General features: G+C 44.6%; 1 protein-coding gene across 1 annotated transcript; it reads right to left on the bottom strand.

Annotated features, from left to right (window-relative positions):
* Positions 1–29,166: 29,166 nt before the first annotated feature.
* Positions 29,167–56,850, bottom strand: LOC124241362 (GTP-binding protein Di-Ras2). Its single transcript, XM_046665099.1, has 2 exons — positions 56,744–56,850; positions 29,167–30,046 (listed from the first exon to the last, which is right to left on the bottom strand). Exon 2 carries the CDS (start codon positions 30,008–30,010, stop codon positions 29,411–29,413), a length of 600 nt encoding a protein of 199 aa, XP_046521055.1. The 5' UTR covers positions 30,011–30,046; positions 56,744–56,850; the 3' UTR covers positions 29,167–29,410.
* Positions 56,851–72,089: the final 15,239 nt, after the last annotated feature.

Below are 72,089 nucleotides of genomic sequence, written 5' to 3'. Positions count from 1 at the left end.
CCCTCCTCCAGCTTTCCACCATGACCTCTCGCCCTGCCTCTCCCACCATGACCACAACTCACCACAGCCACTCCCTCCCTTTGGTTACCCTCATCTTTACATGTGCCTTACTAATTCATCAGTTCACATCTGCCAACAATGTAACTGCTGCACCTGTCACCTTGACCTGAGAAATACACCAAGATATATATAATATTTTTAACACACAACTCCACCAAGATATTGTTAGAGACACTGGAAATTTCAGATGTGTTTTCCTGGTTGATGCCGCATAAATGGAAAACTTAGTTATGGTCTGTCCTACAAAGGACTCCTCATATTGTTTGCGTTCCTTCTTTCCACTCTCATAATAAAATATTTTCTATGTGATTTAAGGCAACTTATGTCTTATTCACTAAAAGTCCCCACTTTCTTCAATGCAAAGTTCCCTTAATACGACGTCAAACCATCACAGGCCAGTTGTACGAGGCATGTCTTTTTATTTTGATGCACTGACATCTTGGGAATTTGCTGACGCTGGAATGGACTGCCCCTTCAAGGACTAGCTAACTCCTGGCGAGAGCAAACATCTCAGCTGGGAGGGTCCCTTTCACATGAGAACCAACCCATCTGGAGCCCAGTCCCTCCTCTCTCAGGCTCCCTCAGGGCTCTCACACTCACGCCACTCTGCCCCTGGCCCAGCCACCCCAGGGCCAGGTACCAGACAAGGAAGGACGGCCCCCATGCCCCAGCGCTCACTGAAATTATTCCAACCGGCCAATCCTAAACCTGCTTACCCTGACTTGCCTGCAAAAAAAGAAAACACAATAAAGGCTCTTGCCCACGTTTTCTCCTCAGCCTCCTGAGCTCTGATGCTTCCCTGTGTGCCCCTGCTTGGTGTGCCCCGTCTCCTGTTTCTAGGGATTCCCGAGGGTAAAAACTTCTTCCTGTGTGACAGTCTTTTCTGTGTCTGTGTGTCTTACCCTATCTGACTAAAACAAATCCCAGACACACCTTAAAACCCAATAAAAGGTCTTATAGAGTAAATCTACTCCTGCCCATCTAGTTTTCACAGGAGAGAGATGAGCAGAAACAGCCATTTCCTGAAGGGGCCATGCTGAGTGAATGCCGAGGACCAGGGCTTCAGAGAGATTCCTCCTGCTCCTCAGATCTTTCCCATATAAAATCACCATAGGCTGAGTAATGCCCCTCCCCCAAAGATTTCTACATTATAATTTCTGGATCAAGTGAATGGAACCTTAGATGGAAGAAGGGACTTTGCAGATGCGATTAAGTTAAGGAGCTTGAGATTCTCCTTCTTTTTTTCTTCAACATCTTTGGAGAGTTTCTCAACATCTTCCAGGTCATTGATTCCATCTTTGTCTGTTTCCTTTTAATCATTCAGCTCTTTCACTAACATTTTCAGTCCAGCAATATTTTAATTTCCCAAAATACTATTTTCCTATTGTTCCCTTTTCATGGCAGCCTTTTCTTAGTTTATTTTAGTAATAATACCAGACACCTTAGATCTCTCTGAAGATGTTCAAATTAGTTAAATGTTCTTTCTTTTTTTCTTGGATTATTTATTTCCTCCAGCAAAAGTTCATTTTGTTTTGTTTTTGGTTTGCTTTTTAAATTCATCATGGTCTTTTTCTTTCCTTAAATTTTTGGTGACTCTTGGTTCATGCTTATGAATGTGAAGCGACTTTGATTGTTACAGATCTCTTTTCCATTTCTGAGCCTCTTTTTCTAATAGCTTTTTCTAATATGAACATTTTTGTAATATTTCCTGTTATAAACCTAAAAAATGAAACAGTATCTATTGAACGTCACTCCTGGTTATCTTTTATAGTACATGCCCACCATTCTTGATTTCTCTATTAGCATCATTTTTTGTTGGCCAGCAGAGTACTAACTAGAGAAGATTAGCGAGTGATGTAATTAATGGAACTTACATGATTTAGGTGTCGTCTCACACTCATTTTTTTTCTCATCCTATTTCTGTATAATCTGTTTTATTTTCTTGTACAGTACTTTTATAGACTAAAACTCCAAAACAAACTTGATTTTTGTTTCTTTACAGAAATCTTTTTCTTAAGTATTTTTTCTCTATTCTTGAAAAAATTTCACAAATCCCTACCTGGTGGTACGTTCTTTCCTTAATTGTCATCAAAATCACGCAAGGTCTATCCTCTACTCTCCAGAGAGTTCCTTGTCAGAGGGTCGCTGCCTCTGTTTCCTGCCGGGCCTCTGCTGCCTGACCCAGAGGAAGAGCTCAGAAACGTGATGGAAGGAGCAGGGGGTGCGCCCTGGCGGCATTTCTTCCTCTGGTTTGGATTCATTCTTCTCTTCCTTGTTTGTATCCTCATTGGAGTCAATCAACCTCTGACTAGTTGACTCTGTGGCTCGCTGCCATCTTTGAAAATATGCAACCTTACTCTTCTCCAAAATGCAGCCACTGGAGGATATTCCAAGGGGATAGCCTATGTTCTGTTACGTTGTAAAACTCCTGAACAGAAGAGAGGAACAGGAATAAAAGAATTTGGGCTTAGTCTCTGGCAGTGTAGACTGTTTCTGGGCATGGCAACCAAGGCGAGACATGAGTGAAATAGCAGAAGTCTTCGTGGATGATGCGCTCTCACTGGGACATTCGAAGGCACGACAGCGGCCATTTGGATTTTCATGCTTCCCAGGCAGACACAGGTCCTGTGGGAAACCTGTCCATTTTGCAGGCATTTTCTTTCCCATGTAATTATGGCCTGTTTTTTGAGACTTTAACATTCATGGAATTGGTGGTAATTATCACCTCTTTCAAAAATTAATTATAAGATAAGCATAGACCCAACACGTAGACCTAACCAATGAAAATATAACCATGCACAGAAGTTTGCTTGGGCACTGGCTGCACGAATAAGTGATGACATCTCATCACATTCCTGATTCCAAAAATTCTCTGTGTGTGGATCTCAATTCATCTGTTCATTCAATACCAAACACCAACTGAAAACATAGAAGGAAAAAATGGAGTAAACCATAAAGACACAACTCCACGAGATAAAAATAAGGATACATCAAAGAATACTAAGATTATGTATGAAACGGGGAAATGGAGCAAGGCCCAGAGACTGCAAGAGCTCTGAGAGTTGCTCAGAGTAGCTAACAATAGTTTGAACACAAGAAGACCGAAAGGTAGAAACCAAACCTGTGTGTTTTGGTCATAAACTCTGGATGTTAATGACTGCATTACACCGACTGAAGGATTGTACTTGAAGCAGAACACAGTAAACTTAAAAAGTAGGCATTCCAGTGAAAAATGCAAATGTTTTGAAGTCAATGTAAACCTCACCCTGTTTCAACCACTCTACTTCTTTTGAGATTTAATTGTCTTTCACTTGAAATAAAAGTGTTTGGTAAAAGCCTACATTTCAAAAGAAATACCACGTGTCCTGTGGGATTCCCCGCATGGGTGTCGAAAGTGAAGCATCTTCCCATCCTTTCAGCTATGAGGAGGCACAGAAGTAAAATGGTTCCTGCCCTCCTGGCCTTGATGTATTATTATACTTTAATTAGAACATAGTTTTTTGTGTCCCTGAAGAAACGTAAGCTCTGTAGGAACCACACTGAATGATAGGTAATAAAGTTGTAATTAAGTTGATAGTTGGTGGTTTCCCACTGCAGGCATTGAACCCAAGGCTTAGGCTGTTTACATTATTTGCTCTGGAGCCCTCGCGGGGTCCAGAGGATATTATGCAGAATACAAGGCAGTTATTATCATGAAGAGTAACTCATTTAAGCTTTTCAGAACATTCTCAAATGCTGCAGCCTTTTGTTGGTAATTGGATTTTTGCTGTAGGAAGCAATGGGATGTTTCCAGGGGGCAGGCTCATCTGGCAGTGCTAACATGATTACAGAAGTCAGTCGTAAACACTTGGGTTCAAGATCCCAGGACAAATTGAAAAGTCATCCTATTTTTAAAGCCAGTCGGTAGACGGCCTTTCCTGCCACCCTCGTAAGAACACAGTGTAGAATTTAACTATGTCAGCCTGGACTGGGGCAGCAAGATAAAGCTTCTCAGAAGTATAGAAGGAAATCATACGCTGAGTTTTTCAAGGCTAATAACTGTATACTCCACAATGATGGCAGTAAAGTACAAAGAGATATTTTTGGATTTATTCTATTTTCCACATATTAAAAATACTGTTGTACCCAAATAAGCCTTTCCTTTTGAAATAGGGGAAAAAAAACTATACTATTTGGAGAAAACACACATGAACTAAAGACTTATCTACACATTGTAAAATATGTGATCAATTAACAATTAGCTAGTATTAGTCATCTGTAGCTGCATAACAAATTACTCCAAAACTTAGTAGATTGAAACAACAACGTTTATCACCTTATCATCACTTGTCAACGCTTATCAACACATCATCTCCAAGTTTCTGTAGGTCAGAACCCAGCTACGGCCCAGCTCTGGCTCCAAGTTCCCCTTAAAGCTGCAGTCAAGGTGTTGGTTGGGGCTACAGTCATCTCAAGGCTTAACTGGGGAAAGTTCTGTTCCCAACCCCATTTGTATGGTTGTCGGCTGGAAGCATCTCTCAGTTCCTTGCAATGAGGGTCTCTCCTTAGGACAGTCAGTGTGGGTTCATCATGTGAGCAAGTGAAAAGAGCCACAGAGAGAGAGTGTGAGCAAGAGGGAGGTGTACATCTCCATACCCATTCTCAGAAGCGACATCCCGCCACTTTGCCATGTTCTCTTGCTTAGAAGTAAGTCACGCAGTCCAGTGACTCAGAGAAGGATCACACAGGGATGTGAGCACCAGAAGGCAGGTCATGGGAGCCGTTCTAGAAGCTGCCAACTATGGCTTAGCATATAGGAAAACAGGCCATTGGGAATAAATAGAATGCCCAAATTGAGTAAACACTTCTCTGAGGTCCCTTATATCAATGTCCTCTTTATAGAGCATCATTATCCTCAGATTCAGTTAAACACAGCAAAATTAACTTTTCGTTTCTATTCCTGATTGGTGATAACATTAATGTGCTGTTCAAAAGAAGTCATTCAATGACAAAGAGCAATCACAATGACAAAAAACTTAATATTATGACACAAAATAATAAAATATGATTGATTAAAACCCTTAAATTTTCAGAACTATAACTATATCATAAAATGAAATATAGCAGCTAATCAAATATCTCTACTAAATTAAAGAAAGGTAAATTAAGATATTAATAAACTACTATTTTTCTCCTGTCACACTAGGAAAAAATAAAGATCGCAAATGTATACGCATATTTCCAAGTCTAAAAGAATATACACCAAAGTGAAATGGATTGAAGTGTGGGTGAAGTCAGATGTACAGTTACAATTTGTAATGGGAGCATGTATTACTTTTACAAACCTGAAACTTCTTTAATTAAAAGGCAATCAATGAGAGGAAATTCTACAAACGTAACCTGTCTGCTTCTTTATTCATGTGTGGTTGTTCAGCAATGAGTTCCAGGAGCCCTGTTGAGTACCCGTTATGTGTCATGGTGCTGGGTTCAAGGTCAGGTTACACACTAAGTGAAGACGTGCCTTCCGCCCTCAGGGGCCATCCCTACAGATTATTTTAGTCTAAGGGGACTGGCTTTGGTTTGGAATAGGTTGTATTTCCAAAGATTGTACCTCATAGACATCAGTGAAGTCAAATGGCTTTGGATGCTGAAAACTTGATTATGGAATGTCAAAATTATTCACAATTCCTCAAATGTTGTCATGAAAATCTTTTCTCAGAACCACATCCATCCCTTTCACTTCAGTGTCTTTCTGGTTGACAGTAAAGATGGTTTTGCGTAACTTCCTCAATCAGTACGGCCCATCGTTTAAATAAATGAACTTATAGAGGATGATAGTACCTGTCAAATGTAAAAAGTGTCTGATGGTCAAATGCATTTGAGCATCAACAACTTGAGTGAAATTCCCCAGTGGCTCTACAGGAGGTCCTTTATGAGGAGGGTGCTGAGAAGCACCTAGAACCTCTACAGGAACGTGCATACTATTTCTCTCCAGACCTCTAGTCCACAGAAGTTCTTTCTCTTAGAGAATGGATCTAGTGCTCCATGGAACTAAAAAGGGGAAATGCAGCTGTAGTCAATACTCACAGTGATTTATGTAAAAGGTTGTCTCAATTCATATTTTTTATCTTCACAGAATATTTTCTTCTCTCCCTAGTCTGAGTGGTAAGTCTCCACTGTGACGTGCTGCTCCCTTCAGACCTTTGCAAAGGCATGGAAACAGCCCCACAAAATAACAAAGAAAAGGCACAGATGGGAAAGGATTGAGGCAGGCGTTGAGTTGGACACCCCTGCTTGGCCCAGTGCCCGCATGTTCCTGAGAGATGCACATGTTTACATCTCGGCAGGAAAGCACAACATCAGTAATGTCCGGTCACGCTCATATCTTAGATGCCCACAGAGGCCCAAGACTGCCCTACAGTGATCCATGATCCAAGGGGTCACTTGCTAATACTGAAACTAACAACTTTCCTGTTCTTGTGTAAATATTTATTAGACAAGGACACTTACCCATTTCTGTGCTAATTAATACTGGAACCAGAGAAAAATAACATAGCTACTTGCTCCAGGAAATACTTACTTGAAAGATTAGAATGTGAACCAACTATTGAAATAGCTTATTATCAAAACTGACATATCATCAATATCTTCTTCTCAACCTTCCCTCTCTGTGCACAGCAACCCAAGCCATAACCTGTACCCAGACCAACCAGTTCCCTCTTTGAAAGATTGCCTCAAAATCACCCACCCACATCCCTAAAATCCTACAGATTTCTTCCGTGACTACCCCCCGAGACACTGTGACTATCAAGGTGGGGTTCTTTCATACTGCAATAAATCTAACAAAATTAGCTCTGCGTGATCAACAGGAATTTGGGTAGTGGTCTCTTTGGGGGAATGACAACTGACATTTGGAGACCATGAACCTATAAGAGATCCCTACAGGTAATACAACATCACACAATTATGTGAGTACTCACTTTGATTTGATGGATTGACATATTAAAATCATCTTGAAACTGGCCATTAACATGACATTAGGGTGACTATGTGTCCTACATTCCCTAGGTTTTTCAAGAGCCCCCCAAGACTTGGAGGTCTTAGCCTCTGAGTAAAATTTGGAAAGAGTTGAACCTTTCAAGTACGCTGGGCTCTAGACGGATAGTCCAGGACTAGCAACATGAACCTCTGCCCACCCCAGCCCAGCTTACCCTTTGCAGGCCGCTTTGCACTGTCTTCCTCATACCAGCTACAGGACGAGTGATGACCAGCAGGGGACCCAGAAGATACCACTCAGTCTCCTCGGATTTAGCAGAATGGTCTCCTCAGTAGAAGGATCAATTGGGGAATTAGTTTTCATAGCAGCATCTCCAATAAGGAAAAGCAAAAAGCTATCTCTAGTAACCTTAGTTAACAAGTGGATTTGCATGTGTGCATGGGTTTGTGTATCTTTGTGCACAAACACATGTACGCAGAGGGCAGGTGTCAATAATCTCAACTCATGAAAGTTTCCTGAAGTTACTAAGTGGAGAGGCAACGGTTCAACGACCACGGCAGGGATCCAGTAACAGGGTTACAGCAACACCAGGTCTTCCTTTGACCAGGGCGTAATTTGCTTTATTGAAACTATAAATCAGTTGATCTTTCTGAAATAATGAAACAGAAATGTATGCACTTGGAAAATCTGCTAATAATGAAAGAGATACAAATTTAAGACAGCCATAACTTATGAATGGGCTGCTACGTGCCAGGAAACTTGCCAACATTATCTTAGGTTCTCTAAACCAGTGCTTCCCAAACTTTAATGTCCCCGAGGAGCTTGTTAAAATGTCTGATTCAGTGGGACTGGGGTGGGGTCCAGGAGTCTTTTGTGGGGATAGAACTATTTGTATTTTGATTGTTATGGGAATTACACGAACCTGTATGTTTTCAAATTCATAGAACTTACATGCAAAAATGAGTCACTTTTATTGTTGATACTTTTTAAATATAAAATTTAAAGTCAGACATGCACACAAAAATACACCATTGCCTCCTGATGTGAGGCCCTAGAAAACTTGTACCATCACTATGGAATGTTCCTTCTGAAATGTTTATCCCGAAATCTGGCCATGAAGAAATAATCCATTGTTCCAAACTGAGAGACATTCTATAAAACAGCTGGCTCAGGTTCTGCAAAGTTATCAATATCATGAGAGGGGAAAAATGAAAAGGCTAGAAACTGCTCAGATTTCATATAAAGACATGACAACCAGATTCAGCATGGGATTCTTGATCAGGTCTTGTGTTAGGAGAAAAAAGCACAGAAATAAATGATATCGTTGGGATAACTGAAGACATTTGAATATGAACTCATCATTTAGTGAAAGTACTGCATCCATGTTAAAGTACCCGAGTATGACAATACTATTGTTTACCTTGTTCTTCAATTAGCACTGAAATATCTAGAGGCAATGTGCCATGATGTCTACAACTCGTGTTCAAATGGTTCAGCAAAATGCATGTGCATATAGGAGAAAATCAAGTGTAGCAGAACATTCAGCCAGGTGAAGAGCACGTAGCTGTGCCTCGTGCTACTCTTGCAACTACTCAGAAGGCTTAAAATTTTTCAGAATAAAAAGTTGGTGTATCTAATTTGCTGACTGCTATAACGAATTACCACAAACTTAGTGGTTTAAAACAACACACATTTATTACCTTACAGTTCTGGAGGTCAGAAGTTTGGAATGGGTCTGATGGGCTAAAGTCAAGGTGTGGGCAGGGCTGGTTCCTCCTGGAGGCTCCAAGGGAGAATGTTCCATGCCTTCCACAGCCTCCCGCATTCCTTGGCTCCTGGTCCTTTCCTCCACCTTCAATGCACATCACTGCAGTCTCTGCTACCCTCACCACCTCTCCATTCTTCTTGTGACTGTCCCGCCTCTCTCTTATAAGGACTTTGCGATTTCACTGGGCCCACTTGGATAATCCAGGATCGTTTCCCATCTCAAGATCCTTCACCCAATCACATCTGCGAAGCCCCTTTTACCATGTGAAATAACATTCACGCACTCTGGGAATTAGGATGTGGACATTAGGCAGTGAGGGGGAGCATCATTTAGCCTACCATAGTTGGTAAATGAGTTTTTCAATCCTTGTGAAATTTTTAAAAGCATAAATAATATATTTTGAACAGAACGAAAACCACAATACAACATATCAAAATCTGTGGGATGCAGCAAGAGCAGTGCTTAGCAGAAAATGCGTAGCGTTAAACGCTTACATGAGAAAAGAAACAGATCAACAACACATCACATTACATTCTGAACTATTTGTAATTATTTGGATTATAGGTATCTTTTTTTTTTTTAAAGACTGGCACCTGAGCTAACATCTGCTGCCAATCCCTTTTTCTCCCCCTCCTCCTTCTTCTCCCCAAAGCCCCAGGTACACAGCTGCATATTCTAGTGGTGAGTGCCTCTGGTTGTGCCGTGTGGGATGCCACCTCAGCACGGATTGACGAGCAGTGCCATGTCTGTGCCCAGGACCCGAACCTGCGAAACCCTGGGCGGCTGAAGCAGAGCACGGGAAGTAAACCACTCGGCCACGGCCATGGGGTGGGGCCCTGGTATTCTTATTTTAATGTACACTTGGTACTAGCAGGAGGCGTTTTTATTCCATTTTGAACCTGAGCCTATCGGAGGAGAGTGAGTAGATCCCCAATAATTTCACTAACAGTGATTGGTTGACATTAGATACCTATTAAATTTTCTATCATAGCTTTTTAATGTTACATACAGATGAGATATGCATTCAAGAGTGCATTCTAAAATATTGCCCCTTTTACAGTTTAAAAAGCTGTTGAATACAGCACCAAATAAGCGGCAGCAATTGGGTTATTTAGCTACATATTGCTTTTGCTTTAACTTTTTTATTTTGAAGAAATCATAAATTCACAGGAAGTTACAAAGAAACCCTTGGGGTGTCCTTCACACTTTTCACCCAGGCTGCCTCATCCTTCACAGCTATAGCACAATACCAAAACCAAAACCAAGGATGTTAGCATTGGCACAGTCCACACAACTTACTCAGGTTTCAGGAGTTGTATGTACACTCATGTGTGTGTATGTAGCTTTACGTCATGTTATCCCCTGTGTAGAGTCATGGGATCACCACAACAATAAAGATGCACAAATGAACCACCCGCACAGGACTCCCTCATGCCATCCCTTTATAGCCACAACTATCCCTCCTCCCCGTTCCTAACACCCGGAAACCACCAATCTGTCCTCCACCTCCATAATTATGTTAGTTCATGAATGCAGCAAAACAGCAAGCATCCAGTATATATCCTTTGAGATTGGCTTTCTTCACTCAGCATAATTTTCTCAAGGTCCACCCAAGCTGTTGTGCATATCAATAGTCTGTTTATTTTCACCAGTGCACAGTATGCCCTGGCATAGAGCTACCATACCTCTCCCCCATTGAAGGACATTTGGGTAATTTCCAGTTTTGAGCTATTACAAATAAAGCTGCTATGAACCTTCATGTACAAATTTCTGCATGAAAATAAATTTTCATTTCTCTGGAGAAATGCCCAAGAGTGCAATTGATGGTTCATTGGGCAAGTTCACTTCATATTCTTTTGTATGTTAAAAAACATATATGCTCCCTGTAAGGTATTGGCACCAACTCTTCTCAAAGTAATTTCTGTATGGCTGTGTAAACCCCAAGACATGTGAACGAAGAGATATCTGTTTAGCGTGCAAGTTGGCGCCTATGCCTGAAGCATAGCGTTATCATCTGTGTCCACAGTCGCTCCTGACAGGGCTCTCCCCTCCCTTCTAACAAGGTCTCTAGTACTGGAGCAGAGATGGGAAAGAACACAAAGAGAGAAAAGACTTTCCTCCTTCTGAAATAAGGATTGTTGAGGACACCCTTTCAGAAATGAGGCTGAGAAGCCGATCAGACAGGACAGTTTAGCATGAATAAAATCTCCTTGGATTTTGTGACCGGGCTACCCTTTCCTCCTGCAGGTGGCCAGAGGTCTGGGGAGAGCCCACTACTCAGCGGATCCTAGCTCCAAGACAGGACCAACGTAGGGGTGGGAGGTGCTCTCAAAAAATGAAAGAAAATCACTGTTCCTATGAGAAAACAAGATTAGATGGTACCCATCTTTGTAAGCTGGGCCTCATCAGTGCTCACGTTGTCCAGACCTGCAGGCCACTTGTAAGTCTTCAGTCCCTGGTTATACCTCAGGGCCACAGTCACCCTACGCCATCCGCTGTCATCCCTGGTTACAGAGGCCTGGACTAAGACCCCTTCCTCTCCTCTGTAACCCTTACGTCATCTGCTTTAACCCTTGGGTTCCTCCACCCAAACCGAGTATAGAATGGGACAGAAGCCATTGGCTGCCTGTTTCTTAGCTCGATCCACAGAATTTGGTGAAGATTCAAAGCTCACAAACAACTCCTCCATTTTCTGGAGGTTCCTATGTTGCTGACATGTTGCTGTTCCTTTACTATTTTCTATTTACTATTAACTTTTGGAAATAGAAAGCATAGCTATTCATTCTGAGTAATGTAAACAAAAGCCCATAAAGCCACAAGGTGTTTTTCACTTGCCATGGAAACTTCCCAACTACCATAGCTCAAGCTTGCTTTCCACCTTCCAGGCTTGTGTTACGGATTGGAATACAAATTTATGACTAGCCATTTTTATTGCATATATCATATTTCTCAAGGGACTAATCAATTTCTATCACATTCAATGCCACACAATTCATAGGAACTATAAGAATTTTCAGTCAAGTTCATGCTGATATCAGTTCATCCTGTTATTTTCCAAAGTGCGCAGATTATTTTGGTATCTTGGAGCATCCACTTATTTGTCCTTTCCATGTAGGTGGAGCTTACGTGTGCGAAGAGTGTGAACACTATTTCCACGCTTCATTGTGTTTGGAGGCTTGTAGAGAAAGACTCTACACAAACGTAACATGCCATCAGTACAATTCTCTTTTTTTAATAAAAATTTCCATTTCTCTGTAGTTTATATCTGATCAGTTTCCAGTTTCCATTTTTCACTTTATTTTTTTTGTTGTTGTGGGGGAGGAAGAGGCAGAAGTGCAAGTATTGTTATCTTTTGCCAGGGTTTCCATGGCTGCAACGACATTCATGTTTTTCTCTCGATAGTGCATAATAAAGCAGATGTTATGTAAATAACTTCAAATGCCATCTAAAATTATGTTTCCCTGCAGAATTAAACAGCTTGGAGGCTGCAAATGTCTCTTTTCCTTCAGACGATCTAGAGACCCTCTTCTTAAAGATGGTCCCACCTTCCTCCAACAAATTGCCGTGGCAACAACCTCCAATATCTGGAATCCACTCTCCACTAGTACTAACAGTCCTTGGATGCCGCTCCAGCATTGGCTGCTCCCTTGGGCCTCATTAAAATCACCTACCTCACTTTTCCCACCTTTGCTGGTGCTTTCATTCACAGGGAATTCAGATACCTGTCCTCTGTCTACCTCCTAGGGGTGCTCCAGCCTCCAGAACCTCGCTCAGCAGGACCACCTTCAACAAGCTTCTCTGATGAAAGCATGACTCTATGCCGCTGTCTAAATCCACAGCCAGGTGGATGGTGAGCAAAATTAAAGACAACTTGAACAAAATGACCAATCAATCTAGAGCAAAGTGGTAAGTGAGATAGGCTAGGAAGACACCATCCTCTCCAGGGGGTTCGTGGTCTCATTTCCCACCACAGTAGAGAGGGTTTTGCATCCTCCTTTGTAAGTGCACATTCTCAGTAAAGACTGAATCTACCAAGAGAAGGAGCGATTCCAGTTTCCCAGCGTGGTTTCACTGCTTTTTTAGAGGAGATCCTCACCCCGGCTAGAATGCTGGACTGGCGGGTGGTCATTAGCGCTCTTTGCCAGCTCTTTCCTCCCTCTCTGGCTTCTTCCTTCTAGGAACATGGAAGAACTATATTTACTCACTCCCTTAAGGTTGGGTGGCAACATGTGACTAATTCTGGCCAATGAGTTGTGGGTGGAGATACGTGGGTCACCTTTATTCCAGAGCTCCTACATGCCTGTCTCAAACCCTCCAGAGCTCTCTTTGCCTCTGTCACAGAATTCACAGCATTTAAGTCATGGCCACATTAACATCCTAGATCCTGCCAGAAGCAATGTCCAGGCTAAGGGACAGGATAAGAGATAAACCTTTGTTGTTTTAAAGCACAGAGATGCTGGGGCTGTTTGTCATCATCATGCAACACTGACTAATACAGTTGAGATGTTCAATTTTCAGAACTAACTTCAGACTTATTTCCAGGATCTTTTGCTGACACTGGGCAAAGAGCTGGTTTAGTCCAATGGGCAGAGGAGCGGCCAGAAGAGGAAATTCATTCAAGTCACGTTCAATGGTGAGAGCAGCTCTAAATCGTAGGTACATAAGGTGGGCCGTCAGGGCAGAGCAACAATGCCTTGTGGCCTAGGGGCATCCATGGGTCCAGTGGCCTCAGCAAGGGCCCATTTCTTCAAGGGGGAAGAGAGGGAATGTCCCGTCAGGATCAGAAAGAGAACAATATAATGTGACAAAAAAAAATACAAGTGATTCTGAAATGCCACCTGCCTTTCCCCTGCCTCCCCGACTTCTTTTTAGTGGAGACCCCCAACCCAGACAGAATGCTGGGATGGTATGTGGTCATTAGTTTCTTAAGGAATGGAGTCAGGAGATTCTGATGTTAAATTCTACAGCAGAATCATAAAACCGTACTTCCACCGAGAGGCTGGGGCACTCGTCTGCCTGACCCGGCGCTGGGTTTCCCAGGGTGCCCAGCTCTCCTAAGTCTTTGCTCCAGACGAGAGAACAGACGTCGTCCTTTCCCCATCGCTCTCACTGCAGTGCTCTGCAAGCCTCCATACTCAACGACGACAAACTAAAGCCCAAGGGGACACCTGATTAAGCTGTTTTATCTCTTAAAAATATGAGAGACGTTTATATGCTACTGCAAGAACCCGCTCTCTCCCTTCGCTCACCTCACCTCCATTCTCGGTAGCCAATAGGACCTGCCTGAGATTCTAATCAAACCCTTACAAGCAGAAGTTTTGCTTTCCCAAAGCTTGTTATGTTCTGAAGAAGTTTCTTATTTCAGATGGTACCTAGGGGCAAAATGTGATGGGAAAGTGGAGAGGGAAATAACAGGAGTTAATTGTTGTCACTGCCGGCAATAGTTGGAAGGTCCCCTGACAGGACATCCCACCTTGAAACCTCACTCATGTCTATGATCCCCTTGGCACCAAGGAAAATTAACTTTATTTCTCAACAGTGAGAAAGGAATGGAGGCCAAATGGCATCTGGCACACTCTAAAGTAATGATTTTTGCAATGACTCCAGGAGAGAAATGTGGTGGGAGACGGAAGCCGGGACACAGTGCAACCTGCCGTGGGCACCCTTCAGTGGCGGAATGGGAGCCATCGGTGCTGCCCTCATCTGAGAGCAGCCACTGAGGAAAAACCTGCTTCCCAGTAAGTTAATTACGCTAATTTGATTTTAATTGATTGCATAGTCTTGCTTAAAATTGCTGTGAAATTGTGTTTATGTTATAAAGACGCACAAAAGCCATAAGCTGAAAGAATTCAACCAAGTTCTACATTTTACATATTAAGTAACATTAAAATACAGTGTAGACCTGCCCAGAGGCTCCCCAATCTGTTTGCTTTCAGTCCCCCACTATCCTCCTGTTAGAGAAGTGCTGTGTGGGAGGGAACCAGGGAGATGCCGGGTGAGTGCTGAGGGTGAGAACGTATTGGGGTGAAGTTCACAGGCTGCTCCCCTAACGGGGGTCCTGAATTGTTGGTGGAGACATCTGACAACACCCATAACAGAAGTGGGCCAGGGATGGGGACACTGTCTATAGAGCAATCTCCTTTAGTTGCCCCAGCTGTTCATCTGATAGACACAGTTGTGCAGGGGAATAATGTGGATACAAAGGGACAAAGCCGGTGTGCCTCTCCTTTCCCGCCAGAATACCAACTTCACTGTGGGTGGCAACGTGCCCAGCTCTACCAGGCACCCTCTCGCTTCCCCCATGAAGGGGTGGCCACGGAAGACATGAAACATAAGCGCAGGTTAGGAGGCAGGGTTTCTGGAAAGCTCCTTTAAAGGGGAGCTGAGTCAGCACGCTCACCTTCCCTCGCCTTTCCTCCTGCTTACTGCCTGGGATATGGGGCAGCTACGGTGCCACAGCAGCCTTCTTGTGAGTAACCAAGATGGAGACGCCTGGAGAACTCTGAGGTCCCTGCAATGCTTCCCTTCCAACTGCCTGATGACCCAGAGGAAGAGCCTGTTGAGGCAGCTGTCACTGGGGTTTCCGTTATACGAGGCCAACCAGAGGCCTCAGGAGAGGGCGCAGGACTGTCACAGCCCTCTCTGATGCAGTGTGGAGCGGGCAGGAACCTATCACAGAGACTTTGACCCGCAGCAAGGGGCCACTGCCTCCACCGTCTCGGGTGGGCCTTGCAGCTGGAGGAGAAGGCAGAGACATCAGGGGGCGCCCCTGGGGTCTCCAGCAGGACAAGGGAGCAGGAGCCCCCGCAATCCATCCTCTGGAAGAACTCAGATGGAGGGGCCCTGTGGAGGGAGGATGAAACGATCCAACGGGCTCTTCCAGATGACCTATATTTAGCACTTCCTGAAAGCAGCTATTTCGAGTCGAGTGTGAATGAAAGCAAGTGGATTTCAAAAGAGGGAAGAGTGTGGAAGGAGGCCGTGAAAATGTAACGAGAAGCAAAGGCAGTGCCGATGACTGCATATCTGGGTTCAGTTCTGGCTGACTAGCAGCAGGCACGGCCTCACAATTCGAAAAGGAAAGAGAGGCAGAGGAGTAAGACTCAGGGCTGAAACCAGACATGGAGAGGCTGGCCCGGCACCCTGCCTGCCGACACCCCTCGCTCATGGAGACAGTCACTGCTGTGACGTTCTGAGTCTTTTTTTTTTTTTTTTCAAGGATTGGGCTAAACTGATGCCAATCTTTTTTCTTTGTTTTTTCTGCTTTATCTCCCCAAACACCCCCCCCCCCCCATGTACATAGTTGTATATCTTAGTTGCAGGTCCTTCTAGTTGTGGGATGTGGGACGCTGCCTCAACGTAGCCTGACAAGCAGTGCCATGTCCGCGCCCAGGATCCGAACCCTGGGCCACTGCAGTGGAGTGCGTGAACTTAACCACTCGGCCACGGAGCCGGCCCCACGTTCTGAGTCTTTGCTGTGTGACAACGCTGGGCCAGGTCTTCTACCTCTGGGGTCTCATGTCATCTTTACAGATATTGCTCCCATTACAGCTGAGGACTTCAGCGTGTCTGTTTGTCCCCAGTCACCACCAAGGGCAGGAGGGCAGCCGCCCTTCCAGAGCGGGGCCCTGACCTTGTTATTTTCTAGCCACACCAACCCCCCCGAGAAACAGCCCTACTCCAGAGACGCCACAAAGCTTCTTGTTTTAAACGTGATTGTAAAAAATCTCAATTAAGGGAGTCTTCAATTAATCGAGTGTTCTGGGTAATTTAATTTCCTGGCTTAATTGAGCACTAACCAGAAAAACTTTCCCATTAAAACACATTTTTCCAAAGTATATAAGGCACACTTCCTTGACTTAGTGAACTAGATTTTTTTTAAAGGAACTAATTTTCTTTTTCCTGTTTTTTTTTTTTTTTGAGGAAGATTGGCCCTGAGCTAACATCTGTTTCCAATCTTGCTCTTTTTTTCTCCCAAAAGTCCCGGTACATAGTTGTATATTGTAGTTGTAGGTCCCTCCAGTTCCTCTATGTGGGATGCCACCCCATCATGGCCTGATGAGTGGTATATAGGTCCACGCCCAGGACCTCAACTGGCAGACCACAGGCCACCGAAGTGGAGTGCGTGACCTTAACCACTTGGCCATGGGGCCGGCCCTGGTGAACTCAGTCTAAATGTTATGTTCTTTGATAATTAAGTCGCTGACGGTGCCTCTGCCAACTGCTCCGAAAATCACTTCTCACCCCCAGCAGCTCACGCCCCGCGTGGGGTTGTATCTGACTTTAGGTTTTTTCCCATCTTCTACGATGTAAGTCTGGAAAGGACATCTCTGGGTGAAAGATTGTTTCTTTTACATTTCAAATTCATTTCAGGGGCTAGCCTGGTGGCGCAGCAGTTAAGTGCGCACGTTCCCATTTGGCGGCCCGCGGTTCACCGGTTTGGATCCCAGGTGCGGACATGGCACTGCTTGGCAAGCCGTCCTGTGGTAGGCATCCCACATATAAAGTACAGGAAGATAGGCATGGATGTTAGCTCAGGGCCAGTCTTCCTCAGCAAAAACGAGGAGGCTTGGCAGCAGATGTTTGCTCAGGACTAATCTTCCTCAAAAAAACATTCGCTTCAGCAGTGCCTAAAGTGGAATGTTAGGTCAACTGGGTCATAACACATGTTATAGTTTTTTTAACGATTCCAAAAATGTTTCCAAAATGCCGCACCACTTCTCACCACACTTCTGCCGGCACTCAGTGTTATAATTTTAAAAAAATCTTAGAGGGCAATTGCTCATGATGAATTTAACCATAAACTGGGAACTGACGGGCTGGGAGACCAGTGACGCAGGTTCTGGGTGAAGGGAGGATGAAGGTGGATGACAACGACCCAGGAGAGGAGGAAGCGCTCAGAGAACAGTCTGAGAGAGAAAAGAAAGAAAACACTTCGTCCATGCAAGCAGTGGTGTCCTGTAAATGCCTAACAATCAGCTCTCCAGGAAAGAAAAAAGAAAAGAAGGAAAGAAAGCCCTGATTTGTAGAGTTGGCAAGGAGTGCATGTTCCTGCCATGGCCCGTTTCAACTCATTTAACCCGGAGTCAGAAAGAAGTGGCCCAGTTGGCTCTGGTGGCTCAGTAAGAGGTGGCCCCAGCACACCACTGACTGCAAGGCACCAAGGGGACCATTAGAAGAGTCGTAAGGGTGAGGGTCCTTGGGTGTGGACATGCTACTACCATCCTCCACACCGTGCCATTTAAGACTTGCCACCCAATGGTTCTGGACACTTACAGGGATCCCTAAACAGAGGACTGGGGACCTGAATGCCCTGCGTGGTCAAGAGAAACACATGCCCCTTGACAACAGCACAACTGAACAGACCCCACAAGGAAAATCCCTATTTGTTGGGGAAGCAGCATCCCCAGGGGACCACCATGTCCCCTAATCTCTCCACATGGTTTGTTCAATCTGACCTGACAACAGACGCCTTGCTCAGGCAATGGATTTCATTGCATAGTCAGTATCCCTTATTGGTCATCTATTTCCCCCAAGTCAGAGAATCCTAACTCAACATAGTAATCACTCACTATGGGTGAGGGAAAGCGGTTGATTACTCTGGTGGACAGTCCTAAGGCCTAAGTACTGAGGTTGAAAATGGACGCAGAAATGCGAGATGTTTCTCAGTGGCCTCCATTTTCAGCACTTTATCAGATTTTGGTGAAGGAGCACACAGAAGTCAGAGGTTACGGGTTCCAGTGGCGAGATGGTGGCAAATGGACTCTGAATCTAGTTGCTTACTTCATTTGGCTTTAGAAAGAGCTTCCTCATGGGTTTCTTTTCAGCATTGGGATATGGTTTTAAATTATTCATACTAAGACATTTCTTTAACAAACTCAGAAAAACATAAAATATTGGGAAAATGTTGATGATTAAGCCATTTTACCTTCTCATGAAATCTTGATATCCTATGCGTGGCAGAGATCGCCAGTGTGGGAACCTTGTCTTTTAATTTCTGTAATCTGAGCTTTGACATCTGGGGCCTTGTTGACCCTGGAGGGACTGCCCCCACACCCCCCACCACCCCACCACCAACCCAGGGCTAGATAATCCCTAGAGAAAGAAGGGACTCGCCCAGGAGCAAGCCTTTCATCTGCAAACCAACCAGTGCAGAGCCTGGACCCCACCGCCTCCTCTATCGCTGTCACACTCAGGTCACCATCCCTCTGCCCTAATCCACCCAGGGCCAGATAGCCGAAAAACAAGGACAGCCACAAGGACAGCCCCGAAGGCCCAGAGCTCACTAAAATCACTCACACCCCCCAATCCTAAATCTTCTCACCCTTCCTTGCCTATTCCTTCCCCAAGAAACCACAACAAAGGCTCTTACCACATTTCTCCTCTCTCCCTCTGCCTCCTGGTGCTTCCTCATGTGCCTGCCCGCCATGGCATGGCCCGGCATGCTCCCCTCTTAGGATCTGTAAGTATAACAAACCATCTTTTCAACAGCAGTCCTCTCCGGATCTGTGGGTCTTATCATGCCTGAATAACAATAAAACCTGCATTTTCAAAGAGTCACTTGCCTCTCAATACCCCTTTTTCCCTTGTTAAGAACAGAGCCCCCACGTCTGTATAAGCACATTCCCTCCAAGATAAAAAGACAGGCTCTTCAAGTCTCCCTGGCACGTAGCAGCAGCTCTGTGAATAAGTTCTGCTCAATGAGGGTCCACAGAAGTGCTGTGGAGTACACATGCTTTCCTTTGCGCCCATCCTCTTATTGACAGCCTGCAGAAGACTTGATAGCTGGAGCTCCAGCAGCCAATGTGGGCCATTGGGATATGTCCCACAGCCTGGAGAAGGGGGATCCGAATCATCTAATGAATGTGGATCCCTTGTGAGTTCATGAAATCTGAATCCCTTTCATATGCAAAGAAAAAAGTCTATGTTGTTTAAATATTTGAGATCTTGCTGTTATATTCAGTCAGATAAGCTCACATAATGCACTACCTTAATGCAAAAAAACCATAATTTCTTGGCCTGAAGTCATGGGTTCAAGCCCGTTGAGGTACTCAATGTGTTCTAAAAATATATCAGTTGGTCATGCTACTGACATTATCACTATCAAAAAGGAGATAGTATAACTCATCTTTAACGTCAAAAACTTGGTAAGCCAACATACTCAGGGCTGAAAAGCCGCTTGCTAAGTGCCTCGCCCCTCCACATTTCCTACACGTAGAAGACTGACGAGATGCTGGCGGCCCCGATTGGATTATAGTCACAATTTTCACCGTTTCTTTGAACCACAGATCAAGAGCTGGAGGCTTATTGTTAACCACCAACTGCTCTGGACAGTAAAGCATACACGACTTGGCATTCAAGTGAAACCGCCCCCTTCCCGTGGGGCTCACAGTTAGTCCCCACTGGGGCCGACCCCCTTTATCTTCTGCAGAGCATATCACCTCTTACAAAACAGACACAAGTTGATGACGACAACAGAACATCTTCCCCTCGAGTGTGGACTCTGGTGACCCCTCCCATAGCCCACTGGTGTGTCGTGAACTGACTCAAGGCTGGAACAGCATCAGCAGACCCTCTAATGTGCTGGTCACTGCTCTTCCACAGGGCAGGCCGTTAACTTTACATGATATCCAACAATAAATAAAGGAATTTGAACCGAAACGCAGTTGTGCTTTCTCTCTGAGAACATCTGTGATAAACTCCGAGTCTGGTTTTACAGAGTTTTCTGTGATCGTATGACTTGTGTCTCTTTCTGCTGCAAAAAAAGCAATTTTTGGTTTATTCCATTTCTTTAACAATGATTCATTAACTTTACACTTAAAACCATTATTTTTGTGTTTGTTCTGTTAAAAAAAAAAACCAGGATCATGATTGTTTTACTAATGATGGTGAGAGTTTGATGAATGAATAAACTTTCTGAAAAAATAACTCATTGGCCTGAGGAATCCAACTCATAATATCGATCGAATCATCAGATATTTTGTCTTATTTCCCAAACACATTTCTTTTGGTTGGAGGAGAGATTCTTTTCCTAGAAAATTTTCATACTGACAGATTTGTGCCTAACGACACTCTGAGTTTAGTATTTTGCTACTATTTTCTCTCTACTTTTATGCTTCATTAAATCATGAGTTAGACATACAAAGGAAAAAATGCAATTTAACAAACACAAGAAAGTATATCCCACAAGCTTGAAACTACACTAGCTAAGATGAAGTGCACAACGTTAATAGAGCACCAGCCCAGATGACATGACTAAAGGCCCGGGGCCTCCGGAACGGCTGCTGAGAACTCAGCTGGTGAGAACCCAACGGGATCTCTGTGGAAGTCAATTAGTTTTATCTTTCACATTTGTAAACTTTATAGGATTAAAAAAAAACTCTTTCACTGTCTTTTCCTTGAAAACTATGAACCTGCCTACAGGCTACTCAAGGGGCCACAACTTGAACCATACTGACTCACAGGACAAAAGCAAGATGCTCCTGAACATGCCTGAAGAGCTGCCATCCGACTCACCGACTTTGTGGCACCATTTCTGTAGTCGAATTCATTTTTATTGATGCTAACCAACCTAAATTTGAGAATTTTTTTTTAATAATCTATCAAAGAGGATATAAAAACCACTTTACAAGCCCGATTCTGGCATGTTCTAAGAATTTCATCCTTCCTAGTACTGTGTTTATTTGTATTGTGTATATTTTATTTACTTATTTGCTATTTTAAGAGGAAAAGTTTGACAAAAAGGAAATGCTAATCTTTGAGATTACAAACGAGGAATAATGCATCAGTCAGGGTAGGGGGGTTACACTGCCGTAACAAACAAAGACTCCGAACATCTCAACGGCTTAATCCATCTCTAGAGAGCTATACATCCACAGGGGCCTCTGCCCCCGTCTCACCCTTGTCCTCACTCTGAGACGCAGGTCGTCGGAGCAACCCCTGTCGGGACAGTGTCGCTCCTGCGGGAGACGGGAAGGAGAGCTGTGGGGGGAGGGCCTTTTGTCGGCAATGAAACGCTCCAGTCTGGAAACGACAGGCGTATCTTCCACACACAGTGCCTTAGCCAGAAATGGTCAGATCCCACTCGACCGCTAAGGGACCTGGAGGTGCAACCCTACTTGTGCCCAGACGGGGCAGAATGGAGACGTTTGAAGAACTGCACAGAATCCCACCTTGAACATTAAGGTGGGGTTTGCTGCTCATTCTACTAGTGTTTATGGGGCACTTATGGGTCCAAAGGACAGTTCAGGTTGCCAAAGAGCCTTCAGCACTGACTTCAGGTTAATGGGGACGGAACAAATCAGGACACACGCAAAACTCACGTCAGCATAATGAAACGTCATCAGAGCCGAAAAGCCCAGAAGAACAGGAATCAGGAGGAATTCCGAAGAATGAGAGAATTGTTTTGATTTGAATGACTGGGGAATGCTTCATAGAGGAGGTTATCGGATGGCAGCCTTAATATAGGAAGTTTTTTTTTCTATTTTACTTATTGAGATTATGATAGTTTACAACGTTGTGAAATTTCAGTTGTACATTATTATTTTTCAGTCGTAGGTGCACCACTTCACCCTTTGTGCCCACCCCCTGCACCCCTTTCCCCTGGTAACCACTAACCTGTTCCCTTTGTCCACGTGTTTAACTTCCACATATAAGTGGAGTCATACAGGGATTGTCTTTCTCTGTCTGGCTTATTTCACTTAACATAATACCCTCAAGGTCCATCCATGTTGTTGTGAACGGGATGATTTTATCCTTTTTTATGACTGAGTAGTATTCCACTGCAAAACAGGAAAATGTTTTAATATCCAAGGATGGACCAGGGAGACAGAAGGAAGGATTTCTGAGCAGAGGAACAGCACATCCAAGGTAGTGCATTTTAACACACCCACGTTATAATTGTGTTGTCAGTTTCACAGTGATGATGACATCTGGAAGCCCATTTCCTCGTCCTCCTCTGAGTTCCTAATACCCTGTGGCTGTCACATGGGGGTGTTGGGGATACGTTGCAGTATCTAACTCTGAGGGCTGTTGTATTACCATGGTTGAGTGTGTGCACATGCTGAGTGCTAGTGAGCACTTGGCACTTCATACTTTCAAGAGGTACTTCTTGAAAGCTAATACGTCTTTGTGATCAGACAGACTGCGAAGAGGATAATCTTAACTTTGACAAGAAGGCAACACACATGTCATATCTACTTTACACCTACATCTACTTTGTTGCCCCAATAAAGAAGCTGCACGGCCTCCATCTTGCATTCCTTGTGAGAGGCCTGTCTCCACTTGGTTTTTCTCCCACCCAGATCTCCCTCCTTAGAGAAGTTCAGCTGGAAGTTGGTGGTTTCCTTAGTTTTCCTACACCTAGGCCACCCCCCTTCATGTTGCTTGAGGCAAAGGGAGCTGTGGAGCTATAAGAGCAAACCAATAAAAACAACAACAATAGTGATAGCTGTTATCATTAAGACAATAGAGGTTATATGAAAATATCTGAGGCATTGCCTCTCTGGGCACACCAACGACTTGTGACATAATGCGATGGGCAAAGGCTTCTTTTAGTTGAGAAAGGGGAATGGAATGGGAACGTGACTGAGAGCAACCCAGAACTTTGAAAATAGGAAGGCGTACGAGGCCATGCCCCAGTCTGAAGCAGGAGCAAAGGAGTGACGTGGAAATTAATAACAGAAACCTTAACTAAATTGGAGTCAGAAAGCCTGTAGGAGGAGCTCTCACCCCATCCTACGTCATCACTTACTCCAAATAAGAAGAGACCTACGCTTGCAACTCCAACAGCAAGTGCAATTACTTTAATAAAGGAAGATTTCTCTCCTCACCCGGCAACAGCCCAGCCAATGAGAAGCATTGCCCACCCTAAACGGTTGCTTTCCTCCAATGGGCTTTCCTTTAGGACAGCCCCTCCCTACTCCCCCCTTTTCTCTACAAAAGCAGCTCCCCTCCTTTGTCTGCTCCATTTGTCTGTGGTTCAACATAGCATGCACACCCCGAATTGCAATTCTTTTGGCTCTTCCCAAATAAACTTGTTTTGAGAGTAAAATAACAGGGAAATTCGCTTTTTAAGTTGACGCTGTGGACACAGCTGTGGCAGTAGCTACTGCGTGCTGAATGTAGGAAGCTCTGACCACTGAGTCAATTCATGGTATCCAAGGCAAGAGCTAGTCAGAGCCAACGCATGACAGGTAAGGGGTCCATGGGTCTTTGGTATCGAGGGAACTTCAGGAGCTGTCAAGAACAGAGTGTGTGCCACGCCGGGATTGGGCCAGGCAAGGATGGGACACTCTGGATAGCCTGGCACTCAGACCCAAGACCAGCGAGTTCGCCTCATGCTCAGAGCTGATGGAGCTCCTCTAGGTGGTGCCGCGGGGTGGGAGCCCTATGCCTAGATTCTACTGATGAATAAATGACAGACAATAGGATATAGTGGAGTATATGAGGAAGCCATTTGGGTTAAAACTAATTCCGCCTGACCTTGCTTTTCCAAGAGGGCCTGAGGTGGCCTGTTGAGCATGCATTGTACATCTGCTTTAAACATTTACTGTGTCCCAAAGACACGAATGATGCCCCTAAAGACAGGGACGTAGCCTCCCCCGTTATCGGCATTTCCTTAAGGATAAGCATCTCTTCCCGGAAACTAAAGATTAATTACCGACCTGCTGTGCCCGCTAAGCATCTCGTGACAGTAGTATAAGAGACATTCCTGTCATACGTGATGTATGCTCTTTGTTCCAAGATGGTATATAACCACTCTGTACACCCCACTTCTTTGGTGCCCTTCTTTCCTTGGAGAAGGAAATCCCCCAGCTAGTCCTCAGACTTGGCTTATAATAAACTCACCCCAATTTTGACTTACATATTATGGATTATTTGCTTTGACAATACTTTGCCCTCCTTGCCAATCTTGAAGACGCTCTACATAGAGGAGCCAGGACCCCCCACCAATTTCACCAATTTGCAGCCCGGAAATATTCATTAAAGGGCAACTCAATTCAGCAAGCAACCTCCCCCCGGGAGATTTAGGGAGCTGGCAGGCATTCCCCATTAAACTTGGTGAACAGCGGTGGCTCTCAAACTTCATTCCACATTTCAATTACCTGGCAACTTTTACACATCCCCAAGCCAAAGCCACATTTCAGACCTACTAAATCATGATTTCTGGGGTAGGGCCCGGGTGTTATTAGGTTTTAAAACTCCTCTAGGTGATTCCATTGTGCAGCCAAATTGGAGTACAAGTAGATTACAGCCTCGCTATGCAAAGTGTGGTCTGTGGACCAGTAGCAACAACATCACCTGGGATCTTACTGGAAATGCAGGTTCCCAGGCCCCACCCAGCCCTACTGACCTTTATTCACTCATTAAAGCTTGGTAAGTGCCTGATGGGATGTCCTTTATGGGGCCTAATGGGGCCTGCTGATTGTGATTACCTCCATGAACGGAGAAGCTCCTGAATAAGGAAGGGCCTGCTGAGATCAAGATCAGAAGCTGTTGAAGAGGCCTAAAGAAATGGAAAGTTTCTGGTTGATGGTTGCATCTGCACAGAGTAATTTTCACACTGCCTCAGACCTTCCAGAGACCTACAAGTTGGAGGGTTTTTGTTTCCATTGCAAGCTCGATATGGGACCAGACAGCTGAGTGCTTTGTGCTCATCCTTAACTTAGTCCTCAGGGCCACCCACGCAGCACGTTACTTCCCACTTTGCAGCAGCACAGCGAGGTTAGGAACCTGCCCACGGTCAGCTAGCTATTCAGTGGTAGAGGAAGGACTTTATCTTGTTTATAGTTAGTGACTTGTTTTCCCTGTGTTACCAAAAGTCAGCTTTCTATTGTAGCTAGTGCCGGAAGGAGTATGGCCCGAGGGCATCAGGCAGAGACTGTGCCCAAGGACACCGACTGGGGCTGCTCGATTGGCCACTTCATAGCCAGGCCCTGGTGAGGAGGCGAGCGGAGAGGGGGAGATGGATGAGGAAGTTGTTTTTCGTCACTTCACTCCTATTCTGAGCCAAGGAGGGCCTCACCACTACTTCCCTTTCGCCTTACCCCGCCGGGAGCATCCTCAGCCCAGCGACGGGGACCAGATGGGATGACTTCCTTGGAACACCCCAGGGCAGCTGCTGTCGCCCATCCCAGACCACGCCAAGCCTGGAAGGTGCCTCTGCGGTGGATAGCACAGGGAAGCAGCTGCAGGAGAACCAGGTCAAGCCCATCACACACGCTCCACACCCTGAAGAATAAGGACCACCACCTTCCAGCCAGGGGGTCAGAACTGAAGCTTTATTTGAATATGTTTTGTTATATTCAGAACATCACCACTAACTAGAAACTTGTATGCAAGGGTGACTTTTATAACTGTCGAGTAGATAAAATATGATAATAGAGTTATAACAATAAATACACCTTAAATATAAATATACACATTGATATCCCACACGTATAAAAGTCATGCTCTGTAAATACTCTATGCACACGTCTTTGTGGGGTGCTGGGTTCCAGGACGGGGCTTCAAGGGTTTACATGTGTCCCATTAGCTACGGATATTTCTAGACAGCTTATGTAGGAGCAACGCATTACAAATTTTGAAAAAAATTAAGTATCACAGAGCAATTATTTTTAATATTTATTACATTTTTTTGTTCTATAAAGAATGAGCATTTCTTAAATATTACAAATGGTGAAACAAATATACTAGCTTACAGATATGTACAATGTACTACTTTATACTTCAAAAATGCAGGAATATAAATGATATATATAATATATATAATTTTAGATCTAATGAACAATTCAATATTGCTCTTGTGTTGGTCTTACTGTATTGCATGCATGCCCAGGGCACGCCCATGGCTTGTCACCAGATGGAGGAGGGACTGGCGGGACAGACGGAGCTCATGGAGCCCCATGCTCATCCCCAGAGAGCCATCATCAAAGCAATATTTTGAGTCTTGTGACTTACTGTGGCTGGGTCCAGAACTGCGCCCATATGCAAGGTAGGACATGTCCTCAAGAACCACAACTACATATTCAGGGATGGGGTCACATGGATACTCAAAACACGGATTCGGGGAAGGTAACTCCTCAAGCCCTGAGACGATTGGGGAGCTCCTAAAAGCTGATGTTGACATAATCATCAATACCCTCAGTACAGTTCATAGAAAATGACAGCAGAACAAAGACCCAGGATTGGTGTGTCAATAGCCTTCTGACAAACTCGGCAAGAAACAAAGGAACAGAATCTGTCCTGAATGAGATCCGACTTTCAATAGCTACAAGCTTCTCATGTGGACAAAGTTCTAAACACTTAAAATCACAGACACGACTTGAGAGGGCTGGAAGAACCCTGACTTGCGCCAGTAGGACTAGTCAGCAGAGAGAGCTCATCTTAGGAGCCTTAGGGACATTACAGCGCTCAGCAGGTGTCACATCTTACTATTAGCAAAGAACTCACCCCAAACCTCGAAACCCCACTTTGGCCATGAAGTCCTGTTTCTTCTTCCACTTAACCCACGTCCAAATTACAAATCATAAAATCTCTGAGAATAGAAATAGAAAAAAAATAGAGACAAGTTGAAAGACAAATGTTCTAGAAAATCTGCCAACTAGATCTTGTTGTGAAGGCTGTGGAACAGCCACTTAGAACAAAGGAGCTTGCTGGAGGGTGGGTCCCTTAGGGCTCGAGACGGCTTCGGGTCTGGCCCAGGCGTTCTGGGCTCCCTCTCGCTGTGCCCAGGCCACCTGCACACCCTTCCTTCTCAGGTTTAGTTCTAGGAGGCCAAGGTGGTGGGACACGGTGGGGCTGTTGGTTCTCCAAGGTGCCTCCCACACGCTAAATACATCACCAGGGCAAGTTACTAGTAGAGCTGAGAGGATGAGACAAAAGCAAGGAAATTTCACCAGAAACGGTTAATCTAGGATATGTTGAGAGTATGGAGCTGGGCAGCAAAGACACAGGAGGTGCAGGAGAGAGGAGAAGACCCAAACGGGAGTGTGGTGTGCAAACGTCCCCAACTTGACAACTCTGCCCAGGCTGGCACCGCTGCCCAGCAGCCAGGAAGGCCCCCTGTGCCAGCCCGGGGGGCAGCACTGCAGCATCCTCCGCCTGCCAGGCAGGCGACAGCAAGGATCGCAGAAAGGCGGATTCCGGAGTCAGAGCCAGCATGGGCCACGCCGACTGGAACAAACAGGAGAGTCACAGGCTCCGTCAGTGGGACTTTTCGGGAAGCAAAGGCAGAGCAATTAAGCCGATGCCTGTCTCCAGCCACCGTCCCGTCTCCATGCCAGCATGCAGGAACCAGCGGCGGCCGTAATTTGGTTTCAAGGATTAAGAACGCACGCAAGGTCATTAGGAGGAAAAGATAATTGTTTCCAGAGTGAACACTGCACTGAACAGCTCTTAAAAGACATTCATAATGGAACATTGATAATGGAGTCCAATATAAAATGTTGCATTTATAATGGAACATGCAAGTTAATCTAATATGGCCTGATCACATTTCCAGGAATACGCTCTGTCAGAGTCAGGTCATCAAAAACACCATGGACCACTTCTGTCTCAAAGTATTTCATTAAGGTGCAAAGTATGGCAGAGACAAATTCATGTCACTTAGAAAAATGGATGTGCTTCTGGTCTTCAGATGGCCTTAGTTGGCTGTTACCCAACTGGATACAGATCGAGTTATTTAAAAGAAGAAAACCATCTTGGAGGGGAAAAGAAATTGTCTAAAAACAGCTACTTTAATTGCTTTTCTTTAAAATCTGAGGGCTGGAGGAAGTTATACCCCCTCATGGGTCAATGGGAGGAAACTTCACATTTCTAAAACTCTCGACGTATGAGACAGGGAGCGTTATTGCGATGCTTTCGTCATGTCACAATATCCTCAGTCAAACACTGAAGAACTTCTGACAGGAGCACATTCTTCGCGAACTCATCACTGTACGTGGAAATACATACTCTAAAAGGTTAAAACGACGCCTGCTAACTAGGTCTGGCAGGTGAGGACACCCCTCAGGGTAGCAAGGCTCATGTCAGCTTGGAATAGACAGTGGACATCCACTGGGGGAGACGGTGCTCTTTTATTCTTAATTCAGTTAAAGAACCATAGAGTCGACCAACTTTGGCCTGGCCTTCTCACCTCCTCCCGCCCCTCCCCTCCCCCAAGGATGTCAGTGGCTCTGACCCAGGGAAACACCTGGTCTGGGGGTGGGGCCTGCAGCTCCAGGTGAACATGCTCTCACATGCATGCAGACAACAGTTACTCCTCTCAGCACACGCTACTGCTGTGGGTACGAGCCCCACTGCCTTCTGATGGCAAACGAGGCCTTCAGAAGTTGCTAGCGCCTCTCTCGGCTCCCTGTGATGCCGATGCCAAGCATGTTGGTTTTCATTTTAACCGTCTGGGAGGTTCCCTGATTCTGGAGAGGGGGTGCTTATTGTTGGTGGTGTGAAATACCCTCTTAAGGACAATAGGGCACGTCTTGGTCAAAATGCAATATTTAACACGTGGGCATCTTACATGCTACCCTGACGACTGTGGGTGTCACGCGGGAGGGGGAAGATGAGGCGACAGGGACAGGCGAGTGCTCCTCCCGCGGGAAGGGCCTTCACATGATCACACATTTGCCCTTGAGCTTTTCTTTCCTCTTCTGCTGCTTGCTCTTTTTCCCGTCGATCTGTAGGCTCACGGTCCTGCGCTTCTCCAGGTTGAGCAGCTCCTGGAAGAGCTCCTTCACGTTATGGTTGAGCTTGGCCGAGGTCTCCATGAAGGCGCACTTCCACTTGCGGGCCAGGGCCTCGGCCTCACTGCTCTCCACCTCGCGGCTCGGGCTCTCGTCACACTTGTTGCCCACCAGCATGATAGGGATGCTCTCCACGTCCCCTTTGATCTCGCAGATTTGTTCGTAGATGGGTTTGAGCTCCTCCAGGGACTGCCGGCTGGTGATAGAGTAGACCAGGATGAAGGCGTGCCCTTTGGAGATGGACAGCCGCTGCATGGCGGGGAACTGGTGGCTGCCCGTGGTGTCAGTGATCTGCAGCGTGCAGATGCTCTTGTCGCAGCTGATGACCTGCCGGTAGGTGTCTTCCACAGTCGGGATGTAGCTCTCCCGAAACGTGCCCTTCACAAACCTCAACACCAAGGAGCTCTTGCCGACGCCACCTGCCCCGAACACGGCCACCCGGTAATCGTTGCTCTGTTCCGGCATGTTGCTTGACGGCTCCAACTATCAACCAGGAAGCACCTAGCAGAGGAACCAGATGTTTGAGAGAATTAGTAAAAAAGAAAAAAAACATCTGGGAAAGGATGGCTTTCCTCTGTTTTAACGGCACACACACATACAAAAAAAGTTGAAATGATAAAGTTCACTTTCACTCTCCCAACATAACAACAATCAAATTTCACTTAAAAATTCTTTAATTCTAAATCCAATCATTATAGTCAATACTGGGTTTTTAACGGGGCAGTGGATCTACTCAGTGGCTAACTGGAACCATTCTGTTTCTCCTTACTGGACCACGACTCTGAGCATCTTCGCTCACACATCACCCTATGCCCAGGGGAAAGATGCCGAGGCAGCCCAAGGGAGGCAGAATCAAGGGAAGATGATGGGGAGACGGAAATTAACACCCCCCCAACACACACACACACACAGTCACAGCATATCTTTATTGTTTTAACTGAAGTACTGTGAACACCTAATATACTGGTCATAATAATATGTGATTTCTTTTATAAGTACCGAGAGGGAGAAGAGAGGAGGAGAACGCTATTAACATTTATTCAGTGTCTACATTAACTCACGAAATCCTCACCACCTTGCAGAACTGGTGTCATTATTCCTGTGTCTCAATGAAGAAACTGGAGACAGAAGGAATCAGGGAACAATGTAATGTCCACCACTTCACACAGCAGTAAGGTGAGGCTGGGACACAAGCCCCAGGCTGGCTGTCACCTGGCCCGCCAGGACAGAGGGCTGCTCCCAGAGGCTTGCATGCCACTCAGGCCGTGGTGCGCATGGTCTCACCAAGCAGCAAGAGCTGACAGTAACTAGGAAACTTGGAGGGTCCTTTCACCCATCAAAGTTAAAACGATTATAGATGCTTTATTTTAAGAAGCATAGGAATCCTGTTACCAAGATAGTAGTTTAAATAACTATTAATGGTCATTACAATGGAGTATAATGGGGTCTCCTTTCATCAGAGACATCACACCTACCCCAAGGGGTGAGGGTACTTTCTTCACTATAGGTGATCAAACGTCTTTCATCCTGTTCCTTCTTTGCTAAGGAAGGACACAGAACACACAAAAAAGTGGAGAAATAAGCAACATCCAATTATTTTCATAACCAAAGTAGACAAATAATATGGTAAAGTGAAGCATGGGATCCATTTTCTCCAGGCAACCGTTGTGCTGACTCCCATTTTTCTAATCTTAGAGTGACCGAGGGACGGTAATAAAGGCCCTGTACCACAAAGGCATCGTCAGAGGCCAGTGACGATTATTAAGCATAATGAGCCATGGAAGGAAATGGGTGTGCAGTGAATATGTCTACTGGCAGACAGAACTTCAAGTCAAAGCCCAGGACAGCGACAGCCCACGTTCTGATTTCTCTCTGGGTTCACCAGGTACATGTGCCTCCAAACCAGCTCGATTAAATACTCAGCTATTCTTGTGTGTGCTTTGGAATCCCAAACCTACTGAGGAACTGAAGAGGCATCAATGCTAACAGAGAACATAGAAAGATGTCAGGAAGTTCATTAACAGCAATGACCGTGGGAAAGCCTGCCTGGGAGTTTGATCAGTCTATTAAATGCTCATGAGATCATGTGATCAGTTCAAGGGTGCAGCATCGTGATAGACCGTTCTACATTTATAAAATGCAATGGTACATGGAGTCTGGTTTGAAACTTATCCCTGCATCCCCAGAATGAGCCTCTCTTTGTGCTCGGAAGGCAGGGTCCTCACTCAGCCTTGCTTGTGTTACGTTATTTAGCTGCAGACTGAAGTGTGAGCATCTAGCTGGAAGAGAACGTGTCTTAACAAGCTCTGTATCCCAAAGTCTCCAAAAAAGCTGTTGGTCTTCAGCTCACACTCTTTCTATGTTTAGTGAACATGTTGTCAGCCGTGCTAAGGTGTCTTCATCACCAAACTGGCCACCGAAAGATGGAGAGCAAGCGTTAAACATAAAAAAGGAGGAACACATAACTACTGTTATTCATTGGTCCAAGAAATAGCTATTGGGCTTCCTCTAAAGGCCAGGTTCTGGGCGAGGAGCCAGCAAACAACTGTGCAGAGGAGCGACCAGAGGCAGGGGCTCTATTGTCGTGGACCTAGGATCAAGTGGAGCGACAGACATGACAAGATAACTTCACAAATATTTAATCAATTACTTCACAGCAGTGCTGCAAAAGAGAGGTCTGCAGGAACTTGATCACTCCTGGGATCAGGAACAACTTCCCTAAGGAGGTGGCGTGGGAGCAGGAACCTGAAAGATGCACAGGAGACAGGCAGGTGGAAGAGCATAAAGTTCAATGTGAGGGTATGGGATAGGCCTGGGGCAATGACTCCATACTGATCCTCAGGTCTCGAATGGTTTTCCCCAAACTGCGAACTATATTCTTCCACCTCAGAATCATTCATACTTTACAAGCTTTTACAAACATCCTCTAGAGACTATGCAAACTCAGTGCTTACCCAATAGAAGCTCCCACATTGGAGGACAGACACGCAGGGGAAAGGATGCATTACATCCCACCTGGTAAGTGCTGTGGTAACGCCATAAACCAGTCAGGAGAAGAACTGGTGGGGCATCTAGGTCCATCTGGGGCCTTCAGGAAAGATTTCACAGAGGGCTGGGATTGGCCAGATGGTGAAGTGATAGAAGGCATGTCAGTAAGAAGAAAGGACCTCATGGAGAGGAACAAAGGCAGGAACAGAGCAAATTTTCAAGCTATGGTAGAAAGCTGGTGAGAACTGGCATCTGGGGGCAGAGCTGAGAGAGCAGTGAGTGGTGGCACCATTAATCAAAGTAAAAGGTAGAAGAGAGAAGTAGGTTTGGAGAAAAGGTGGTGGACAGTGAGGAGGACGGAGCTGTGATTGGGTCAGGTTTTTAAGACAAATAGGTGGAGATATCTAGTAGGTGACTGAGTTTCAGTTTGGAAGCTCAGCAGAGAGGTCTAGTCTAGTGATAAATATTTGGGTATCATCCATACATAAATAGCACTATGATAAATAAAAATCACCCATGGAGAAAGCCTGCAGCATGAGAAAAGACCAAACGTCAGAACTGATGTATACTAGCAAGAGAACTTGGCAAATTGCTTCAGGTTTCTGCACTTGAGTTGCTTGAGCTAGAAAATGGAGATGATGACACCACTTGCCCCACAGAGCTGCTGTGGGGTTTGGTGAGATGAAACAAGGGCAGGCACTTAGTATAGGTGCTAGGGCAAAGTTCTCTGGCTATTTTCAGACAGGACCAGGCAGAAAAGGGGGTCACAAAGCAGCATTAAAGACGGGGGGAAAACTGGAGAGAAAGTGACAAAATCCCAAGGGAGCAAAAAATGTCAAGAAGACATTGAGAAGATACAACTAAAGCAGTGCTTAGAGGGAAAGCATAGCTATAAACACCTATATTAAATGAGAACAGAGATCTCAAATCAGAAACCTAATCTTCCACCTTAATAGGGAAAAAGAGCAAACTAAGCCCAAAGGAAGAAAACTGAAGGAAAGATGAAATTACAGCAGAAATTACTAAAATTAAAAATAGAAAAACAATAGAGAAAAATCAATAAAACCAAAAGTTCTTTGGAAATATCAACAAAATTAACAAACTTTTATGCTAGACTAACCAAACAAAAAAGTGAGAAGACTCAAATTATTAAAATCAGGAATGAAAGTGGAGACATTACTACTGACCTTACAGAAATAAAAATGATTATAAGGGACTCCTATGACCAACTATATGCCAACAAGTTAGATAACCTAGATGAAATGGACAAACTACCAAAGCTGACTCAAGAAGAAATAAAAATCTGAATAAACCTATGACAGGACAGTAACCAAAACCTATCCACAAAAAAAGCCCAAGTCTAGCTGGCTTCACTGGTGAATTCCAGCAAACATTTAAAGAAGAATTAATACCAATCCTTCACAAGCTCTTCCAAAAAACTGAATAGAATAGAACATTTCTCACTTTTTCTGAAACCAATATTACCCTGATATCAACACCAGACAGAGATATCACAAGAAAACTACAGACCAGTATCTCTTATAAATACAGATACAAAAGTTCTTAACAAAATACTAGGAAATTGAATCCATCAGTACGTAAACAGTATTATACATCATAACCAAGTGGGATTTATCCTGGGAAGGCAAAGCTGGTGTAACATCCAAAAATTAATATAACACAATATATCAATAAAATAAAAGACAACATGATCTCCGTAGATACAAAAAGAAAAAAAATGACAAAATTCAGCACCCGATCATGATAAAAAAAAATAATAAACTTAAACCAGCAATAAAAGGAAACTTCTTCAACCAGATAAAGGGCACGTAATGAAAAACCTGCAGCCAACATAACACTTAACAGTGAAAGACTGAATGTTTTCTCCCTAAGATCAGGAAAAAGACAAGACTGTCCACTCTTGCAGCTTCTATTCAACATTTTACTGGAGGTTTTAATCAGGAGATTTAGGCAAGGGAATGATATAAAAGGCATCTACCTCTATAAAAGGAAAAGAAGAAATAAAACTATCTCCATTGCAGATGACACCACCTTGTAGATAGAATATCCTAAGGAATCCACTAAAAAACTATTAGAACTAATAAACTAGCTCGGCAAGTTTTCAGAATACAACATCCATATAAAAAATCAGTTGTATCGTATCTCTACACACTTCCAGTGAACAATCTGAAAGTCAAATTAAGAAACCAATTCCATTTACGATATCATCAAAAGAATAAGATATTTAGGAATAATTTAACAAAGAAGTACAAAACGTACACTCTGAAAATCACAAAATATTGTTGAAATAAACTGAAGACATGAAAAAATGGAAAGACACCCATGTTTATGTATCAGAGGACTTAATATTGTTAAAATGGCAATATTCCCCAAGTCAACTACAGGCTCAATGCAATCCCAAGAAAAATACCAACTGACTACTTTACAAAAATTGACAAGCTGATCCCAAAATTTATACGAAAATTCACAAGGCCCAGAATAGTCAAAACAATGTTGAATTAAAAAAAGAACGAAGTTGGAGGACACATACTATCTGATTTCAAACTCACTACAAAGACATCATCACCAAGATAGTGTGGTACTGGACCAGGACAGACATAGATGAACGGAAAAATCCAGAGTCCAGAAGTAAATTCTCATATTTAGTCAATTTTTTGGACAAGGGTGCCAAGAAAATTCCATAGAGAAAGAAAAGTTTTTTCAACAAATGATGCTGGGACAACTGGATATCCACACACAAAAGAATTAAGTTGAACCCCTCCCTTATATCATATACAAAAATTAACTCAAAATGGATCAAAGACCTAACAATAAAACCAAAAATTATCAAACTCTTAGAAGAAAATAACAGGCCTAAATTTTTATGACCTTCGATTTGGCAATAGTTTCTTAAATGTGATACCAAAAGCATGAGCAACAAGATTAAAATTGGAAAATCTGACTTCATCCAAATTAAATACTTTTGTGTATCAAAGGATACTATTAAGAAAGTAAAAAGACAACTCACAGAATGGGAAGAAATTTCTTCAAATCATATATCTGATAAGGAATTAATTCCAGAATATATAAGGAACTCTTACAATTCAACAAGAAAACTAAAAAAATGGGCGAAGGACTTGAATATACAGTTCCCCAAAGAAGCTATACAAATGGCCACTAAGTACATGAAAAGACACTTAGTATTAGTAGTTATTAGGAAAATACAAATCAAAATCACAAGCAAACACCACTTCACACCCACTCAGATGGCTATAACAAAAAACAAACAAAATCCAGAAAATAACAAATGTTGGCAAGGATGCGGAAAAATGGAACCCTTGTGCACTGCTGGGCTAAATATGAAAGGGTGCAGCTGCTTTGGAGAACATTCTATCACTTCCTAAGGGGGTTAAACCTAGAATTACCATATGACCCAGCAATTTCCTCTCCAAAGTATATATTCATGAGAAATGAAAACATAGCCACACACAAAAATCATATATGAATGTTCCCAGAAACATTATTCACAATGGCCAAAAAGTAGAAACCACCCCAATGTCTGCCAACTAATGAACGAATAAGTAAAACGTGGTATATCCATACAAGGAAATATTACTCAGCAATAAAAAGATATAAAGTACATATATGGCCTACAGTACAGATGAACCTCAAAAATATACGCTAAGTGAAAGAAGTCAATGACAAAAGACCGCACATATTGTATGATTCCATTTACATGAGATGTGCAGAACTGCAAATCTATACGGACAGAAAACACGTTTGTGGTTGCCTAGGGATGGAGTGGGGTGGGCATCGAGGAGAAATGGGAAGCGACTAGACTGGTAAAGTGCATGGGGTTTCCTTTGAGCGATGAAAATGTTCTAGAACTGATTGTGGTGATGACTGTACAACCCAGTGAATATACTAAAAACTATTACATTGTATACTTTAATTGGGTGAATTACATCTCAATAAAACTGTTAAGTAAAAAAAGAGAGACACTGGGGGGAGTGGTAATCCACTGCATATGATGTCACTGTCTATGGCTTCTGAAACTGACTCACAGACAGAGGAACAAGTCCACAGACCCCAGTGTCAGGAACAATGGCCTAAAGGGAACAGGCTCAGCTTTGTTCCTTGAACAATATATGCAACATCCTGGTTGAAGCTGACAGTTGTGATGTACAAGGCAGCCTGGTGGGTGCTGGAAATGCCTATCTTCTTGTGGGTGGTGGTTACAAAGGTGTGAACACTGCGTTGTTGTAGGGGAGAAAGGAATATTCCTCCACCTTTCTAGGTCCTTCTGGCTGGGCTAAGAATTAAATTGATGTGAAAAACAATAACAGAAGAAAATCAAACAAATTTAATAACATGTATAGATGGGAGAAACCCAGGAAAATTGAGTAACTCCCCCAAATGGCCAAAGCTACCACCTTAAATAGCATCATCAGCTAAAAACAAAGGAGGATGTTGGGGGTGGTGATTCAAGACTTCAAAGGGGAGGAAGGCAGTTCACATGGAGATGGAAAAGCAAATGTTTGGTAAACAAATGTTTGTCATGCCTTGCAAAGACAATGATGCATGGGGAGGACCTTGATCAAATGCGCCTTGCTAGGTTCCCCCCTAACTACCACACCTAGTTCACATTATACTATAGTTGTCTATGGTGAGAGTTCCTCCCTGGGACAGGCCTTCCATCTTAATTCCTTTAGGCAGTTCAGGGGAAGGTCAAAGTTTCTTCCAGAGTCTTTTGTTCTTAAAAATAATCAAGTCAAAGAGACACATTTTGGGGTGACAAATTCTGATCCCCCACACTGTTACTGTTATAAGGTGGTTGTCCAAATCATTCTAAATGAGTTTATTCTTTTAAAATCGTCATGGAAATGAAATCTCAAGTTTTACAAAAATCATAAAAAACTGGGAAATCCAATAGGATTTGTTCTCAGACCCCAATTAAAGGAATACTATTGTTAGAGATCAAGTATGATAGAAATAGAAAGTAAGGCTTTGATTTTGGTGAGTAGGAGATAGACAAACACTGGCAAAGTTTCAGCTGGGTGGTACGTGGCGGGACATGAAGAGAGTTGAAGTCGTTTTGCAGTGGATTTGAGAGTGAGAGGAATTGATAAGATGGCTGGAGAGACAGGAAGTGTAGATTTCTCTTTAAGGAAACCTGGGGATTAAGGAAGAAGGAAGGAACAATTGGTACAAAGGGGGGTGGTTTGAGGACAGGGAAGATCATCTGCACAGGTCTGGTGATGAACTCTGACGGAGCAAATCTGGGAGAAAGCAGGAGCCACTGGCATCCACAAGGCGCATGGCAGGTTGGTCTCTGAGGAGACGAAAGTGTCGGTGGAGGCACAGGAAGCTCCCGATGAGAGCTGCGCAGACCAACCCCAACCACTCTTGTGGTCTCAGCTTAAAAACTTTCCGACAAATGAAAAATGACACAATGCACGTACTTGATTAAAAAAAAATAAAGGAGATTATAAAACATTCTTTATCCACAGCCAGGCCCTTGCTTCAGCAGAATTAACCACTGTTAGAAAAGAGTGGAAACTCAACTGTGTTTCCCAGCGTGCGCCATTGTAATTTTAACCCATGTGCTACCTGCTTGCATAATAGATCCTAATGCCTTGACTTGTTGACTTTGAACCATATGCATGAAATTAGCACAACTACCTTCTTCCACTGCCTAATTTTTGTTATACTCTATTTTAAAGCACATACCAGTGTTGAACTTTTCCAGACATAATATTTACAGTTTGTTCTAAAATTTAAATTAAGCCTTCTGTGCTTTGTCCGCAGGTTGTTTCTAAATCCTATCAATAAACAGCATTAAAAGGATTTCGTAAAGATTTTTCACTGCAGACGCAGACAGTAGGGCTGGACACACTGAGAAAGAAAGGCCATTTTCATCAAACTTGGCTGAATGAAGCGTAATTTCCTGTATCCGCAGCACTTGGGTCTTACCATTTTTCCCCTATTTTTTTTAGCTTGTTTTTTACCTAAGTAATGCTCAGTTGCCAATTTTTGTATTTCAGTTTATCACCTTCACTGGATCCATTTTACGTTTTGGTATAAACATGACTGATAAACTCTTTTCGATGGTGCTAACATTTCTCGGTTCATGCCCTCTCACTTGACTGATACAGTTCTGCAGCCAAACTAAGTTCAAATTCTTTTTCCTTCAGATTTTAAGGATTATTTAATCTTTAACTTTATTATCCAGGGTTGCTGATGTGAATTCCAAAGCCAGTATGATTCTCCTTCCTTCCTAAGAAAGTTGGCCTTTCCCCTTCTCTTTGGTAGAGCACCCCTAGAACTGCTTTTTAATTGTGGGAGTTGGGGCGGGGGGAAGGGTTAGAAACCTGATGTTTTCTGCAGCTTGAGGAAATTTTCTTCTATTTTTAAAATTACATCATCCCAGCCCCTGTACCTTTTCTCTCATTCCGGAACCTCTATTAGATGATGGACAGATTGTACCTAGCCTTGATTTCTCGAGAACCTTTTCCCTTATATTTTCAATCTCCGTCCTTGTACTCTGGTTTTTCCTTTTTCGCAGAAGCACTTTCTCATCTTAGGTCAGGTGACACCACGCTGAATTTCAACAAGAGGCCAACTGAGGTTCCTTGCCACTGTGCCCTGTTATCCGAGATATCTCTGGTTCTCTTTCACATTGTCAGTTTTACCAAAAGCCTGCTGGTCTCTGGCTGTCCACTGACGGGTGAAAGAATCATGATGTTGGCTCGTGGAGGCAGCTAGAGCGGCTTTTCTTGATGGTGCACAGATCTGTCCACCACCCATCCAGCGCCTGAATAGGAAGGCTGTCTGGAACGACTTTAAATACACCCTTCTTCTTTCCTGTTCTTGAACTTGCTTGGACTAGACTATCTCTGCAGGCCCTTGCACTTCCAAAAAAGCTTATAGACAGACAGACAAATGAGGGGAAAAAATCAAGAAAAGGGAGTAAACTACCCATCTTAAAGTGTCATAAAATGTAAAAATGTGTTCTATAATAAAGAATTCAGAATAAGACATTTTAAATACTGAAAATGAAGTTAGAGATACAATATTGTGACTCACAAGATATATATATTTGGTCATTCAGATGACCAAAATATACTTCTCATGTATATTTGGTCTTTGTCCACGGTTCCTGGCTCACAGTTCCCCAAACCCTTGGAATTTCCTGAGCTAGAAGAGCAATGGGAGCATCTTTTGTTATATTTGGTCTTTTTCTTTTTAGCATTAGTGGGAAGTGCTCTGTGAGATTAGACGGTCTTGAGGGGATGGGACTCAGGGCCTGTCCCCTCTGCAGCACTTTATTTTTTTTAAGGTTTGCTTTTTGGTGAGGAAGTTTGGCTCTGAGCTAACATCTGTTGCCAATCTTCCTCTTTTTCTTTTCTCCCCAAAGCCCCAGTACAGAGTTGTATACCCTGGCTGTAGGTCCTTCTAGTTCTTCTGTGTGGGATGCCAGCACCGCATGGCCTGATGAGCAGTGTGTAGGTCCACACCCAGGATCCAAACCAGCGAACCCTGGGCCACCGAAGCAGAGAGCACAAACTTAACCACTTGGCCGCGGGGCCAGCCCCATATTCGGTCTTTTGTCCTCAGTTCCTGAAAATGCTTCAGAGCCATAAAGGTGAAATGGGTGTCTGTCACTCATAACAAGCCCTTTCCACCACCATGTTATGTTTTGATTATGTTGTTATATTATGATTTATGCTAATGAGGTGACTTTTGGAAAGCACCTAAGGATGAGAGGGTGGTTACCATGGGAAACAACCATGAATAGAGGGTTGGGATTTTCAGTCCCCGCCAACCTCCTCAATGTCAAGGGAGGAGAGAGGGGCTGGAGGTTGAATGATTCACCAATGGCCAATGACTTAACCAACCACGCCTATGTGATGAAGTCTGCATAAAAACCCAAAAGGACAGGTTCACAGAGCTTCCAAGCTGGTGAACACATGGAGACTAGGGAGCTCAGAGAGGGCGTGGAAGCTCTGCACCCTTTCCCCGCACCTTGCCCTATGCATCTCTTCATCTGGCTGTTCCTGAGTCATATTCTCTGATAACAAACCAGTAATCTAGTACATACCATGTTTCTCTCAGTTCTGTGAGGCACTCTAGCAAATTAATCAAACCCAAGGAGGGGCCGTGGCAACCTCTAATTTACAGCTGGTCAGCTGGAAGCACAGGTAACAACTGGGCTTGCGCCTGGCATCTGTAAAGGAGGGTAGTCTTGTGGGACTGAGTCTTACAGGCCTCAGCCTGTGGGATCTGATGCCATCTCCAGGTAGTCAGGGTCAGAATTGGGTTGAAGTGTAGGACACCCAGCTGGCGTCAGAGAATTTTTGGACATGTGAGGGAACCCGCTCCGCATTGTAACTGTGTGCAGAATTATTAGAGGCTATCCCAGGCCTGGAGGCCTAGATTCTAGGGAAAATGGACTTTGATTTCCTGAGTCACAAAAATTGCCCAGTCAAGTATCCTTTGGAAGAAACATCAGATTCATGCGAACAAGGTGGAAGAAACTCCTTGGGTAAAACCACATCTTTATCTGTAGACACCCTTTATCAAACCCACTTCAAAAACAAATAGTTGAAACCAGAGGATAATCACTGATTGGAAGAATTCAGCTCATTGAGAGTGAGCATTTAGAAAAGTCTGATAATTTAGTGCACTGTCCTGCCAAAATCACCCATCACAGCCTGAGCTCAGAGGAACATGTGCTTCCTGAAGTTCAAACAAGCTGTCCCTGCTCAGTTACTGCCTTGGTTTTCCACAGTGCTGTCTCCTCAGACAGATTTGTCTTTATTATAACACCTAAACCTTATTAACTTTAAAGAAATTCCTTATTTAAAGTTGGTACTTAGAGCCTATATTTAAAACTACCACTAATAAAAGGTAAATGGTTCATTTAAGTAAAAATAAAGAGTATTACCGATATGACAATATAAATAAGGCTATCTTAAAAAGATATTAACAATTTTCAACAGAGCATAAGTTCTCTAGGTAAGAGAGTGTACTTTTATATCTAATTAGAAGCTCAATTTAATTAAAGATTTGTTTCATGTACCTTCTTAGCTGAACTGAAAAAATGAAAGATTTGTTAGTGGGGAGCGTTTGCTTGATGATAAACAAGAGTTAAACACCCATGGCTCATCTTTCCCCAAAGAAGCAGAATCCTTTTGCAGGAATCTTGTTTCGTGGTGTTATGGAGACACCCCCCCATGCAATGTCAGGGCAGGTGCTGAAGCAGGTGACACACCTCACCAGGTGACAGAGCCACCATCCCATATGGGGGTGGGGACAGAGTGGGGGGGTCTCAGGTACTCTTTGCAGGACTCATAATATCTGCAAGAATAAAATAAGTGGAGAGAAACTGGGGAATTTATTGGAATGGAAGGGGTAGAATAAATTATTCTCTAAGAGTTTCATCACTGAGAGGCAAAGAAGCCCACAGCTTAAGCACAGAAATAAGACTAACTGATGTTTGTCTGAAACTACCTCATTTGGAGAAAGTTCGATGGCCAAGAATCCTAAAGAGCCAAATAAAATGCACTGATTGACACCTCAGAAGGCCAAGAGCCTGACTACATTTTGGCCATTATCTGCTTTATGCCTTTTCTTTCCATGCAGGTAAGGGAAATGAAAAGGCAAATCACGTGAATGAAAACAATACCATCGTCCTGGTCAAAAGGACCAGTTACCAAGTCTGACCCTAAATGCCCAATGCAGCATGCTGACCCTGCAGGCAAATACAGCCAGGCACCGCCTAACGATGGGGATGCATTCTGAGAAATGTGTGGTCAGGCAGTTTCATCACTGTGTGAACATCACAGAGTGCACTCACACAAACCTAGATGGTATCGCCTACTCCTGTAGGCTATACGGTACTAACCTTATGGGCCCACCGTCGTCCATGTGGTCCATGATTGACTGAAAGCTTGTTATGCGGTACATGGCTGTAAATATCAAAGGATGAAGGCAGATGGAGCACAGAAACTGCACATCACAAGTGTTCAGTGCCACGGGTGACAGCTTACCGTGCCTCCACGCGCAGCCCAGGGTCCTTCCTTCAACGTCAGCACAGGGAACACGATACTGTGTCTGCCTACTTGGTTAGGTGGATTTCTAGTTTTAGCTAATTAAAATTTTACGAAATTGGCAAGTGGCTAAAAACGATTCCTTCAGACAATCATGATCTATTTTGCTTTTGGTGTTATATCTAAGACTCCATCGGCAAAGCCAAGGTCATGAAGATTTACCCCTGTGTTTTCTTCTAAGAGTTTTACAGTTTTACTTCATATATTTAGGCCGTTGATCCATTTTGAGCTAATTTTTGTATATGGTGTGAGTGGAACCCAAACCCATTCTTTTACCTGTGGATATCCACTTGTCCCAGGACCACGCGTTAAAGAGACAATTCTTTCTCCATGAGTGGTCTTGACCCCCTTGTCAAAAATCAATTAACTGTAAATGTGAAGGTTGATTTCTGTCTCTCAATTCTTTGCAATGGTCGATATGCCTATTCTTACACGAGTACCACGCTGTTTCATCTACTGTAACTTTGTAGTAAGCTTTGAAATCTGTAAATGTGAAGCCTCCAGCTTTGTTCTTCTTTTTCAAAATTGCTTTGGGTATAGGAGGCCACTTGGTAATTTCATACAAATAGATAAACTGGACTTCGTCAAAATTAAAAACTTTGTGCAACAAAAGACATTATCAAGAAACTTAAAAGAGGATATACCAATGGGATAAATATTTCATATATCTGATAAGCATCTAATATCCAGAATATATAGAGAACTCTTACAACTGAACAACAAAAAGATCAACCAACCAACTAAAAAATGGACAAAGAACTTAAATAGATAGTTCTCCAAAGAAGATATACAAATGGCCAATAAGCACATAAAAGATGCTCGGCAACATTAATCATCAGGGAAATGCAGATCCAAACCACCATGCAGTGCCACTTCACACGTACTAGGATGGCTACTATCAAAATCACAACAAAAACCCAGAAAATAAAGAGCAAGTGTTGGAGATGTGGAGAAATTAGAACCCCACGCATGGCTGGTAGGAATCTAAAATGGTGCCACCACTATGGAAAAAATTAAATATAGAATTACCATAAGACTCAGAAATCTACTTCTGGGTATATAACCAAAATAAGTAAAATAGATATACAATTGACATGTAGATATACAATTGAAATAGTTGAAGAGATATTTGTACACCCACGTTCATAGCAGCATTATTCACAACAGGCAAAAAGTGGAAGCAAACCAAGTGTCCATGGACAGACGAATGGATACACAAAATGTGGCGTAGACATACAATACATACATACAATACAATAAGAGAACACCATTCAGCCTTAAAAGGAAAGGAAATCCTGACACCTGCTACAACGTGAATGAACATTGAGAACATTATAGTAAGTGAAATCAGCCAGCCACAAAAGGACAAATACCATACGATTCCACTTATACGAGGTCCCTACAGTAGTCAGAGTCACAGAGACAGAAACTAGAATGGTGGCTGCCAGGTGCTGGGGGGGGAGAAAAGAACAGGGAGTTCATTTTTAAGGGGTGCAGAGTTTCTGTTTCGCAAGATGAAGCTGGGTGGTGGTGTTGTTTGCACAGCAACATCAATGCCCTCGATGCCACTAAACCGTACACTTGGAAATTGTGAAAATGGTCAATGTCATGTCATGTATATTTTACAATAAAAACACGTGATTGTAAGTGAAAACACTGTTAGCAACAACTAACGCACAAATTAAAGCCCACACTCATCCGTGAGCACAATGAGCCCCATCATCAGCAGCGCTGGTGGAGCAGACAGGCCCCTCTCCTTTGTCATCCACATGACACAGGAAGCAACGGGGTCTAATCTGATCTGACAAGGCCAAAAAATCTAATTTCCTAAGAAGACCAATTAAAATCTGCACCTACTTCCTGGCCCTAATTTCATCTTGTATTAATGGTCACGTGAAGCCATCACTATCAGCCATGGCATTTAAAACTAAGCCTGGAGACTGCGCTGTCCAGTACGGGGGCCACCGGCCACTGGAAAAGCAGCCAAACCAAAGGCGACGTCCTGCACGGGCTTTTGAACGCCTCCCACAAAAAAGAATGTTAAATGTCGCACTCAGAATTTTGATATCGATTACTAGTGGAAATGACATTTCATACACATTGGGTAAAATAAAATACATTATTTAAATTAATTCTACCTTTGTCTTTCTACTTCTTTAAAGATGGTCACTAGAAAATGCAAAATTACGCGTGCAGCTCATATTGCATGTTTATTGGTCTGCACTGCTCTAGGACATGAAAACAAACCTCTATTTGCTTTTTTTTTGCACAAACTTTAACAACACGTCATACATAATCCAATATGTTACAAAATTTAACTAAACTTGATTTTTTAAAAAGTGCTTAGAATCCTCTTCTTATTAATAGCGAAAGGGAAAAAGCCACAAGCCACTGGAAAAGTCTTATTTTTCCGCTGTGGTAAAATATTTAAAATAATACACCAACATGCATGACGACAAACTCAAACGCATTCCTCTCTCAGAATCCTACAGGAAGAGAAATAGAAAATAACGCCGCAGACGCGAGGAAACCAGGATGAGAAGTTACACAGGGGAGAGACTGGCGAAACAGTGGAGCAAAAGTATAAATATTCCAAACACACTTCAGAGCATCTATTTGCCAGAATGATTATCTTTAGCTAATAGGATTCTTTAGCACATATATTCTTCTCTCGGTATTTAACTATTATTCCTATTTTCTCTCTCCACCCCCCCCCCCCCCCCCCCACTAATATCAGTGCCACGAAGGCAGCGTCCCTGTGCGAGACATTCACCAGCATGCCAAGGCCTCCATCCCAAGGCCAGACACACCGGAAATACTTAGCACATACTAACTGATTATCTGCTGTTGAAACACATTTTTGTGGGCCAACCAAGGAAATTGTACCAGAGAAGATAAAGGAACTCTTCAAAGAAACAAAATAAAGTTTTGAAAAATCTATGTAAGAGTAACCACTCAGAGGTTGGCAATATCGACTGACATAGAAAATTACCAAAGGAGAGGTGGTACCAGCACAGACACACAACCAGAGGGGAATGACTGCATCACGTCGTTCACCAGCAAGCTGTTGCAGCAAAGAAGCTGAAGCCAAAAGTCGGCAGGAACTACTGGACACGCATTTGGATATTTTATTTATTTTTTAATATGTAAAAGAGACCTTTAAGATATAGTAGATTCTTTACAATATTTCACATGGAGATGAGAAGCAACCACAAAAATATTGTTGAACACACAATGGTTCACTAGTTATCTCGCAGCAAAGGAAATATAAGTGTTGCAGAATTAAAAGGCAAGTGATGTTTTTCTTTTCTACAGAAAGCAACTGAGGTAAATTCATTGCCATTTTCCGTGTGGCGGGTGGCTTTTAGCAGTCTGCCATAGAGCAGCTATTTCCCCAAAATAAGCACACTCCCTCCTTCCCAGTAATAGAAAGGTGACATTTTAAAGACAAGGGAGGGACACAGTACCTGCTTGGAAAAACCATTGTCCTTTGGAGAGAGCATTTTGAAAAGAGATGTATAAAAATGCTTCCACCAATATAGGATTTTGCCAAAAGGAAAGGAAACGCATCCCTAAAAAGCTATGTGCACAGTCAAAAACTCAAAAATCACATTTTTTATCATTTTAAAGGTCTCCCAAATGAAGGATTTCCATGGGTGTGGGCGCATTTGATAAAAACACATCAACGCAATATGTTTCAGTTCTATTTCGAGAATGTGTGGTGGACATCAGAGATGACATGAGGCCAGAGAAGGGCTCCCTGGAAAGCTGCCATCTGAGCAAAGATTTGAGAGGGGTGACAGTGCGAACTCCACATACCTGCGGGAAGAGACCCTCACAGGGAGAACAGCAGGTGCCAACACAGATGCCAGTGTCACATGTTCTAGGAACTTGCAGGATTCCAGAAGGCAGGGAGGGAGAAAAGTAGATGAGGCCAGCAAAGCAGTGGGCACAGGTGGGCAGGGGTAGACGCAGCTTTTACCGTGAGAAGGACGGGAGGCCACCGAGGATTTTGCACAGAGAAGGGACAGACCTGACCCCCGCTGTCCCAGGACCTCGGCGAGGACGGAGGGAAGGAGTGGACTCACGTGGCCCTCTCTCCCGGACATCTCCACCCACTGCCTTGGAGACATGTGCAAAATGGAACCATCACCCTCTACCACCCGAACCACTCCCGTAGACTGTGTTCATCTGGGTCCGTGGTGATGTTTTCCTTCTAGTCGTCCAGGCCTGACCCCGTGGAGTCCTCCTGAAGCCCCCGTGTCCTCTTGTACCTCACGTCCAATCCATCAGCAAAGTGTGTCAGTGACGTCTTCCAAACACGTCCAGACCTAACCACGAATCACCTTCCCCGTGGCCCCCACCCTCTCCAAGCGACCATCCCCTCTTACCTAGATCACTGCAGCAGCCTCCGCCAGTTTGCTTCAGACCTTGAGCCATTCCACTCATCTCCCCAGCCAGGCACCAGATCACGTCATTCCTGTGCTCAAAACCCTCCCTCGGCCATCCTGTCTCCCTGAGAGTGAGACCTAAAGGACTCTGCCCCCACCGGCACCCTCTCCTCCCTCCTCCTATTTTACCCTCAGCTCATGCCATTCCAACCATATTAGTCTCCTTATTGCTGCTTGGACATATCTGCATGCTCCTGCCTCAGGGCCTTTGCACTGGCTTTTCCCTCTACCTAGAGCACTCTTCCCCCTACCCCTTCCACAGGCCTATGTTCATACACCACTTTCTCAATGAGACTTTCCCTCAGCACCCCAACTGAATTCACAATCCCAACCTCACCCTGGAGTCTGTAACCTCTTCCTGCTTCATTTCTCTCCACAGCACGGATCCATTTCTGACATACTATGAATTGACTCTAAGATCTGTGCTCACCTCCACTCTACTGTGAGCTCCACAAGAGCGCTGTATCTGTTCTGTTCACTGCTGTCTCCCCAGGGCCTGAACACCACCGGCCCATAAGAAGTGTAGACTAAGAATCTGATTGGTGTGTGAAGGCATCTGTATTTTACTTTAATGAACAGCTCAGCAAGGCCAGGTTGAGCAACATGCCCCAGGTGACAGCAACATGGGCAGAGACTTGGGTGTCATCACTACCTGGCCATGCACCTGTGGTTGCCATATATGTTTCATTGGGCTAAGTGGGACCTCGACGTGGCTGCAGGCTGAAACAACAGAGGAGGAGTGTGGACCACACCTAGGCCGCTAGTTCCACGACAGAGTTGCAGGCAGGGCTGCTGCCAGCGATGTCTCCTAACAGCCAGACCAGGACCGTGTGCAGGCGCCACAGAGGGAGAGGCCTCCACAGACTGAGGCTCCATCCCCGGAGGCCTCTGATTGTCAGAAGGAGGGTGGTGTGACCGCCACAGTCAGCACGGGGGAAAGCAAGGTGAGGTGAGGCTGGAGAGTGAGGCACGGCCAAGACCCTATAGACCTTTGGAGGGCAACATGCAGCCACTGAAGGGGCCTGGCCTCAACAGAGAAAGTGCAAGAGAAGTCCAGCACTACAAATCAGGCCAAAAATGGGCAGCTTGGACTAGAGTGACAGCCAGGAGGGAGCTCAGCTGGTGATGGTTGGTGAGGGAAGGAGTTAAGATGTGGAGAGAGAACGTGTCAAGGAAAACTCCCAAGGTTTCCACTCGGTGGAACTGAAGAGATGGGATGAGATCATTTCCTGGGGGAAGGCTGGGCAAAGGTCAGCTGGGGGGAGGATGGTGAAAGGGTCTCTGGGACCGTCGAGGGCTCACATCTAGCGGGCAGGTGGATGATGGTCCGGGGTCAGCTGTAGGATCCGGGCCCAGAATGCACAGTTGGGAGTCATCTGTGTTGAGGCAGGGATTGCAGGCCAGAGTGTGGATGAGATGGCTTGTGAGGACAAAGAGAAGGGAGCAGGGGACTCAGACATGCCACAGGAGACTCTAGAATTCAGTGTTTGGAAAGACGGTGGGTCTGCGAAGAATTAAAAGAAGGAATGGCCTCAGGGTAGAAGCCCCTGAAGTGACGGCCCCCGCTGTGGAAGCCAAGGGCAGTGAGGACTTCAAACCAGAGGCCCGACAGCCTGAACTGGGACTAAGAAGTGAAGCACAAGGAGAACTGGAGAGCACCCCCAGTGGGAAGCACTTGGAAGTCACTAGCAAGAGACACTGTGCTGGCACCACGGGCGGAAGCTGGACGGCAGTAGGCGGAGGAGCGAGCACGCGATGCAGAAATTCACACAGGCAGATCAGAAATCGTTCCCGAGACTTTGGTTGTGAATGGGAGGAAAGGCTGTGAATTGGTGGCTGACGGATATCCAGTTTTGATTTTTAAAAGAGGGTGTTTTTTAAAATTCATTTTGAAATACAGAGACATAAGCATGGGTAAATGTTAATGGGAAGATAATAACTGAATATGCTGGCAAGATGAAATGTAAGTTCTGGGCGAGGGTTGAGGAGAGGTTGAACAAGCATGCTGTACAGACAGGATGCTGTGGTCAGGCAGGGATGCTCCACTGTCCCTCTGGATGTGGCAGAGGACCCGGACTGACCAAATCCCCTCTCACTGTGACTGTGGGTGTGCCCCTTACGAGGAGCGGAGGAAAAAGACTAAAGTCGCCCTGGATGGCATGTGAACATAGGCTGAGGAAGGACACGGAACTAGGGGCCAATGCCCCTGCTAAGCAAACGAGAACACCCAGGAGGTCAGAAGCTGATGGAGTGCGAAAAGGCAAGGGCGTACAGTCAGGAGCTGTGAACCATTAATCAATGAGTATTTATTTGTGTCTGCTCTGTGGTTACTAGGAAACTCAGCACAATGTGCTATAAAAGGCTGTAGCCTCTGATGTGTCTAGAACCCAAAGACACATAACATCAGGTAGTCCTTAGCAACACCTGCCCTCAGCAGGCTCCCAGTCAAGCCCGGGACCCCCAGAGTCATGACACAGATGAACAGCTCAAGTCTAGAACAACAAAAATCTCAAGCAGGGGATACTCTTGCATATTGAAAACAGTGTGAATTCAGTTACAGAGTCGGACCTGCCTGTGGGGAGATGAGCAGGGGCAAGGAACAGAGGAAAAGAGCACTAGTGAAAGAAGGAATGCAGATTTAACCAGATACGAGATGGGGAGTCCCCGTGGGTCTGGCTCAAAGAGAAAGATGTAAAGAAAAAGAGTCAATATTTTAAGATTAATTGGAGAGTGCGCATACTAGGTAGATGAGGAAAGTTTGACGCTGGAGGCCAGGAATCCATCCAGAAGCAAAGAGCAACTATGAGCCGTTGGGCTTCACGCCAGGTTGTAAAGGAGAATAAATCTGAGACGGGGAGAGAGGGGAACCGTTGTGAGGCTGCTCAGATGGCAACCACCCTCACACCCCGGAATCCTGACCCTCTAGCAAGTGTTGAGACAAGCTTGATCTTCAAAACATCTTTGATTTAGGTATTAATAGCCCCATTTTACAGATGAGGGAGCTAGACTCTGGATGGTTAAAGCCACAGTGCACTGTTGCAGAGCCGATAAGTGGCAGAACCTGCATTTCAACTCAGGTTTAGGAAGCCGGGAAAGGCATTCAGGCCAATCCAAGCTAGCAACCACTGAACAGGAGCTCTGACTCTGCAACACTGAGGAAGGAAGCGCTTTATGCTGACCTGCAATATTGCCAAGCAACTTCCAGACCGGGATCATATTAATTTAAGAAGTGCAACAATGATGTTAGGCAGCTAATAATGAATGACTGTGTATGTTCTATGACTCATCAAAAAAGTCATAGATGCCTCATAAAAGGTCCACACCAAAAGCTGCACCCTCAGCAACCAGACCAAGTGGTCAATATAACACCCGCTTGCAGAAAAACACGGGTCATACTCACGTCACAGGGTGTTTCAGTCATTATTTTAATGTAGCCCTAACACCATGGGCAAAGAGGCCTAACAAGGCTGACCAATAACCGCCCAGGCCACAGGAGACTGGAGTCGGAGTAGGAGCTCTGATTTTGCTGGTCTTTGCAGGTCTTAGGAGAAGGAAAGGTGGTGATATGAAAATGCTTAGGATTCACGCACCTTTCAATGCTGGGGTAAAATAAAGACTCACAATTCCCAATTAGTACAGATTTCTAATTAGCACAGTTCCCAATTAGCACAAGGCCTATAGTTAGGGTTGGGTCGCACTGGCTGTCTCAGGGCTGTAGAGCCCCAGCATGGCTTGTGTTTCCATGTGGAACAGCTTCACTGGAATCTAGAATTGTCCTAAAGGACAGAGATGGATAATCTCAAGACAGAAAATTCTTAGAACGTCCATGGAAGAATGAAAATAGCACAAGAAAGTTACCAGTGCAAATATCAACAATATCTCATGTTTGGAAATGCAAAACAATAAAAGACAAAGTCATATGCTTTTCCAAGGTATTAACTTGGTTGGGCTCATCGTTCCACATTAATTCACAATGGCAACTTACTCAATATCATTTCTGTCTCAATCACCAGAAATAGCCTCTTTCCCAGAGCTAAATAGGATGGGAAGGAGGGTTGGTAATGAAACATTTACCATGTGAGTTACAAGTTGAGCGGTCAATGGTAAGGAAGCAGCATCATAGTCGGGTGTTAACAAAATGGTATCAAGTCAAAGAGAGACAGATATCAACCACTAGCTAATTAGTGAGAAAGCCAGAAAGACAAACGGGAGTGCAGTGTCCACAGTGTTTCACGTACATCTGTCCATGTCAGTACATACACCGACATATTGTGCTTTTTAACAACTGCATAGGACTCCCCAGAGAGCTGGTTCATCATTTATCAACCAGTTTCTCACTAAGTGCTTTTTTTGATTAACAAACAGCCTTAAACATAAATACCTCATCACATTTTTGCGTCTATCTGTAGAATAAATTCCCATTAGTGGAACTGCTAGATCAAAGAGTATGTGCTTTTTAAATTTCATAGGGATCACCAGGTGCCCTCCAAAATTACTTTTTTTACTTTTACTTTGTTAAATTTGGCTACATACGAGATTTTAAATTTCTGTTCAGAAAAAAACAAACAATAAACCACATCAAAGGACAAATGACAGCTAGAAACAAATATTTACAACCTATTTCAGATGAGTTCTAATTTCCTTAATACAGTGGGTCTCAAAGTTGGTGAGCAACCAGTCACCTGAGACTGCTGGGTTCAACCCCGGAGACACAGATTCAGTGGGGCCCAAGCGGATCCAGCCCTGTCCCGGGTGAGGGAATGGTGAGGTCTGCCGAGCACAGTGGAGACCCACAGCCTTACCCAGGATGAATACCATCCTTGTAAACTAATGGGAAAGTGAGCAGAGGGAAGAACATGCAGATCCCAAAGATGCAAATTACTTTTAACATACGAGAAGATGCTCAATGTGACACAAATAAATGCAATTAAATGAGTAATGAGAAACAGACTTCTTGTTACCTTGGAGAGGATCAAAGCATTTGATAATGCACTGGACTATGTGAGGTGTGAGGAAATAGCCCTCATACACCGTTGGGAGCAGGTGAAAGAAATCATAATTCTCCTAGATTTACAACTTTATTCTTTATGTTTAAATATTTGCTCCAACAACCTGATTTATTTCTCCATCTGAAATCGTCAATAGATTCAGAGGAATTTAAACTAACACTCAAAAGTATGGAAGAATGAAGAAGAGATGCACGGAGTGTCATCTGTAAATCTATCTGGGAAAATCAAAAATAAACAAACATTTGGTTGTCATGATATTCTGGGAAATTTAGGTTCTTTTCAAAATCTACGTCACCCAGTCATTTCTACCATTCAACAGTTGCAACCTCCTCTTGGCTTGTCAAGACTTACACGGATCGTACTAAAACAGGAATGCCACTCTGCAGTCTGCAGTGCTCACCCATTCATTCTGTGGTCAAGAACCCAAAGAAGTCCAAAAAGGCATCAAAAGAGAAGCACAGTCCTCTGTGAGTGAGGGGACTAGTCCACAGGCCCCTTTCTTTAAATCTCAGGGGACTATTTCCTAGGCGAGCAGGCAATGATCTTAGGCATGTATGTGTAATTGGGGGCCCTGGGAGAGGCAGCTGGGTGGTAGAGTTGGGGAGATGAGTCCAAGTTTATACAAAAAGGAAAACGCCATCCAGCCGGATTCCTGTAGAGCTGAGTGACTCCTGGCTTTGCTCTGGATGCAGGGACCTGGACACTGATCACTTTCCCTTTTTGCTCAGTATCATCCAAAAATAACCACCACACTCAAAAGTCACAGAAGTGCCCCAATAAAACGATGGGAGTGTAAAGATGACATAGGAAGGAAAGCCTCCCCGTGCAAGGGCTCCTGGCCGAGCTCTGGGGAGCATCCCTTCTGGAGCCCAGCTTCAGAAGCTAAGGGAGGAGAGAAAGAGACTATTATGGCAAGTCCTAATGGGAAGCTCCTGTGTTCTCCTATTTCCCCAGAAAAACAATCACTTTCCAGACACTAATTAGCTTCAGAAAAACACTGCACAAATTCCTTTCATACAAAACGCCGCTCTCTTTAAATCTCCCATTGTGATTTCCAGGATGAGAGCCCGTGTGATGGAAATGGTACCCACCCCTCCAGCACCCATTGATCACAGAGGCTCTCTGGGGACTGGGTGGAGACACTGACACCTTTTCCCTAAGGTCCTGCATTTCTGCATTTCAAGGAGTCAGTATTCACGAGTCAGTCAATGATAAAGCACTACATTTCTCCAAACTTTATCCAATGGTGTTGAAATAGATAGAAACATCGAAAACACACATACCAGTGAAGGATAACGTGGAAAGATGTGTGAAGCATCTTCAATCACCCAGTAAATACTAGCTCACCAGCTGTTTATCGATTTTACAATATGTTTGCTGCTATTTGCCCAATAAAGCAATTTAAATATGGAAATGGAATGACTGCTAACGGGACCTGGGGGCTCACTTGCTGACGTCTGTAACTGGACGGGACTGAAGCAAACTTGGTCCGAAGTGGTGACGCCCATCCTAGAAGTGCCCCTTTGTTTCTGCCACAGGAGACCCTGTGTTTAAGTCTCTTCACTCATTATACTTCATAGAATCAGGGACTTATTTGACCCCATCCTCTTATTTCACTGATAAAGACGTAAGTAACAGATTCAAAATTGTACCACTAGTTAATGGCAGGGAAGGAGGGACACAGGTCTTACAGCAACTGAGGAGCATTCGTATATTTATTTTTAATAATGTTCAAGTGGTTTAATTTATTGACTCCTGACTTTTCAGCACTTACATTGCTTTGCCGAAAGGTTAATCTATAGCCGTGCTGGCCAATACCCCAGCCACTCGCCACACAGGCTATCAAGCTCTTGAAACATGGCTAATCCAAACTGAGATGTTCTGTAAGTGTAAGACTTAACAAAAAATTGTAAAATATCTCAATAGTATTTTGTATTAGTTACATCTTTAAATGGTGATTTTTAATGTATTGTTTTAAAGCAAATACTTATTAAAATTAATTTTACCTGTTTACTTTTATTTTTCTGATGTGACTATAGGACACTTTAAATGATGCGTGTGGCTCCCACGTTGTTTCTACTGGACAGCACTGAGTGACGGGGAGGCTCTTACTGCACTGAAGAGAGAGCTACAGGAATCTTGCTTTCCGGAATCTGCCGGTGGCGAGAGCAAAGGAGAGGGAACGAGAGGACCTTTGTGCCAGTACTTTAAAGAATACTAACCTGGTCAAGGAAGAGAGACTTGCAACCACATAATGAACTAAAAACTAAAGCATTATTTGAAATCAGTGAAATGATTTGAAGTTAATCCTTAAATGTGCGTGCGTGTGTAAATTCAATTTATAAGAGAACAATAGCAATTGTGACATGACAACCATCACCTTCCCTTTGGATTAAGAACAGCTATTTTCCTATAAAAATTATAACCACAAACAATTAATGGCATAGAAATCAGGTCTGCCTTTAAAGAGACATCTGTCCATTGTAAATACCCATACGAAATACATGATAGATAGAAAGATAGACGGTTGATGGGTAGATAGATGACAGACAGATGGATCCAGTCCACCTTATTAGTGGGAATTGGGCACACTGGTTATCCGAATTGAAAGTTACAGGGCAGCACCGAGCCCTTTTAACTTAAAACAGCCAGCAGGCAACCGCCTCACCCCAGACAACCAAATGCTTCTTTTTGTAACAAAGAAATTTGCCTTACTGCAAAAATTTACTGCATTTATCTTGGGAGAAAATGAGGATTTTGTCTAAATCAATAGGCTAGTTTCTAATATACTAATATGTCAACTACGGCCACCAAATCAGCAGAATGAACAATATGTTTTTCTTATCACAGAGACACTCTTTGATAAAAGAACCCCCCTTATTTTCCAAAGGCTTTACTTTCCCAGTAAGATGTGCAGGCATCAGAGCAGAGCCAGGATTCACCCTGAAATAATACATTTCCCACAAAGTCATGTGCGGTTTATAGGATGTGTACAACATGCAATTAATACCAAGCCCTCTCTGCTCCTCTCACGGTGAAGCGGCATTGCTGATGGCTGAGGATGCTAGATTGTTAGACACACGCTCAAAGGGGACTTCCACAACTTGGAATTCAATTTGGGTGTTTTCTGAGTCTCCTCTTAGAAACAACTCTATTAAAGCTCTAACAAAAGATTCTGGAGGTTTCTGCAATAACCATGCATATATATCTGCCATCTGCAGAGAGAACTGAGGACCGAGCAGCAATGCCGTGTCGTGGTACAGCCGGCAATCACTTTTCTCTCTCCCCTCCTTTCCCTGTGTTCCCCAGGGACCATCATCCCTAATACCAAATGAAATGTCATGTGTTAAATGAGATGAAAATGTTTCCTTGCCTTCCATCTTCTGTTTCTATAAGATGAACTATGGGTCTTCCTGCGCCACACAGGACCTCCAGCATTTCCAGAAACAGAATTGTTGACAATTTGCAATTTCAGACAACTGAAAAACTAGTATGATTCCCCCACAAATTTGTTAAATTTATTCTAATTTTATCCTCCCCTTTTCTATCCCTCCCACTCCACCTCTTCGAAGCCAAATGCCACTGGAGAAGCAGCACATTTGGACTGATCTGGAATGTAAAATGCTCCAGCCTTTTATTGTTACCTACAAAATCACCCTTAAAAAGAATATTTTTAAAGTTTTTAGTTCAAAGCAGAAAAGGTCCCTAAGCTAAGACTATCTTCTCACATGGAAGGGGATTGTTCAAAAGATAAGAAGGCAAACATGTAGGATAAATTCCTAGGGAAGGTAAGTTGTGTCACCGCACAGTCCAAGACGCTGAATCCCAAACGTTGTATTTCACCGTTCATGGCTATAACACGATTCACAGAGCTGCTCGTGTAGAAGTCACCCAAATCCCCACAGAACGTGCATGCATTGGAGTTTTAAAGAGAAAAACAGCATTTTTCAGGACAGACAACTCAGGCAGGTCCCCACCACTCGAGAAGCCAGCAAAGCTTTGCAGGTGAGCCCGGGAGCTGTCAGCAGTCATTGTCATCTATGGGAACCACATTCTTACAACTAAAGACGGGATGCTGTGCCTCTCCTGCATCCTGCTCTGACAACAAGGATACAGGAAGAAACACACGTAGATATCACGAAACGCATTCTTTTTTAAAAGAAGAATTAGAATATTCAGCCAAGTCTCGGCCAAGCCCATGAACCACTGCGGTCTAGCAGGAAAACACGCTGAACAAGACAGCAGCGGCTAACGTGCTCCGCATCTTTCTTTCGGCCACATCTTTTTATGACTTTCGTAAACCCATCAAATCAACTTCCACATTAATAGGAACACCTGCACCATAGAATTTTCTAAAACGCTAATTCCTGTTTTGGAAGGGATCCCAAACAATGTGTAAGATATAGGTTATTTTTTTAAAGAACATGTTTTAGACAAAGGTATCAAGATGCTCACACTCCCTGACAAAGATACAGAAATGCAGCTTTTTCCCCTCGCCAACTCCAATATTTATTTTGCTGACTCGCCCACCCAGATAGTGGCAATCCCTTTTCAGGGCTGGCGAACACGAATGCCAGCGCCGTCAGTGCCCCACTGCGGACGCAGGGAAGCCACAGCAAAGGAGGGGACATCGGTTACCTGAGGAAGAACTCCGCTCCGCGCCTCTGCCGAGCTCGCCTCGCATAGGACAGGCCAGCGCAGGCTGTGCGGATGCGGGCTCCTCCCGGAGGCAGGCGGGGCGCGCTCCCTCGCGCCGCCGTGACGATGCTGTCAGCTGCTCGCCCGCCCGAGCGCCCCGCGCCCCCGCGCCCCGCGCGCACCTGCGCCCCGCGCCCCCGCGCACCTGCGCCGCCCAGCCCGGGTGGGCCTGGCACGGTCACAGCCGCCCCGCCGGCCCCCGGCCTTCCTCCTCCTTCGCCCCCTTCAATCTCTGACTTCTCATCTGTGCCAACGGCTGCAGCGGCGGCTGCTCCTGCTTAAATGGCGCCTGCTCGCCTCCAAAGAGCTTTTAGGTGCCACCTACTGCATGCTCCTGGAATAGATGGCCAGGACTGAAATTTTCTGAGAAGTCAATGAATTAAAATAATTTCATTGAAAGTGCACCAGATTCTTTTGTTTTAGATCGTGCACATTACCAACTGTAATTACTACTAACCGTAAGCCCTCCTTTCAGTGCCCAGATAGTAAATTGAAAACCTACTCAGTTAGAAGGCGGAGGAAATCAGACCATGCCCAGCAGGCGACCATACTGTGCCGACAAACACGTTCCACTTTAACGGGATCCTGGGACACACCAGCGTTGGCAGTCGGGGGCTAGAACTGCCTTTTCTCCGAGTAGTTTCACATCAGCGTTTCAAGGAAATAACCAGGTTTATTTTTTGACATTGATGAACCATTTTGTCAAAGAAGCGTTGATTAAAAACGGGTGAAATCAGCAAGAAATAAGATTTATGGCTAACAATTCTGTGCCGACATTTTTCAAGTGCTTGCCTATAACATTGATCCATAAATTGAAACTATGGGTTTAAGGAATATTTCTTCTCCTATTCTAATGCATTCTTTTTTAATACCAAATTTCCAAAGAGAGTTGGCAATATTAATATTTTTTGTCTTTAAATTTGATTTAGCTTATAGAACCCCACTTACCCGTTCTAAAGCTGTTGTGAAATTTCTGTATAATTTCAAAGAGCGTTCTCCTTCAATATTCATTGGCAAAGTAAATTTTGGCTCTGTTATTCACAGGAAATATGTGTTTTCAAAACCTTACTTAAGAATTATAATCAAGAAAATTTATTTTGCTGACCGGTTCGTCCTGATTCTGACCTTGAAACTATGGCCATTGGAACCTGAAAAAAATTACACCATTTTTGTCCAAGTCATTTAAGGCTGCCAATGGCAAATCTACCCAGTTGCAATGAGGCCTGAAAGCAGGGTAGTCACTCCATCCCCCTCCCGGTCTCCTCTTCATTACAAACGAATGGATGGCCATTGCACAGCCATCCCAGAGGAGCCCCGACGCACTGAGGAAGACTCTGGGCACCGCCTGCCGCCTTTTCTGGAGACTGAAAGGACCCTCCAGGCTAACAGAGCGGGATGTTGTTTTCTATGACAACCCAAAATGTGGGTTATCAGGTTAAATGATAAAATGGAAGTCCAGGACTAAACAGAGAAGGGTGAAAAGATTTAAAGAGGTGAAAATATTGAAGTCAAAAGGCCAGTTCTAGGCCGGAACTGGTCGGGAGTGAGAAGCTGGAGCCGCCGGAGGGAGCCGCCTCGGGCCTGCCAGCTCCACACGGCAGAAGCAGCCTGCGTTTGCCACCTGTAAGCGTTTTTGTTCCGAGAAAGGGAAGCAGGGGCCCCAGAGGCCCTGTTTAAACAAGGAATAACACACTTAAAATAATGTCCCTGGCCCCTCTCTCACTCCCCACAAGCCCTGGCTTTTCATCTGTTGGAGGTGAAAAGCTGTAGGCCCGCGTCTGTCTCAGCCTCTGGCATGCATCAGCATCACCTGGGGTGGGGGGCTTGTTAAACACAGCCAGCTGGGTCACACGGCTGGGGCTGATCCTGCAGGGCTGTGGGGGCGGGGGGGCGCCCAAAATGTGCAATTGTAACAGGTTCCCTGGTCCTGCTCATGCTGCTAGGAACGGGGACCCCCTGGGCTCAGCCACCCAGGTGACGCAGACACTGATAACAAGAGGTCATGTGCTCAGGTGCGAGAAACAGAACATGACTCTATTTTCTAAAGATAATTGAAACTGGCTCAGCCAGTCTGGTGTCCCTCATTTTGAGGAAGCCTCATCCTTCTCACAGACTCACACCTGCACCCCAGGAGCTTTTGGGGGCCATAAAAAGAGCCTCTTCAGCTGCATTCCCACTTTGCTTAGGATTCTACAAGCTTACACTTGGCCTCTATGCAAATTAGGAAAAGGACCCCTCTCTGGGTGGGCACAACACCCTCCCCTCTCCCTCCAAGACGGTGCATGGCTTGAGGGGCAGAGGCCCTTTTATGCAAAGGGCAGGTGCAGTCCACTCCAGGTGCCCAGCTGGGTGAGTGGGGCACCTGCTGAACTTCAGCCCCACTCTCGCCCTCTGCTGGTCACCTTTGTGCATTTTACAAACTGCACAACCAAACTCAACAGCCTGGCTCCTCCCCGAGGACAGCATGGTTCCTGTGAGGGCTGGCAGCTCCACTGAGGACCTGCCTCCACGGGTCCACAGAGTGCCAGACACCATCCAGGGAGATGCAGAGCCAAAATCTTACACTAGGGGCACGAGCTGAGGGATAAAGGGGAGAGGCCCCAGCTGGCTGCTGAGCAAGCAAACATAGAATGAATACACAGCTTGGGACTGTGTTCCTATGTGTCTCGTTGTCTCACTTCCATCCTGTTTTCTCTAAGACACTGTTTCTGGGCACCAGCAGCATCAGCATCACGTGGGAAATTGTTAGAAATGCACGTTTCAGCCGGACCCCAGACCTACTGAATCAGAAACTGGAGGTGGAGCCCAGCAATCTGCCTTTTAGCAAACGGTTAGGGTGATTCTGATGATGCATAGTAGTTTGAAACCTATTGCACTAAAGTGTGTTTTTTAAATTATATTTTTAACAAATGCCATGTCAACATATCTCCTTAAAAATTGTTGAAAGTGGGGGCCAGCCCCGTGGCCAAGTGGTTAAGTTCGTGCACTCTGCTGCGGTGGCCCAGGGTTTCGCTGGTTTGGATCCTGGACGCAGACATGGCACCGTCCATCAGGCCACGCTGAGGTGGCATCCCATATGCCACAACTAGAAGGACCCACAACTAAGAATATACAACTATGTACTGGGAGCCTTTGGGGAGATAAAGGAAATAAATAAGAAATCTTTAAAAAAAAATTGTTGAAAGGGTGCCATCTTGATAGAAGGTACTCAGGGGAGCAGTGCACCCCACGCCCAGAGGTTTCTGGTCCTGTAGATTCTCTCAGCATCACAACCCTTAGTACCTGTCCATGCAGCCCTCCCTTCTAAGGTTTCACCACGTGAGGGTAGGGTGCAGGCCTCCACTGCCCAGAGGACACCCCATTTCTCAGCATTCTTGTCCGCAGTCAGGATGTCCACCTCCAGGGCTGGCCCATGACCCTCTTCAACTCAGACTCCCACTGCACCTTCTCCCCCACGGAGGCACTCCAGTCTAATCCCCAGGTGGGCCAGACCCTCCAACCTAAGATCTCGACCCTGAAAGGCAAAAAGCTTTTCACATCTGTTTGGAGAAAGGGAAGCTCAGCCCCCGAAAATAAAGGCTTCTCCGAAAAGGGAAGAAGAAATGACGTTTCCCTTTGGTTTTTGTCCATGAGTTCACTGGCCCCGAAGTAAGAGCTCTGAAGTTGGATTGGCCCTTCAGAGATGTCCCACACTGAGAGCCAGCCCGGATCAGCCACGGTACATGTGCTGTCCTCCCCCCAGGTCCTCTTGGAGCAAATTCCCAGGAAGGGGTCAGCTGAGAGCCTTCAGCAGCCGTGCTCCAGCCCCTGGGCAACCAGGCTTCAGTTTGAGTGGTGGGGGTGGTAGTGCCCCACAGCACCCACTTCAGTCACCGGAGACGATCTGTACAGAATGGTGTTAACTGTCAAGAATGGAGAATCTCAGAGACAGGTCTTTGTGCAGAGAATAAAGATTCTGTGTTATTCCGTTGGGTTTGATCCTGATTCTGTATTTTTACTCATCCCTTCAGCTGTATCCAACTGTATTGGGTGCTTGTAAGTCTAAGGAGGTTTTGCCTCTGGGCTTCCTCCCCTCCCTCGATGCCATGTGTACCCCATAAGGATGAGGGCCCACGCTTGCTATCTGTTCTTAATCTTTTCAGCTTACGCGGGCTACACAGATGCTAAAGCTGACATCTGTTCTCTGTAATCTCAGAGTCTCTCATCCCTGCCTTATCTAAGGTTGACCTAGTTCTCTTGGTCTACTGAAACATTAGCAAACACAGACAGATGATTACATCCATAAAATGCCGCTCCGTGCGCTCACACTGCTCTGCACGCCCCTGGATCCAGCCCCTCAAACCCCTGGCCTTCCCTCCTTCCCAGACCTTCCACTGTAGCCTGTGGCACCCCTGTGCCTTATTTGTCAAGTTCCTCTAAATCCTAAACTGCTTGTGGAAGAGTCTGCCACCCTTTTGCCCTAATTGAAAGCTGACTACTCTAGGCCCTGCTTCTCCCTAGCATCTCAAGCAGAGGCTGGGCTTCCTCTCATGCTCCATTGTCTCCTTGATCTCAACGCATTGTCTCTTCTGAGCCATGTCTTCTCCTCTAGCTGCAAAATCCTGCCCACTGCTGGGCTGTACCACCCTCTTGCCTTTGTCTTGCCATCCTTTGGGTCTCTGCCATCTGCCGTCCTCTGGGTTTGGTGGTCTTGCTCCCCATCTGGATCTAGTGCCACCTGAAAGATTCACCTCACTCTGTTCCCTTATTTCCATGGTCTCCTTGTCCCCAGTGACTTTTTCCTCTGTCATATCCCAGCCATCCCCACCAATAGCCACATCCTGCTCCCTGACATCATGACAAATTGCAGGGCAACAGGATATTGGTTTCAAGCATCCGTCTTTCCAGCCGTCACACAGCCATGCCTCTTCCTTCGTAGGCCAGTCTCTCCCCTGTGCTCAGGATCACCTTCCTTCTAAGTATCTGTCTTCCCACATCATCACTTCTGCCTTTTCTATCTGCATAATATGTAGCAGAAACAGGTTTTCTGTCCCCCTCACTCTTGGACTCTCTGAAGAATCAAAAAGATCGAAGGTGTCACGGAATGAGTCTGAGCTTCTAAGCTGTCTCCCCTCATCTATCCTTGTGGCCTCCAGTCTGTTCCCCAGGCAGCCAGGAGCAGAGCAGGGGCTCCCTAGAGTGGCGTCCAGGGCTTTTAGAATCAAGCGCAACCTTTATGTTGGCTCACAAGGCTCCCGTGATCCAGCAGTTTGCCGTGTCTCCAATTGCATCTCATGCCCTCTTCCCACGGCTCTCAGGTGCCAGCTGAATGGGACTTCTTCAATTCCCCAAATGCCCCAAGACCTTCCTCCCATCAAGGCCACTGTGCATGCTTTACCTCAGCTCTGTGAGCTCAGCTCGCCATGGCCATTCCACTCCATTCTTCACCTCAAATCTATTCCTAAATGCATTGTCCACAGAGAGGCCTTCTTTGACCACCCTGCTTAAACTTGTTTCACCTCCCGCTATGGGTTGAATTGTGTCCCCTCAAAAGATATGAAGTACTCACCACTAGGAGCTCAAAATGTGACCTTATTTGTAAATCGGTTTGTTGCAGAAATAATTGGTTAAGATGAGGTCCCCCTGGAGTGAGGGGGGCGCTTACTTTAATATGAACGATGTCCTTCTAAGAAGAGGAGAAGAGATGCACAGGGAGAGGTCGGCTGCGTGACAATGGAGGCAGATTGGGGTGCTGCATATACAGGTCAAGTAACGCCAGGGATTACCAGCAAATATCAGAAGCTAGAGGAGGCAAGGAAGGAGTCTCCCCAAAGTTTCAGGGGGATCCTGGCCTTGACAGCAGCTTGAAGCCTCCAGAACTGTGAATCCTACCTTCTAGAATCCCAGCCTCAGAACGTGAAACAACAGATTTCTGTTTCTGTAAGTCCCCCAGTCAGCGGTACGTTGTTACGGCAACCCCAGCAAACGACAACACCGGCCATCACCCAGCCTCTAGATTCTGCTTCCTTTGTCGTCTAGATCAGAATCAGTCTCCATTTTCTGTTTATTAGTTGTTTATATACTTATTTATCTCATCTCCCCTTTTAGCCTGTAAGCCAAATGAAGGTAGGCACCATGAATGCCTCATTCCTCATTGTCTCCATATGTTGGCTTAAAAAAATTTGAGGAGGGAAGTGCATAAATGCCACCCCTCCCCACCCAAATTCTAAACCAATTAAGAAAATACAGGAGTCAAAAGACTCGAACAAGATGGTAACTGGGAAGCTCCAGACGCTCGTTCTCCCATGGAAACATCAAGTAAACGACCAGAGAGAGTGAAATAGATCTAGGGAGCTCTGGTAGCCAGTCAAGGAACTGCAGCGACCGAGTGAATGCCCAGTCATGCAAGAGCCACACTCAAAACAGGAGGAAATTTCCGTATGTCTTTGCTCACTCTGGCCCCATCCCCTCCCCAGCACAGTATGGTCCAGAGGAAGCCACCCAACTCCTAGTACCTCTCTTGGGACAGAAGGAAAGGAGTGGAACTTGTTTGCAACATTCTAGCTGGTCCAGGGGCTGCCCAAGGGATGAGGTTTCTGTCTTTCCTGACTCAGAAGTCACATGGGAATGGTAGTGAAGGAGTTCAGAGCATGCCACCCCAAAATATCCCACTTTGGCACATGGATTATTTTGAGCAGAAGGCAATCGAGAACCAGCAGACTCTGGAAAAGCTCTTTAACTCCCCCTTACCTGCCTGAAATAAAGTCTAAATTTCACCCTTTTGTAAAGGGAATCTACATTTATAAAGGAAATTTCCCTTAGAAAAGGTACCTGAACCAGGAACAGAGCTGTCCCCAGAGACCTATGTTTTTCCTGAGAGCTTATTTGCATAACAAGGTAACATTTATTTACCATACATTTCTTCTCTCGCCTTCCCATAATTTGCCTCCCTCAGACCTAGAAGCTCCAAACCCGGACCCTTTCCTTGTCTCAGGATGGTATACAAGTCTCAATCACCTGGCCTCCTTTTTGAGTCTCCTGTTTTTGTAAGACTCCCATGCATATGTCTATAAGTAAAATTAGTTTTTCTCTTGTTAATCTGTCTTATGTCAATTTAATTCTTAGACCAGCCACAGAACCTAGAAGGGTAGGAGGAAAAGTTTTTCTTCCCCTAAAGTGGAACATTTGTACATCAGGTGCCACAGCGCTTGAAAACTGCAGGAAGATTGCGGGTGCCCATGGGTACCTAAGAGCAAGAGATCATAGGCAAAGGAACGCGAGAGAACATCTACACCCATGGGAAAGCAGAAGTGAGACTCTTAGGGAAATTAAGACAGTTAAAAGTAGTCATGTAGATGGAGGAATCAGAGAAAAAAGCACATGCAGAGTCCCAGGGAAGATGCATGCCCAGAAAAGGCCTGAGTAGGCATTAAACCTTCATGTCAGGCTGATTAGTGAAGGTCTTACCCTGCACAGAGCCAGTCTGCAAGGACAGGGAGACATGACTATTTTCTCAATGCCCAATTTTCAACAAAGTTCACAAAGCACACAAAGAAATGGAGAAACACGGCTCATTCAGAGGAATAAAATACATCTCCAGAAATGGACCCTAAAGAAATACAGGCTTCAAACTTACAAGACAAAGACTTTAAAACTACTGCCTTTTAACTCACAGAGCTACAGTACAACATGGACTGAGAACTAAAGGAAATCGGAAAGAGGATATATGAACAAAATAAGAATATCAACCAAGAGATCAAAATTATAAAAAAGAACCAAACAGAAATTCTGGAGCTGAAAAATACAATCACAGAATTGAAAAATTCATTTGAGAGCTTCAGTAGCACATTCAAACAAGCAAGAGAATTAGCAAACTTGAAGAGAGGTCATTTTAAGTTATCAAGTCTGAGGAGTAAAAGGTAAAAAGAATGACAAAAATGAGCAGAGCCTAAGGGACTTTGGGACACCATTGGGCAGATTAATATATGCATTCGAGGATTTCAGAAGTAGGAGAGAGAGAGATGGGCAGAAAGATTATTTGATGAAATAATGACCAAAATTTCCCAAATCTGGGAAAATACCTGAATACACAAATACAAGAAGTTTAAGAAATCCTATGTAAAATAAATCCAAAGAGCCCCACACTGAGACAAATTATAATCAAACTGTCAAAAATCAAAGACAAAAGAGAGTCTTGAAAACAGCAAGAGAAAAACAACTTGTCAATATGAGTGATCCTCAATAAGATTATCAGCAGATTTCTCAGCAGAATCCATGCGGGCCAGGAGGCAGTGGAAAGTGCTGAAAGGACAACTGTCAACAAAGAAATTCTATATCCATCAAAACTGCCCTTCAGAAATGAGGGATAAATTAAGACATCCCTAGATGACCAAAAGCTGAGTGAATCTATTACCATTTGACTTGCCTACAAGAAATCCTAAAGGCAGACCTTCAAGTTGAAATCAAAGGACACTAGGCAGTAACACAAAGCCATATAAAAATATAAGTCTTCTCCAGTAAAGATAAAGACTTGGACAAATATAAAAACCAGTGTTATTGTTGTTGTTGTCATATTGGTTCTTAAATTCACTTTTTATTCTTTTATAGGATCTAAAAGACAAAAGCATAGAAAGTAATTATAACTCTACGTCAATGAGTACAACATGTATAAACATATAATTTATGACATCAATAACATAAAGTGGTGGGCCAAGCTGTAAGGGAGTAGAGTTTTGTATATGATTAAATTTGTTATAAATTTGAAATAAATTGTTATACCTCTAGGATGTTATATATAATTCCCATGGTAATCACAAAGAAAATATACACAAAAGGAAATGGGAAGAAAATGAAAATGTGCCACTACAAAAAATCATCGAAAAAAGATAGAAGACAGTGGGGAGGAAATAAAGAACCAAAAAGCTATAAGACACAGAACATAAATAATAAAATGGCAATAGTAAGTTCTATATTATCAGTAATTGCTTTACATGTAAATGAATTAAATTCCCCAACCTAAAAACCTAAAACATAGGTTGGCAAAATGGACAGAAAACAGGACTCAACTGTATGCTATCTATGAAAAACTCACTTGAGATATAAGGTCACACATAGGTTAAAAGTGAAAGAACGGGAAAAGATTTTCCAAAAGAAGAGCAGAAGTGGCTATACTGCTATCAGATAAAATTAGGCTTTAAGTCAAAAACTGTTGTAAGAGATAAAAAAAAGGATACTGTATAATGACAAAAGGGCCAATTCAAAATGAAAATAAGACAACTATAAACATATATGCACCAAACATCAGAGCTCCTAAATATATGAATCAAACATTGACAGAACTGAAGGGAGAAATAGAGCAGCTCACAATAATAGCAGGAGACTTTGGTATCCCAACACCATGATGGACGGAACAATGAGACAGAAAGATGAATCAGGAAAGAGAGGGTGTGAACAACTTGGTAGACCAATTGGTCCTAAGACACATGTACAGACTACTCTACCCAACAAAACAGAATACACAAATTTCTAAAGTGCATGTGGAACATTCTTCAAGATGAACTATATGTTGGGTCACAAAATAAGTTTCAACCAAAATTTTAAAAGACTGAAAATATACAAAGTGTCTTTTCTGATCACAATAGAAAGAAATTAGAAATCAGCAGCAGAAGGAAAACAAAAAAATCCACAAGTATGTGGAAATTAAACAACACACTCTTAAACAAGCAATGGATCAAAAAAAAAAATCACAAGGGAACTTAGAAAATATTTTGAGACAAATGAAAATGCAAACACAACACACCAGAACACATGGGAGGCAGTGAAAACAAGGATAAGAGAGAAATTTATAGCATAAATGATTATATTAAAAAAGAAGGAAGGAAGATCTCTAATCCACAATCTATCTTTACACCTTAAGGAACTAGAAAAAGAAGAACAAATTACACCCAAAGCTAGTAGAAGGAAGGAAATACAAAATTGGAGCAGAGATAAACAAAAGAGGGAAAAGAAAATCAATAGAGAAAATAAACAAAAACAAGTTTGTTCTTTGAAAGGATCAAGAAAATTGACAGATCTTTAGCTGGATTTTCTAAGAAGTAAAAAGAGAAGACTCAACTATCTAAATTCAGCAATGAAAGAGGGAGACATTGCTAGAGATTCTATAGAAATAGAAAGGCTTATAAGAGAGTGCAAAGGACAAGTGTATGCCTCCAAATTGGATAAGTGAGATACACGGACAAATTCCTAGAAACACACAACCTGTGAAGACTGACTCGTGAAGAAACAGAAAATCAGAACAGACCCATAACTAGTAGGGAAATTGAATCAGTAATTGAAAACTTCGCAACAAAGATAACCCCAAAATCAAATGAGTTCACTGATGAGTTCTGCAAAACATTTAAGGAAGAATTAACATCAATCCTTCTCAGACTCTTCCAAAAATTTCTGAGACCAGCACTACCCTGGTACCAAATACCCTGATACCTGATACCTGATGCTAAAGATATGACAGGGAAAGAAATCTACAGAACAAGGTCCTTTACGAATATTGATGTAAATATCCTCAACAAAATACCAGCAAATAAAATTTGAGAGCATATAACCATGTACTAAAGGATTATAACCATGACCAAGTGGGATTTATTCCTGCAATGCAGGGACGATTCAACACATGAAAATTAATCAGTGCAGTACACCACATAACCAGAATGAAGGAAAAGAAAATCATATATTATCATCACAAGTGATGCACAAACAAAAAGCATTTAACCAAATTCAACACCTTTTCTTTCTTTTTTTTTTTTTTCCTGAGGAAGATTCACCCTGAGCTAACATCTGTGCCAGTCTTCCTCTATTTTGTATGTGAGTCATCACCACAGCATGGCCACTGACAAGTGGTGGAGGTCCACACCTGAGAATGGATCCCAGGCCACCAAAGTGTACTGTGCCAAACTTCACCACTAGGCCAAGGGGCCAGCCCCCAACACCCTTTCTTGACCACCTTTCATGACCACTGTTATGAAATAGAAGGAAACCACCTCAACATAATAAAGGCCATAGGGGCCGCCCCGTGGCCAAGTGGTTAAGTTCGCACACTGCTTCGGTGGTCCGGGGTTTCGCAGGTTTGATCCTGGTCGCAGACATGGCACTGCTTGTCAGGCCATGCTCAGGCGGAGTACCACATAGCACAGCCAGAAGGAGCTACAGCCAGAACATACAACTATGTGCTGGGGGGGCTTTGGGGAGAAGGAGAAGAAGAAGAAATAAATACATAACGGCCATTTATGAAAAGTCCACAGCGAACATCATACTCAGTGGTGAAAGACTGGAAGATTTTCCTCTAATATCAAGAAACGGATGCCAGCTTTTGTCACTCCTATTCAATATAGAACTGGCAGTCCTGCCCAGAGCAATTAGGCAAGAAAAAAATAAAATACAAATCTGAAAGGAAGAAGTAAAATGATCTCTGTTTATAGAAAACATGATCTTATTTGTGAAAAAAACAACTATAGATTCCACACACAGAAAAAAGCTGTTAGAATTAATAAACAAATTCAGCAAAGTTATAAGACACAAAATCAATGACCAGTGGTCACCACTGAAGGGTTCTTGCTTCCTTCTGACCCCGAAAGCTGAGTGCGTGCACTCTGCGTGTGCTGTGCACACACAGAGAACAACGCTCCACCCAGATGCTTTTATAGCCGTCAGTGTTATTTTCAAAGCAAATTTTATCCTGTATAAACAGGAACCTCACGAGGAAACATGAACGAGCAATAGTAGTCTTCCATACTGGCGGTCAGACCGAAGGCCTTGTTCAGTTTCCCGTCGCTTTACCATGTCTAAGCTCTCAGTTCATCCGTATTGAAAGGGCAACTCCTGGATTCATTCCATATGTGTACACACACTCACGCACATGCACTCACACGCACACATGGAGATACACACATGAGGATACACAGCACACACACATATACATGATGACGCGCACACATAGATACATACACAATGATGCATCACAGAGAGAGAGGCACAGTGATACGGACCCACAGATACACATACATAGTGCTACACACACACACACACACACATATTCACACGTTTTTGGCCTCTGGTACCTGTCAATCTTAGTAAGTCCCCATTTCTCCAGAAGCACAAACACACACATATGAACATCCTGATGACTATACTAACTATATTTTCAAGACAAGACAAACCACATTTCAGTTGGCCAGCTCACTGTCTCTTTCCAAGAGGCCAATATTTCCTAAGCGGATGCTTGAAAAGATTGCAAGCATGTGAAAAATGGCACCAAAAATAGAAAGAGCGTCGCCCTTGCAGTAAAGCAGCATGGAAGTGAATTCCACGGGCACTGCGCAGATTCAAGGAGGAAGACCCCCTCCAGGGGTTAGTTGCTACCGCTCCAGCTGTGGCCATCTGATTACCCCATCACGGGCACAAAATCCTTGCAGATCAGACGGTCCACGTTAGCTGCCTGTGTTAGCGGGACCCATACTGAGCTGTGCCAACTTAATGTTCATCAATGTGAAAGATGAATTTTTGCTAAAACTAATGCTACACATTCTTTGACAGGCTGTTAAACTATACATTTTGCGACGCATAGTGTGCGGTGAAACTTCTTGTTGTGTAATGGAGAAAGCATCTTTGAGGTGTTTTTCAAATAAACCACAATCTACAAAAATCTATAGACTGTTGGTCCCAGTCCATTGAACCAAAGGACAGCTGCCTTTAAAGAATGGGTGGGATCACCTGGAAAAAAGAAGTCTTTGGTTAACTTTCACTCTTGAAGCTGATTTTCTTGACTTCCTAGCCAGGCAATCATCTCAAAATTCAAGTTTTGAGAGAGAAAAAGGGGATTTCTAACTGTAAAAGCTACCTTTTCATCTCGAAAGCCAGGCTTGTAGGCTTGAGTTTAGAGTGTCTTGTAGGCCTGAGTTTAGAGCGTCTTGGAGGCCTGAGGAAGAAAGAGCTCAGGAGGTGATGTCAGGGAGCCTCTACACCGCAGGCAGAGTAGGAACGCTCTGATTCTGGAGGCAGGAGGTAAGGATGGGGGGGAGCGGGAGAGGGAGAAGCAGATGGTTTTGCAGCTTTGCTCAGAGGCCTCCGCGTGGGCTGTGGAATATGAGAAACATCCAGTGTGGAGGGGCTTGGGGTGCTGCCTCCTCACCCCCAATCCCCAGGGCCTGCGGCTGAGGATATTAACAAGCCCCTTGTGTATTCAGCTGCCTTGAGGGTGTGCCGCCCTTGGGGAGGGGCGCACGAGGACTGAGGAGCAGGCAGCAGAGGGCTTCAGGGCCCAGAATAGGAAGGAAACCACACTTGGAGAGGGCTGCTTTCAAGGCGACTTCTGCAGACTTCCCACTCTTTAGCAATATGAGTGCAAATCTAAGATTAAGGAGTTGAGGAAGACACTCAGGGGAGGTTTGGCCAAGCCTGCAGCCTGAGCACGGCTCCATTCTCCTCACCTCCAGGTTTTAGGGAGTAGTTTAACACCAGCGCAGGTGTGCTAGGTGGCAGAGCCTGGAGGGAGCCCCGAGCCCTGAATTCCGCCCCTGTCTGTCCGGGAGGGAGCTGTGGGGGAGGGCTTCATTCTCTCCATGTCAGGAGAGAGCTGGGGGCCAGTGGCAGAGGACGAACAAGGCTGCAATGAGGACCACGTTCCATCCTCACAGCAGAAAAGGGTGCCCCGCATAGAGCATGTCCCTGGAGGAGCCCGTGGTCCTTCCTCCATCCCTGCAGCCCCCTCCCAGGCAAACCTGGCAGGAGGGAGTGTGGCTGCGCTCCGCAGAGGGGACCTCATGCTCATCCTTGCTGGTTCTGCTCCCGGGAGACTGCTGGCCTGCCTCCTACTTCCCGGTTTGTCACAGCTTGAGGAAACCTAACCACAAACAGGCAAAGGAAAGGAGGAAACTTGGAGGGGAACTCTTGGGAGGGTCGAGGAGAACCTCCTCGGGAACCCCAGACCCTCCCCGGCCCTGCCTGCGCCAGCTGCACCCACCTTCCCTCCTCTCCACAGGGAGTCTCCCCCTGCTGCCTGGGGTCCCTCATCTTCTCTGTCTCCCCGATTCCCTCTGGGTGTTGGCTCATGACTTCTCTACAAAGGCCCTTATGACGTCAGCCATGACGCTGATCTTGCCAAGGCCAATGGCGGATTCTCCACTTGCGTCTTTCTTGCCTTTCTGGCATCTGTGGCGGGCTGGCTGCTTCTTCCTCCTGCTCCTCCTCCTCTGGACACTTGCATTTGCGATGCACTGGGTTTCCTCCTCCCTCAGGCCCCTTGTTCCTAATCTCCAGATGCTCGTCTTCTACCAGATCCTGGAATGTCAGCATTCCCAGGGCTTCACCCATATCATCCCTGGGTGATCCCCTCCAGTCCCACAGCGAGGAACGCCTTACGTCCCCTGATGAGACTTGGACCCCCAGTCCTGACCACTCTCTAGGGCCCCAGACTCCTGAGTTCACTGTCTACTCGTCATCTCCAATCCCGTGTCTGTTAAGCTTCTCAAACTGGCTGTGAGAACAAGCCAGGAGCATCTGACTCCCCGCCCTGGATGCTTTCCTCCCAAGGCCTTCCCCTCTCAGCAGAGGACGCGCCATTCACCCCACTGCTCAGGTCAAAACCCAGGAGTTCTTGACTCCTCTTCCCACTACCTCTAGCATCAGGATATTTTGCCGGGTTCCAAAATCTATGACCAGATTCATTCACATCAGGCCACACAAGTCACAGTCATCAGTAGTTTGTGCTCTTGACACAAAACACTGTCACTATTACAGTGAAACAACCAATTCAAACCTAGTGGCATCAAGCAACCACCAATGCAGTATGCTCACAGACTCTGTGGGACAGAATTCACGCAGATGCAACAGGTGGACTCTCTGTGCCGCGTGACATCTGGGCCTAAGCTGGGGGTGAGCGTGCCTGAGACACTCTTGTGTCTGTGTCTGGGCTGGGGTGACTCAGGCTGGGCTCAGCTGGACTGTTGATGGCGGCACCAGCAGGTGGTCTCTCCATGTGACTTGGCCTTCTCAGAGCACGCTGGCTCCTTGTAAGCGGGAGAATCCCAGAGAGGAAGCTACTGAGAGCGAGTTTTCCATGACAGCTGGGCAGAGGCTCCATGGCCTTTTATGACCCAGCCTCAGAAGTCACACAGCATCACCTGCACCAAGTTCTATTGGTGGAAGCAATCCCAAGGCCACTGATTCAAGGTCAGGGGACACAGGCTCCACTTCTCCAAGGGAGAGGGGTTTCCAGTCATGTTTTAAACACTTTCTAATAGTCTTTCTACTCTAC

The sequence above is a fragment of the Equus quagga genome, chromosome 6, assembly GCF_021613505.1.
Source record: "Equus quagga isolate Etosha38 chromosome 6, UCLA_HA_Equagga_1.0, whole genome shotgun sequence".
NCBI lineage: Eukaryota > Metazoa > Chordata > Mammalia > Perissodactyla > Equidae > Equus > Equus quagga.
The sequence above is the reverse complement of the archived record's forward strand: the minus strand, read 5'-3'. Positions and strand labels throughout refer to the sequence as shown.

Excerpts from the sequence above, each read along its gene's own strand:
- LOC124241362 (XM_046665099.1), bottom strand. The coding sequence starts at position 30,010 with ATGCCGGAACAGAGCAACGATTACCGGGTGGCCGTGTTCGGGGCAGGT.